Here is a 72,089-nt window from a genome sequence, read left to right as displayed (position 1 = left end):
CCGGCACAACATGATTTTCCTGCTTTAATTGTCTCATCCTGATCGAAGCATCCTACGTCACTCAAAACGCAGATTAAATCATAAACATATATCAAGTAGTTTCATTATCAAAATACGAGATTCAACAGAAAGCGCATAGTGAGAGTAGTAAGCAAGTAAATCGGTTTACAATATGAGAATGAAAAGAAGAACAGAAATGCAAACCGAGTATATTGGGTTTACAGTAGTTTGTGCTAGTCATAGGTGCCCAGCAAGCCAATCACGTGAGTGATGGCACGTGTGACTTGATACAAAATCTTTTTGCTTATTATATTTTGACGTATATCACTTTATAACTATTGTATATATATATATATATATATATATATATATATATATATATATATATATATATATATATATATATATATATATATATATATATATATATATATATATTGTGATGTCCTTGGATTTGTGCAATGGGAATCGGATCGTGATGAGATCACAATAATGAGATCGATTCACCTTTAAACACATATCCTAAATAATCCCGGTCATAGGTTACTCGAGAGGGACATCATGATAACTGGACAGACTGGTGTGCTATATACCCGTCCATATGATAGATGCAGTTGGTCTCATAGCTGCTTGTGTAGGGACACTAAGGATACGGTACAGGTGCTCATTGGAGAATGAGTTCATTGATTGATCCGCTTACGGAATGCTGGATGGTTGATGATACCTTATTGTCAGACAGCAATTCCGTAGTCCTAGTGGTATATCTGGTCCTTAGACTTGAGACACCAAGGATGTCCTGTATGAGTGCTCCACTCTTTGATACCAGACTTATAGGTTTGGCTATCCCAGATCTAGTACAACTTGTCATTGGGAGTGGTAGTCGACCTTACGAGGGTTATTGAGTGTCGATAGAGGATCATCCACTCTCGACGTCATGAGAGGAATATCCCATGTGTTCTTGCTCAGAAAAATCCCTGACCAGGATCATTCGGGTTGAGAGGGAAAGAGTTCTCCAAGAGAATCCATTAGAGCGAGACTCGAGTAGAAATCGTATTGGTCTGACAGCACCATGCTCGATATACGGTCTTAGGGATATTAGATGGATGAGGGACTATAGATACACGATAATTGAGGATAGATAGGTCCAATGGATTGAATTCCCCTGTATCGTTTGGGGACTACGGCGTAGTGGCCTAGTATGTCCGTAGTCGATGAGTCGAGTGAATTATTATAGAGATAATAATTCACTAAGTTAGAAGGAGTTCTGACAGGTATGACTCACGGCTAGCTCAATATTGGGCCTAGAAGGTCACACACATATAGTAGGCATTGCGATAAGTAGAGGTTCGGATATGAGATATCTAACGGAGCCCTTGTCTTATTGGATGCAGATCCAACACCCACTAGGGGAGGATCCATTAGGGTTTGATAGGGGACCTCTATAAATAGGAGGGATTCAGAGCCTCAAAGGCTAGAGCCTTTGCTTGCCTTTCCTATTCTCCTCCCCCTCTCTACCTTAGAGCAGGCCTGGAGTTTTGAGGAGCGTCGTCGCAGCCCTGTTGTGTGGATCACCGCTAGAGAGGAGGACGCTTGACCTCCTTCACCCTCTCCTAAGGATCTGCAAGGAAACATGGATATACGATCTCCCTAGGTAACACAATATACTATATACGCAGTTTTAAGTTTCGCGGATTTTGCGCACCAATCTTCGCACGACGACGAACCTCTCTTTGGGAATCAGGGATTTTGTTTTCTTGTTCTTCCGCTACGCATGTGATGTTGCCCCCAAGATTTCCCAACAGTTCGATCGTTGTGACTTATGTCCATTTCAGATTCCTCCTCCATTGAGACCACCAGCGTCCACTAACGCTCTTCCTTCAATGGGTAAAGATCCATTACCCTCTTATAACTCTTTTCTCCTTTTTGCAAATGGGCGAAGATTCACTACCCTCTTATAACTCTTTTCTCCTTTTTACAGATTTAAGAGATAACCTTTACAACTCACTCACTCATCTCTTAAACTGAAATCAACACTTAGAGCTAGAGGAGAGAAATTCTCACAAGATTATAATAGCATTTTCCCCAATATTTATTCTCAGTTTTTGTGTTCATTGAGCAAGGATGAGTGTAATTTTTATAGGCCCCAAATGTTTTCAAATTTAGAGCCGAAACAATCTCATCCCTGGTTTTTGGGGTACTAGTGGTACCACCACCGGTATTAGGCGATACCATCGCCTAACAGATTGATAACTAGTGGTACCATTGCTTGTCAGTTTGATACTCGACGGTACCACTACTCGGTCTAACACTGACATTGGGTGTTACCACTGCCCAGACAACCTGGGAGGCCGAGTTCTAGGCGGTGCCACTACTTGGGCCTGTTGAGGGTTGTTGCATGGGCCTCACTTGGCCTAAAACAGTCCTAAATCAGGCCCAATGAGCTCTTAATTGAGTTGACATTGTTTCATCACAATTCCGATCCAATTAGACCTAAACTATTTCAATCTAGATAAATTATTACAAAGCATGAATTATATGTTGTCCAACATATCATTGGTTCTTCCGATGCTTCGTCCGATCCTTCGGTGTATCGTCCTCTCCTTCGACGTATTGCCCAATTGGCAGGTTAACTCCCACAACTTTTGATCTCCTTGTCGCAATATTCGACCCTTAGGCTTGATGCTCAAACTCATAGCATGAAGTCCTTTTGTTGGCCCATCAACCAATCATCTAGCCCGACATCTAATCTCTCGACATGTTCAACTCCGGCTTAACGTCTGATTCCTCCTACTTCAATCAATTTGCCTCTTCTTGATCGAAGCTAGTCCTGCGTCACTCAAAACACATATTAGATCATAAACTCATCAATTGATTTCATTATCAAAATTCAAGATTTAACACAAACCATTGAGGTAAACCAATTTTTGATAAAGGGTTATTTATATGAAACCCTATCATAATGAGCAATCCATTATCATCAAAGTGTCCAAATTGAACGTAAGCAAGCAGTATCCCTTAACGGAGCCTTATTGGGAGAAACTATCCACTATCTAATAATTTAGCATGACATGCCTGATTGAAAAAATAAAATATATTTAATAAGATAAATATATTATTTCAACCGAATAATTATGTAAGTTTATAATTATATAATTTTATAAAACAGTATCAAATGGGACTAATCTAAGATCAATCACCGAGTGAACAATAGAGATACTCGGATTAAACACCCAAGGATAATAGGTTTTGATCATCGACATGGAGAGAGTTTAGAAGGATAGAGAGAGGACCATAAAGTGAGTGGATGAAGATGAAGAGAAAACACCTTGTTGGCCGAGGAAGATGAGAGGTCTTCGTGTGGAACTGAGACGTCACCGCACCAAGGCTTAGAACGGAGAGGTCACTCATTGGAATTGAGAGGTCATAGGAGAAAGCACAAGAGTAGTTTGATATTTTAGGTAAACGGAAAGTGAACAGAACCTTCAACTCGTTCTACTTCTAGTTTAGATATAAAGGACCAAACCGATTGTTTAATAATGTTCTAATATTTTACAAATGAACAGGTACTCTGCACAAAAAAAAGTTAACGTGGGCTCTTTGTGGGAAAAATAAAATCAAGGGATTTTTTTTTTCTGAAAATCCACTTGATAAAATATGTATTTGTATTTATTCTAACATTTAAATGTAAGAAATTTATTTCTCCGGTATATCTCCTCTTTTGTGTGTGGTACAAATGATTATTTGTTTTGATAGGGTGAAAACGTTCTAAGTTATAGTATTGACAAAGGTAAAAATCATTAAATTATTCATGTTGTTGCAAATTGTTGCTGATCAAACTATCAACTACTTTTAAGAAAACAAAACTAGTTTATAGCAGCACGAGAACTTTATCCCAAGGAAAAACAGTGCAAGAGAAACTTGGATCACTATGTTTAAGACATATGTCATTATTTATGTGTTTGAATTATGGAAACAATCACTCTCTTTTACAAGTATGATCATGTATTTATATCGCTACAATCACAATAGTCGAGATAATCTTTAATTAAAATATGGTCATCAACTTATATCCTTGCAATCATGATACCGAATATACAACTTATAAGAAATGAGGAAGAAAAAAAAAAGAAGGCAAACTTGAAAGTTAGGATCAATGAATTGCCTTTTATGTATTTTATAATATATTAATATTATAAATATATTAATAAATTTTATTTTATATATATATATATATATTTATTTATTTAATGTATCTTACCATCCATGTATGTGTTCGTAGCGGATCAAATTGATTAATGGATTCAGTTTCAAAATCATAATTTAGATCGAGTAAATAAAAAATATATGGACAAATACATGTGCTAGACAAGAGAAAGGAGTAAGAGAGTTTGACTTTTTATCGTATGCACTACATCCATATGACAGGGTTAGATCGCACAAACCTCCATCCTACGGTCTAGTACTATAACAAACTCTTTGTGTATACAAATCTCGTTAGGGCTACAGCTTCGCCTCTCTCTCTCTTTGGCTGCCACTATTTTCTCTTTGGATTTTTAAGAGCTCCTTAGGCTTCCATCAGGATGATAAACCCTCGACTATATACTTATTTCACTTATGTTGGTCATATAATTAATATGATTAATTGCGATTGAACGACTTGATGATATTTTTTTGGAATTAGAACACCTGTTTGATTTTGTTTCCTTGTATATGCATCCGAATAGTTCCTTAGCTTTTATGTCTGTGTTGATTCCCGTTCCTTGGTGCTTGTGCAAGAAAAGGTGGTTCTGAACATCCATTTGCTGAATCCGCTGGACGAGAGGAGGCACAAAGCTCCAGCGTGGATCTCCGTGGTTGTGCAACTATTGTTCGACTATTGTTCTTTCGATGGTGTTTCATGCATTTTGCTCATAGGATGTGAAGCTCCGTGGTTGCTTCAGCATGTAAGTCTTTTCATCTCATGGGTTTAATCTATCTATTCAAGGCAGTTTATGAGACTTCATCTATCATCTAACACGAGTTAAGCATTGTCGTCTACACGAATACTAAAGTCGTAGTGACCTATAGCGGGTTTCACACGAGTCTTGAAGCTATAATTAATTATCGAGTGGGTTTCACACAACTCTCAAAGATGTAATAGCGTGGTGGTTTTGCATGAATCTTAAAGATATAATGTGACCTTGTCATCTGTCTTAAAAAAGGGCCATGATGACGCCAAGCACAAATTCTTTCGTCTTCTCCCTGCTCTTTTCCCTCTTCGTCTTCATCTTCATCTTCATCTTCGTCTTCCCTTGCCGGTGTCTGCAAGCCTCCTCCGACCGGGTGTTGCCTCCTCCAAATCTCTATGCGACAGCGATGGCAGGCATGCGATTTTGCATGCTCCACTTGGTGAAGTCGCCTTCTCTTCTCTGGGATGCCCCACCTTCCAATGTTGCGCAGCCTTCTCGCCGCCATCGAAGGTGTCAAAGGCCGCCTATCTATGCCTTTTGACTAGTTGAAAAGCGTTCTTGGGGGGCGCCCATCGATTCTTCACACTTCGAACACGCTAGTTTCTAGTTGATTCGTTCATTGCTGGGTCTCGATTCTTAGGTGCTAATTTCTTGGATGAATGTTAGTCTAGATTATGATTCTTTGTATGCGGTGCATGGTCTTGGTTTTTTGGTCATGCGCTTCTCATAGATCCTACATTCTCAATTCATCTCGCGTCAATGCTGATCATGTCTTCCGTTAAAGTTTTTTTTGTCTTCTATTCAAGTTCTTTCTTACGCATCAGAAATTTCAAAATGAGTAGCGTTTTTTTTTTTTTTGCCCAATCATTAATTAGGACCATAATAACATAACTCATATATCATTACGTCTCTCCCTTCTTGGGTGGCATCATTTGTCAACGAACTCTTCTATTACTATTATCATCGAAGATTTCTCATATTGAAGTTTAAAGAATTGTTGCACTATTATTTGGGTACCAAGTTTATTTTTTTATGTTGGACATACTTATATTGATGTTAGTTGAACTCTATCTGTGTATTAAATTGCATACTTTGTTTTGGGTTTGATGTTTCTTTGTCTATGCTGTAGAGTTTTTTTTAAAAAAAAATTTTTATGTGAAGGCTTGGCACGAGCTTTTTAATTTATTTTTACTACTCTGTTAGTTAGCTTCCTTTTCTTCCTTTTTTCTTTTTTTTTTTTTCTTCTTTTTTCCTCCTCTATTCTTTCGTTGTCGTTTTCTCTTCTTTTTTTTTTTTTCTTTCTATATAAAACATCGATATGCTGTGTGTCGATACATCGATATTTTTACCAATATGCTGTGTGTCGATACATCGATAAATACCAATCTGATTCGATCATCAAAACGGATCTGATACCTAAAATGGTAATCCTTGACATGAAAAAAATAGCAAATCAAGCCTTGTTAAATCATAAGATTTGATAAAAGCAAAGTTATTCAGGTTAGTGCAAATTGGTCAATTCAAGCACTGAGAAAAGAGTCACAAAGATGTAATAGCTAGCTAGGAGATCCTTTCAGAATCAATCCATTTACTGTCAGCTCAAAGGCAAAGAATAACAATGTAGAAAATATGGAATATTAAATTGTGACAAGAAAAGATCGACAATAGATTGGCTGTCAAAGATAAGATACAGTGAGTATTGATCAGAAACTGAGTTTAATAAGCTAGGATAGACAAAAAGGCACGAGTAGTTGATACACCTGCAAAAACCTCAGAATATTACCTAGATCCAATCCAAATAGTAAGGCTCTCGTGACATTGCAACAAAAGGGCAGGCGCATGGTTGATACACCCATCAAATATCCCTTCTCACGTGTACCTAAGAAAATGATAGGGATCTGTACGTGTCAATAAAAAATAAGTCGATGAAGCTGCCCAACAAATAACAGTTCCGAGTTTGTTGAGTTTTACGACTAGCCACCGACCAGAAGACCTAATGAAGTACCTCATTTTGGAAGTGCGTAATTGCAAATCGGGACTTATTATGGAGGCGGTAGGAGTTTAACATACAGCTGGAAAGGATAGGATACAGTGTAGGGATTGATTAGCTCTAGCAGAAAATTTTGTTTTTCTGTTGTAACTTCATTCTAAGCCTCCGGCACACATATTTCATCTGCAAAGATCACACATATTTCTAGCAGAATAAATTTGCCCTTTTTCGTTTACTTTACTTTACTTCCAACGACTCGTCTATCCCATGCTTAATTCTGCTGCTGACATGACAGTTCCATCTGTTTTTTTTTTGTGTCAAAATATAATGAATCAATTATTCAAATATTTGCTCTCGAGTTTAACTTCCAGATACAATAGACGTTTAGATAATTTTTGCTAAAAAATTAATAACAATGGAAGATTAATGTGTTGATAAGAACAATATTGTAAATACAAATGCAACAAAAGTCAGAGAAAATCAAGTATTCGGTTTGCAAAGACACGTTTGCAGCCTGCAGGTTCAAAAACTCACTTACTGTTACTGTTCAAAAACTCACTTGCAGCCTGCAGGTTCAAGTGGGAAGCGGGATGCAAAAGAAATCGACAAACTTCGTAAGAAATGTTAAGCACAAAGAACTTATAGAAAGCTTAAAATGCTTACAGAAGTCTGGATAGCTTACAGAAGGTTTGGACACTTGGAACAGTTTCTTTCTCAAGTAGGACTCTGGTGTTCGACCGATGCCCTTCAAGAGACTAAACGAGAGAATATATAGATAGAAAGGATAGAACCGGGTGCTCATTGGGCCCCATCGCATTCTTGTCCCTTCAACTCATATTTCTCAAGTTTCTATAAGAAAAGCAGATGCTCCAGCTGTTGCCAACTGTTTGTCAATTATTGACGACACTACGAGTGGCTCCCCGAGGCTCAACTCGTCTTTACTTGGCGGCTAAGGGAAAGCAGACACTTCAGCTGTTGCCAGCTGTTTGTCAATTATTGACGACACTACGAGTGGCTCCCCGAGGCTTAACTCGTCTTTACTTGGCGACTAAGGAAAGCAGATGCTCCAACTGTTGCCAATGGTTCACCATCCTTCTAGAGGCTGAAGCTAGTTGTCCTTTGTGAGACATCCTTTGCTAGTGATAAAGCCGTCTCCAGTTGTTGTTGTTGCCTGAGGACAACTGGCAACCAGTCATTGTACCAGTTGTCCTTTCCTCCACTTCTTCTTTGGTACTCCTCCACTTTGATTAGGTGGATGTCCCTGAATTGCTGTAGCGCTTCACATGCTTGTCGGGCGGCTTCCTTTTAGATTGCTCCGAGTTTTCTTTCGGACAATCCCATTTCGTCCAATGGGAGTCCTCCTTGTGTTCTGGCTCTAAGCTTACCCAGTTCTTGTTAGTATTGTGTGAGGTCACCTGGTTTATTAATTGACTCAGATGTACCACTGCCTTGGGGTTTGGTTTGGCTTGAACTTCCTGAGTTGCTTCTATTAGTAACAGTAACGATTCGCTCGGCCATCCTGCAACCAGAACATTTATTAGTCGAGATAAAGAGTCGGCCAGAATATTACTGTTTCCTTCAATATGCTCGAATTTGACTTCCACGCCGCTCCCAGTGATATAGTCTACGAAAGCCATCCATCTAACCCTAGATGGTTTGTTTTGAGTGGACTTGTTGAAGAAGCTTATTATTGCCTGACAGTCAGTTCTGATGATGATCTCCTTTTTATCAAGAAAATATATTTTCAATGCCTCCAGAGTTTTCATGACTGCGTGCATCTCAGCATCTATAGTGGATTTGATTGGGTTATACTTTCCACTAGCGTAGGCGCATATTTTTTCAGTGCTCCTGGGATCATACTTTTGTTTTTTCCATTTGCAGATACCTCCCCACCCTTCCATGCACCCATCCGTTTCAAGTATTATAAAGCAGTCTTCTGGGGGTACCTCTAGATCTGGGAGGTTTTGCACTAGTTTTTTGATCTTCTTGATTAGCTTCCAATCTTGCTCATTCAGCCTTTTCTCCCCAGTCGGGCTTGTCTTTGAATATAATGGGCCTAAGAGTTTGCCCAAGTTAGGTATGTAACTCCTTGCATAATTTAGAAGTCCCAGCCAAGATCTAAGGCCCCTTTTGGTCGTGAGGTCTTCCTCCTGATAGTCCGTGATCCTTTTAATAACATGGGGTTGCAGCTTGATCTTGGAGTTTCCCAAAACTGCCCCAAGGAATTCAATTTCCTTTACTGCGATTTTCATCTTTGTTGGGCTTAAGACCAGGCCATTTTCTTGGCATATTTCTAACATCTTGGCCAAGTGTTGCCCATGATCCTTTTCATTTTCTGAGAAGACAAGAATGTCATCAATGTATACTGCAATAAATTGTTCAGTACCTTTGAAGCAATTATCCATCTTTCTTTGGAACACAGCGGGGGCATTCTTGAGACCGAATGGCATCGCAAGCCATTCGTATAATCCTTCAGGGACCTAGAATGCGGTCCATTCAATGGAGTCGGGGTGCATAGCAACCTGATGGAAACCAGACTTTAAGTCGAATTTTGAGTAGATTTTACTATTGCTGACCTTTTTGAGGATGGTATTGATGCCGGGAAGGCTATATTGATCCTTTTCGGTGATGTCATTAAGCCTCTTGTAGTTGAAAACCATCCTTTCCTTCCCTTTCTTCTCAGCTCCTGTTATAGGATCAACAGTAGTTCCTGAATTAACAATTATAGCAGTGGTTCGGTGCTTACTCTTGCTTGGTCTGATAACCCCTATGTCCAGTAGTGCTTTTATAGCTTGCAGAGCCAATTGTATTCTGTTTTGATATAGTCTCTAACTGAATTGCTATGATATTTATGCCAAGTTTGCTTTGTAAAACATCACTTACTGTTTAAAACTTGTGAGGAGCCCGAGGAAGGCAACCAGGTCAGGGAACCACAGTAAGACCTTTGACGCAAGCCCTCAAAGTTAAGAACGTAAGTAGATCTAAAACAATGCATATTTAGCATATGTCTAAGCTTTGGGAAGAAGCTATTCAAAAATGGTATACAGACTCCCATACCTCCCATCTGGACTACCTAAATCTAGCGGAGACTTCAAAACCCACTAAGAAAGAACTAGCTCACAACATCTCTGTCATTTACGACCGAACTTGTCTATCAAGTAGAGTAAATTTGAGAAACTTCAAACTTTTGCTTGAAGAAAACCGCAACCTTGAGCATAGGGTTAAGAACCTCGAATCCTCAATAACAACGCTATCTTCCTTACTCATCGAGAACAAACCTCTTACTCAAGCTGATGTTCAAAAATTGGTGCTAGAAATAACTAAGCAACCCAAACTCATTGAGGAAGAAGCCTTACGACTTTCACAAAGCCTGGACCAAAAACTCCAAAGGATTGAGATTTTATTATCCAAAATAGAAAAACAAATTTTTGGATGAGCCATATATCCTCCAGGAGTACTGAATCTTACAAGGAAGCTCTTAAAGCTACCGAATCTATTGAACCCCCATCACTTGGGTTTCTCAAAACAAGTGATTTTCCGGGAACTCTCAGCCATCAGGTAGCCGTAATCAAACAACATAACGTACAAATTCAACTGCTGGTACAAATTGCTGAAGACATAAAAGGAATACGAACGGAGCTACAGACAATACGGGAACTGCAACAATCAAAGGCAACACAATCCCAGGTGATACCAGACGAACTCATCACCAAATTAGCAAACCTCAACCTAGGTCCCTCTGAAAGGCCTAAAGAAACAAAAGGAAGAATATTAGTCTTTAAAGACCCTATAAAGATCTTCCAAGAAGCAAGAAGATGACTTCCAGGACACAGACCCAAGAGGTATCTACATCGACTCCTCTCGTAGAAGACCAAATCAGGAACTACAGAAGAAACCAGAGGAGAATATTCAACGCTAGGAGACGACTTGGGCAACTTATCTTCAGAAACACAGACTCAAACACGCAGGTTCTAGAACAACAAATAGACCCTCAGGCACAGCTGCAATTGTCCATGAGGGAAAGAGCTGCAATAGCACCTGCCGAAGTATTATACCACTCAAGAAGAGATGATGCGCATCACAGGGTCTACACGCATCGATCTGAAGAGGCTATGTTGGTCACCAACAATCAAGAAGACAGGGCTTTCATTCAGGAGCCAAGTTTTGACCAACTAATTAGGAGCGGGATGAGGTATATTCATCTCGGAATCCTACAAACAAGGGTTCAGACACTCCATAGACAGGAAGAGGGAACACTGGCACTATTAGTGTTCCGGGACAACAGATGGGCTGATGATAGGTCCATCATTGCCACAATGGAAGTAGACCTGACTAGAGGAAGTCAACTGGTCTACATTGTACCAGGCACCATGATGACGATAGGAGATTTTTACCGTAAATATACAACTTTCTATACTGACCCGTGGATATGACACATGGCAGAATAGAGAAGCAAATCTGCTAATCACCAGGGGAATGGTGGGGCGACTTTCAAATACCCCGAATGTCGCCTTCGCATATGAAATTTCAGGGGTGGTGGATTACTTAACAAGCCATGGCGTAAGGGCTTTGCCAGGAAGAAGGTATTCCACAGCAGAAATCAGAGGAAGAGACTGGATGATCAGACCCACACAGGTCTCAATTCCCATGCAACCTGCCGAACTCAGAAGTCGAAATCTAATTGACGGAAGAATTTCAATTAGCTTCGACAATTATAAAGCAGCATCAACATCCAACAGGATCCGTTACAACAACGCGGATGACGAAACATTCAGCGATGAAGAGGAGATCCGAAGCCACACAATAGCTGTCAACATTCAATTAGACAACAGCGAGGACAAGGCTGAGGAGCTAAGGGAGAACCTTAATTCCTACTTCCGAGACACTCACATCACAAAAGAGGAAGTAGAGATGCCGTATCCTCAGAGGCATCAAAAGGAATTAATTGCAGCAGGACTAGAGGAGGAACTGATAATGGAATACCCACAGTTAGCAAGGCTATCTCAACAGGTATATTCATCATCTGCTATATCAAATTACAGGCCACCGGCGGACTCAACCATGGGACCTGTAAACTATCCCCCGACTGTAAACATAGAGTCCACAAGTCAGGGACCAGAATACGAAGGACACTCAAGACAGCCAAGGTTCAAGGCAAAGAACTTCTCGGAAGCCTGGAACCTCCCTTCGGCTTTCCAACAGCAAGGAGCTATGTTCATAATCCCATCCCAATTGGGAATGTTTGATGAAGTTTTCATGAGATGGGAATTAGTAACAAAAAACTTGGTATCCTTACAAGGATTTACTGATCCCCTAGCAAAAATGGAGTTTATAGAAAATCTGCTTGGAGAAGCAGAAAAACTAGCATGGATCCAGTGGCGAATGGCCTACCCAGAAGAGTATCAATTATTAATAGCCAATGCAGATGGGACAGGAGGAACACAAAATATCCTCTCACAACTGCGGACGATTTTCATACTGGAAGACCCATTTCAGGGATCCACAACAGCACAGGAAGAAGCCTACAGAGACCTTGAAAGGTTATCCTGCACTAATCTCAAAAACATCATTCAATTCTTAAATGATTATATGAGATTGGCATCAAAGACAGGAAGGCTATTCATAGGCCCAGAGCTATCTGAAAAATTATGGTCCAAAATGCCAGGAGAATTGGGAAAGAGAATCAAAGAGGCATTTGAAGAAAAATATAGAGGAAATACTATAGGAGTAATCCCAAGAATACTTTTCTCCTACAAATACCTGGAAGCCGAATGCAAGGATGCTGCATTCAGAAGAGCGTTAAAAGACCTATCTTTCTGCAGTGAAATTCCTATTCCAGGATACTACAACAAACCGAAAAGAAAATATGGGGTACGAAGGTCAACAACTTACAAAGGTAAACCCCACTCATCTCATGCCAGGATTGAGAAAAGAAAGCACTTAATAAGAAACAAAAGGTGTAAGTGCTATCTCTGTGGGGAAGAAGGACACTTCGCAAGAGAATGCCCCAATGACAAGAAAAACATCAAGAGAGTTGCTATGTTCGAGCAACTAGACATTCCGGATGAATATGAGATACTATCCGTTCAAGAAGGAGAAAACCAAAGCGATGCAATCTATTCAATTTCTGAAGGAGAGGACATGGAAGATTTACAGTACGGTATTCACTCCTTTACTCATAAAATATTCGCCCTAATAGAAGACAGTAGAACTTGGTGGATAGGTCCGGAGACAGGTTACCGGAAAAGAATACAAGTTTCACAAACACAAGCTGAGTGCAGACATATATGGGAAATCAACACCGAACTTCCACCAGAGTGGGAAAAATGCAAATGCTGCAAAAAAATTTCTCAAAGAAGGCATAGAAGGCATTGTCCATTATGCAAGATTACTTCATGTGGAATGTGCAGCATATATTATTTCGACAAAAGAACCCCCGTCATGACGGAAGAACCTCCAAGGTATGAACCTAGAAATTTGCTTCAACAACAACAAGATTTTATTAACCATTGTGAAGCAGAGATAAGGAGGCTAAAAGGAGCAGTGGAATCCGAGCAACAAAAGGCTAGGGAGCTGGAAGAAATGCATGTCCAGTCTATAGCCATAGCCCAAGAAAATCTCCGTCTAAAGAACGAGGTGGTAGAGCTAAAAGCAAAATATGACAAGTTGAAAGAAGAAATACTAGAAGTAGATCAGCTAAGACTAGAAAAGGCTGATCTCCTGAGAGAAATACAAAGGCTAGGAAAGAGGAAAACTGAAGAAAGTGAGGAGGAAGGAAGTGAGGAAGCCCTTGTCCTCCTAGAAGAAGAAACTCAGAAAATTCTGTCAATGGAAACAAAGGAAATAGGGGGAATGAGGAGGGCCAAGAATATGCTCTTCAACCTAAAGGTACATATGGAAATTTTGAATATTCCCACTTTTGAGGTTAACGCTATCCTAGACACAGGCACCACTACTTGCTGCATAGATGAAAGGGCTGTTCCAAGCGCTGCAATGGAAGAAAACCCTTACATAGTACATTTCAGTGGGATTACCTCCAAGACGACAGCAAACAAAAAATTAAAGGGAGGAAAAATGACTATTGGGAATAATACTTTCAGAATCCCCTACACTTATGCATTCACAATGAAACTTGGGGATGACATCCAAATGATCATCGGATGTAATTTTATAAGGGCAATGCAAGGAGGAGTCAGGATTGAAGGTAATACGATGACATTCTACAAAAACTTAACGACCATCAATACCTTGCCCTACATCTCAACAGTCGCAGCTATAGAGGAATTGGATTTAGAAGAAGAAGATTATATCCAAATCCAAGAGGCAGTACTCTATTCAGCAGAAGCACAGCAAAGTGACAGAAATATAAAGGCCAAGTTCGGGAGCCTGTTAGATCAACTGAAAGCCCAAGGCTACATTGGAGAAGATCCCCTTAAACATTGGGAAAAGAACAAGATAACCTGCAAATTGGAAATCAAAAACCAAGACTTCGTGGTAGAAGACAAACCCCTAAGACATTTAACACCACAAGCAAAGGAAGCCTTTTCCAAACATGTAAAAGCACTACTGGACATAGGGGTTATCAGACCAAGCAAGAGTAAGCACCGAACCACTGCTATAATTGTTAATTCAGGAACTACTATTGATCCTATAACAGGAGCTGAGAAGAAAGGGAAGGAAAGGATGGTTTTCAACTACAAGAGGCTTAATGACATCACCGAAAATGATCAATATAGCCTTCCCGGCATCAATACCATCCTCAAAAAGGTCAGCAATAGTAAAATCTACTCAAAATTCGACTTAAAGTCTGGTTTCCATCAGGTTGCTATGCACCCCGACTCCATTGAATGGACAGCATTCTGGGTCCCTGAAGGATTATACGAATGGCTTGCGATGCCATTCGGTCTCAAGAATGCCCCCGCTGTGTTCCAAAGAAAGATGGATAATTGCTTCAAAGGTACTGAACAATTTATTGCAGTATACATTGATGACATTCTTGTCTTCTCAGAAAACGAAAAGGATCATGGGCAACACTTGGCCAAGATGTTAGAAATATGCCAAGAAAATGGCCTGGTCTTAAGCCCAACAAAGATGAAAATCGCAGTAAAGGAAATTGAATTCCTTGGGGCAGTTTTGGGAAACTCCAAGATCAAGCTGCAACCCCATGTTATTAAAAGGATCACGGACTATCAGGAGGAAGACCTCACGACCAAAAGGGGCCTTAGATCTTGGCTGGGACTTCTAAATTATGCAAGGAGTTACATACCTAACTTGGGCAAACTCTTAGGCCCATTATATTCAAAGACAAGCCCGACTGGGGAGAAAAGGCTGAATGAGCAAGATTGGAAGCTAATCAAGAAGATCAAAAAACTAGTGCAAAACCTCCCAGATCTAGAGGTACCCCCAGAAGACTGCTTTATAATACTTGAAACAGATGGGTGCATGGAAGGGTGGGGAGGTATCTGCAAATGGAAAAAACAAAAGTATGATCCCAGGAGCACTGAAAAAATATGCGTCTACGCTAGTGGAAAGTATAGCCCAATCAAATCCATTATAGATGCTGAGATGCACGCAGTCATGAAAACTCTGGAGGCATTGAAAATATATTTTCTTGATAAAAAGGAGATCATCATCAGAACTGACTATCAGGCAATAATAAGCTTCTTCAACAAGTCTACTCAAAACAAACCATCTAGGGTCAGATGGATGGCTTTCGTAGACTATATCACTGGGAGCGGCGTGGAAGTCAAATTCGAGCATATTGAAGGAAACAGTAATATTTTGGCCGACTCTTTATCTCGACTAATAAATGTTCTGGTTGCAGGATGGCCGAGCGAATCATTACTGTTACTAATAGAAGCAACTCAGGAAGTTCAAGCCAAACCAAACCCCAAGGCAGTGGTACATCTGAGTCAATTAATAAACCAGGTGACCTCCTCACACAATACCAACAAGAACTGGGTAAGCTTAGAGCCAGAACACAAGGAGGACTCCCATTGGACGAAATGGGATTGTCCGAAAGAAAACTCGGAGCAATCCAAAAGGAAGCCGCCCGACAAGCATGTGAAGCGCTACAACAATTCAGGGACATCCACCTAATCAAAGTGGAGGAGTACCAAAGAAGAAGTGGAGGAAAGGACAACTGGTACAAGGACTGGTTGCCAGTTGTCCTCAGGCAACAACAACAACTGGAGACGGCTTTATCACTAGCAAAGGACGTCTCACAAAGGACAACTAGCTTCAGCCTCTAGAAGGATAGTGAACCATTGGCAAAAGCTGGAGCATCTGCTTTCCTTAGCCGCCAAGTAAAGACGAGTTGAGCCTCGGGGAGCCACTCGTAGTGTCGTCAATAATTGACAAACAGCTGGCAACAGCTGAAGTGTCTGCTTTCCCTTAGCCGCCAAGTAAAGACGAGTTGAGCCCCGGGGAGCCACTCGTAGTGTCGTCAATAATTGACAAACAGCTGGCAACAGCTGGAGCATCTGCTTTTCTTATAGAAACTTGAGAAATATGAGTTGAAGGGACAAGAATGCGATAGGGCCCAATGAGCACCCGGTTCTATCCTGTCTATCTATATATTCTCTCGTTTAGTCTCTTGAAGGGCATCGGTCGAACACCAGAGTCCTACTTGAGAAAGAAACTGTTCCAAGTGTCCAAACCTTCTGTAAGCTATCCAGACTTCTGTAAGCATTTTAAGCTTTCTATAAGTTCTTTGTGCTTAACATTTCTTACGAAGTTTGTCGATTTCTTTTGCATCCCGCTTCCCACTTGTAGTCCAGATGGGAGGTATGGGAGTCTGTATACCATTTTTGAATAGCTTCTTCCCATAGCTTATTGCTTCAGCAAGAACCCAACTCGAAAATGAACCTTGGTTCATTTGCAAGCTGATACCAAGGTTCATTTGCTTCAGCAGACACACGTGCTTCAAGCTGATACCAACTCGAAAAGAACTAGCCCAGAACCTGCTGAAGCAATAAGTTAGATTATCTGATACCACTGGTAGATTATCTACCAGTTCATTAGCTTTGATACCATACCAAAAGCAGTTCATTAGCTAATCAGGAGCCACGACCTGCTGCATAGATGAAAATTCCATACCAAAAGCAGCAATGGAGGAAAATCCCTACATTGTACATTTCAACGGGATAACATCCAAGACAACGGCCAACAAAAAACTAAAAGGTGGCAAGATGACTATAGGGGATAACACATTCAGGATCCCCTATACATATGCTTTCACAATGAAGCTGGGAGACGATATCCAAATGATAATAGGGTGCAACTTCATACGGGCCATGCAAGGAGGAGTAAGGATAGAAGGTAACACCGTTACTTTCTACAAAAATCTTACTACAGTCAACACGCTACCCTATGTCCCAGTATCAGCAGCAATAGAAGAACTGGATCTTGAAGAGGATGAGTATATCCAGATCCAGGAATCTGTCCTCTTCTCCGCAGCTCAGCAAGGCAGTAACCTGATCAAAGAAAGGTTCGGAGGCCTACTGAATCAGCGGAAGGCCCAGGGATACATAGGGGAAGACCCCCTAAAACATTGGGAAAAGAACAAAATTATATGCAAACTAGAGATTAAAAACCCAGACTTCGTAGTAGAAGACAAGCCCCTTAAGCATCTTACACCACGAGCAAAGGAGGCTTTCTCTAAACACATAGACGCCCTTCTAAATATTGGAGTAATAAGGCCAAGCAAGAGCAGACATCGCACAACTGCCATAATAGTCAACTCCGGAACAACAGTAGACCTAGACACCGGAGTGGAAAAAAAAGGACAAGGAAAGGATGGTATTCAATTACAAAAGGCTGAATGACATCACGGAAAAGGACCAGTATAGCCTACCAGGAATAAACACCATCCTACGAAAGGTCAGTAATAGCAAAATTTACTCAAAATTTGACCTCAAATCAGGATTTCACCAGGTAGCCATGCATCCTGACTCAATTGAGTGGACCGCCTTTTGGGTTCCTGACGGAGTATATGAATGGCTAGTAATGCCATTCGGATTAAAAAACGCACCCGCAGTATTTCAGAGAAAAATGGACGAATGTTTCAAAGGTACGGGAGAATTTATCGCAATATACATTGACGATATTCTAGTATTCTCGAAAAACGAGAAAGACCACGCTAGGCACCTGGCCCAAATGTTGGAAATCTTTTAGAAACATGGCCCGGTACTAAGCCCATCAAAGATGAAGGTGGCGGTCAAAGAGATAGAATTCCTTGGGGCAATCTTGGGAAACTCAAAAATTAAGCTACAACCCCACATCATCAAAAGAATCACAGAGTACCAAGAGGAAAATCTCACCACAAAGAAAGGTCTAAGATCGTGGCTAGGCATACTAAATTACGCCCGTAATTATATCCCTAATCTGGGAAAACTCCTGGGACCACTCTATGCCAAAACAAGCCCGACTAGTGAGAAGAGGTTTAACGAGCAAGCCTGGGAGCTGATCCGAAAGATCAAAAGTTTGGTTAAAAATCTTCCAGACCTGGAAGTACCACCAGAGGAATGTTTTATCATTCTAGAAACAGATGGCTGCATGGAAGGATGGGGGGGATCTGCAAGTGGAAGAAAATGAAGAACGACCCTCGGAATACTGAGAAAATCTGTGCCTACGCAAGTGAAAAATTCAACCCCATCAAGTCTACTATTGATGCAGAAATGCATGCAATAATGAAGACTTTGGAAAGCCAGAAGATCTACTTTCTAGATAAGGAGGAAGTCATAATCAGGATAGACTGTCAAGCCATCATAAGCTTCTTCAACAAGTCTGCCCAGAACAAACCTTCTAGGGTCCGGTGGATGGCCTTCGTCGACTATATAACCGGATGCGGCGTTGAAGTGAAATTCGAGCACATTGAAGGAACCAGTAACATTCTCGCCGATTCCCTATCTAGACTAATAAATATTCTAGTCGCAGGATGGCCGGACGAGCAAGCAATCCTAATGCTGGAGGCTACCAAGGAGGTCCAAGCGAGACCAAGCCCAAGAGTTGCAGCCTACCTCAACCAATTCCTGATGACCTGGCAGAACAATACCTACAGGGGATCGCCAAGCTCAGGGCGGGATCCAAGCGAGACCAAGCCCAAGAGCTTACCTCAACTAATTCCTCCACTCCTCCTTTGGTATTCTTCCGTCTTTGCTGAGTGGATGCTGAGGAGGCACCGTAGTGTGACGCAGGCTTGTCGGGCGACCTCTCTTTGAATAATTTTGAGCTCTTTTTCAACTGTTTCGAGATCTCGAAGGGGGATTCCTGTTCGGGATCCCGCCCTGAGCTTGGCGATCCCCTGTAGGTATTGTTCTGCCAGGTCGTCAGGAATTGGTTGAGGTAGGCTGCAGCTCTTGGGCTTGGTCTCGCTTGGACCTCCTTGGTAGCCTCCAGCATTAGGATTGCTTGCTCGTCCGGCCATCCTGCGACTAGAATATTTATTAGTCTAGATAGGTAATCAGCGAGAATGTTACTGGTTCCTTCGATGTGCTCGAATTTCACTTCAACGCCGCATCCGGTTATATAGTCGACGAAGGCCATCCACCGGACCCTAGAAGGTTTGTTCTGGGCAGACTTGTTGAAGAAGCTTATGATGGCTTGACAGTCTGTCCTAATTATGACTTCCTCCTTATCCAGAAAGTAGATCTTCAGGCTTTCCAAAGTCTTCATTACCGCATGCATTTCTGCATCAATAGTGGACTTGATGGGGTTGAATTTTCCACTTGCGTAGGCACAGATTTTCTCAGTATTCCGGGGGTCGTTCTTCATTTTCTTCCACTTGCAGATCCCCCCCCATCCTTCCATGCAGCCATCTGTTTCTAGAATGATAAAACATTCCTCTGGTGGTACTTCCAGGTCTGGAAGATTTTTAACCAAACTTTTGATCTTTCGGATCAGCTCCCAGTCTTGCTCGTTAAACCTCTTCTCACCAGTCGGGCTTGTTTTGGCATAGAGTGGTCCCAGGAGTTTTCCCAAATTAGGGATATAATTACGGGCGTAATTTAGTATACCTAGCCACGATCTTAGACCTTTCTTTGTGGTGAGATTTTCCTCTTGGTACTCTGTGATTCTTTTGATGATGTGGGGCTGTAGCTTAATTTTTAAGTTTCCCAAGATTGCCCCAAGGAATTCTATCTCTTTGACCGCCACCTTCATCTTTGATGGGCTTAGTACCAGGCCATGTTTCTGACAGATTTCCAACATTTAGGCCAGGTGCCTAGCGTGGTCTTTCTCGTTTTTCGAGAATATTAGAATATCGTCAATGTATATTACGATAAATTCTCCCGTACCTTTGAAACATTCGTCCATTTTTCTCTGAAATACTGCGGGTGCGTTTTTTAATCCGAATGGCATTGCTAGCCATTCATATAGTCCGTCGGGAACCCAAAAGGCGGTCCACTCAATTGAGTCAGGATGCATGGCTACTTGGTGAAATCCTGATTTGAGGTCAAATTTTGAGTAAATTTTGCTATTACTGACCTTTCGTAGGATGGTGTTTATTCCTGGTAGGCTATACTGGTCCTTTTCCGTGATGTCATTCAGCCTTTTGTAATTGAATACCATCCTTTCCTTGCCCTTTTTTTTCCACTCCGGTGTCTGGGTCTACTGTTGTTCCGGAGTTGACTATTATGGCAGTTGTGCGATGTCTGCTCTTGCTTGGCCTTATTACTCCAATCTTTAGAAGGGCGTCTATGTGTTTAGAGAAAGCCTCCTTTGCTCGTGGTATAAGATGCTTAAGGGGCTTGTCTTCTACTACGAAGTCTGGGTTTTTAATCTCTAGTTTGCATATAATTTTGTTCTTTTCCCAGTGTTTTAGGGGGTCTTCCCCTATGTATCCCTGGGCCTTCAGCTGATTCAGTAGGCCTCCGAACCTTTCTTTGATCAGGTTACTGCCTTGCTGAGCTGCGGAGAAGAGGACAGATTCCTGGATCTGGATATACTCATCCTCTTCAAGATCCAGTTCTTCTATTGCTGCTGATACTGGGACATAGGGTAGCGTGTTGACTGTAGTAAGATTTTTGTAGAAAGTAACGGTGTTACCTTCTATCCTTACTCCTCCTTGCATGGCCCGTATGAAGTTGCACCCTATTATCATTTGGATATCGTCTCCCAGCTTCATTGTGAAAGCATATGTATAGGGGATCCTGAATGTGTTATCCCCTATAGTCATCTTGCCACCTTTTAGTTTTTTGTTGGCCGTTGTCTTGGATGTTATCCCGCTGAAATGTATAATGTAGGGATTTTCCTCCATTGCTGCTTTTGGTATGGAATTTTCATCTATGCAGTAGGTCGTGGCTCCTGTGTCTAATATGGCATTTATCTTAAAGGAGGGGATACTTGGGATTTCAATTCGTACCTCTAGGTTGAAGAACATGTTTTTGGCTTTTCTGGATCCTCCTGTTTCCTTTGTTTCTATAGATAAAGCCTTATGTGTTTCTTCGGCCAGTAGGACGAACATTTCTTCATTTTCCTCCGCTTCTTTTGTCCTAAGCTCTTGTATTTCTTTTAGTAAATCAGCTTTCTCTAACCTTAGTCGATCAATTTCCATTGCCTCTCCTTCCAACTGATCATACCTTTTCTTCCATTCGCATATCTCATGCTGTAACTGGAGGTTTTCTTGGGCAGTTGCTATGGCTTGTATTTGTATTTCTTCTAATTCCTTTGCCTTCTGTTGTTCAGATTCTACAGCCATCTTCAGTCTTCTGATTTCTGCTTCACAATGGTTAATGTAATCTTGCTATTGTTGAAGCAAATTCTTGGGCTCATACCTCGGTGGTTCCTCGGTCATTACTAGGGTTCTTTTTCTGAAATAATAGATGCTGCACATTCCGCATGAAGTAATTTCACATAGAGGGCAGTGCCTCCTATGCCTCCTTTGGGTTGTCCTTTTGCAGCAATTACATATTTTCATGCTGGCTGGTAGTTCCGTGTTAATTTCCCATATATGTTTGCATTCGGCTTGTGTTTGGGAGACTTGCACCCGGGCCCTATATCCCGTGTCAGGCCCGATCCACCAGGTTCTGCTATCTTCAATGAGGGCAAATATTCTATGAGTAAAGGAATGGATACCATGCTGTAGACTTTCCACATCTTCTCCCTCAGAGATGGAGTAAATTGCATCGCTTTGATTCTCTCCTTCTTGTACTGATAGGATTTCATAATCATCTGGGAGGTCAAGCTGTTCGAACATGGCTACCCTTTTAATATTTTTGCGATCATTGGGGCATTCCCTTGCAAAGTGCCCTTCTTCCTCGCATAGGTAGCATTTGCACTTCTTGTTTCTAATCAAGTGCTTCCTTTTCTCAATTCTAGCATGGGAGGAGTGTGGTTTTCCTTTGTAGGTTGTTGATTTCCTTACGCCATACCTTCTTTCTGGTTTATTGTAGTATCCTGGAATGGGAATTTCGCTGCAAAAGGATAGATCTTTAAGGCCCTTCTGAAAGTCGCGTCCTTGCATTCTGCCTCTAGGTATTTGTTTCAAATGCCTCCTTGATCCTTTTGCCTAGTTCTCCAGGCATTTTAGACCATAATTTCTCTGAGAGTTCTGGGCTTGTGAATAGCCTTCCTGTTTTTGATGCAAGCCTCATATAGTCATTTAGGAATTGAATAATATGTTTGAGGTTTGTGCATGATAACCTTTCAAGGTCCCGGTAGGCCTCTTCTTGTGATGTGGTGGATCCTTGGAAGGAGTCTTCTAAAATAAAAATTGTCCTCAGTTGTGAGAGGATGTTTTGTGTTCCTCCTGAACCATCCGCGTTGGCCATTAATAACTGGTATTCTTCAGCATACGCCATCCGCCATTGGATCCATGCTAGTTTTTCTACTTCACCAAGCAGATTTTCGATAAACTCCATTTTGGCTTGGGGATCGGTGAATCTTTGTAGGGAGACCAAATTCTTTGTTATTGACTCCCATCTCATAAATACTTCCTCAAACATCCCAAGTTGGGATGGGATTATGAACATCACCCCTTGTTGTTGAAATGCTGACGGGAGATTCCATGCTTCAGACAGGTCTTTTGATTTAAACCTTGGCTGCCTGGAGTAGCCTTCGTACGCAGGCTTCTGGCTTGTTGATTCTATGTTTACTGCTGGGGGGTAGTTGGCTGGTCCCATTGTTGAGTCGGTGGGTGGTTTGTAATTTGATACTGCCACGATGCATATACCCGTTGAGATAATCTAGCCAGGTGGGGGTATTCCATCTCTAGATCTTCTTCCAATCCGGCTGTAACCACTTCCTTTTGGTATTTTTGAGGGTATGGTAATTCCCCTCCATCTTCAGAAACGTCAACTTCCTGATAAGAATTTAGATATTGACGTAATTCATTAGCTTCATCTTCGCTGTGGTCAGATAGTTGAATGCTGACGGCTATGGTGTGGTTCCGAATCTCTTCTTCATCACTGAGTGCCTCGTCGTCTGCGTTATTATAGTTGATTCGGCTGGATGTTGATGCAGCTTTGTAGGTGTCGAAACTTATGGATATCCTTCCATCAATAAGGTTGCGACTCCTTATTTCTGCAGGCTGCATTAGTACCATAATCTGGGTTGGTCGAATAACCCAGTCTCTGCCACGTAGCTCAACTGTGGAGTACCTTCTTCCGGGGAGTGCCCGGACACCATGGCTTGTTAGGTAGTCCACCACCCTTGATATTTCATGCGCGAAGACGACATTCGGGGTATTTGAAAGTCGCCCCACCATGCCTCGTGTGATTAGCAGATTTGCTTCACCATCCCGCCATGTGTCGTAGCCTCTAGCGAGGATTGATAGTTGGATATTGTGAAAAAAATCCCTAATTGTCATCATTATATCTGGGATCACGTAGACCAGTTGGCAACCTTATTGACTAAAAAAACCTAATTACGAGGACACGTAGACCAGTTCATTAACTCTGATACCATACCAAAAGCAGTTCATTAGCTAATTGTCATCATTATATCTGGGATCACGCTGTCCTTAGCTAATGAACCTTATCTGATACCATACCAAAAGCAGTTCATTAGCTAATTGGAACATTGCTGCAAGCTGAAAATATAATTGATAATATCATTAAAATTGGTTCGATATCAGTTTAAAGTTGATCTGTAAAATCTTCTTTATCCTATATACCCAAAAGACTCAAATGGGAACTGCCATTGAAGACTGTCAATAGTAGAAAGCAACCTAAAGACATAACAAATTGTTCTTTAGATGAGGGTTAACGCCTTCAATCATTCATGATAGACAACTAATAAATATTAACTAAATAACATCCTTGAAAAACTATTTAATAGTAAAGCATCATGATCTAATTCGTATGTAAGACACTTCCGATGGAAAAAAGACCAAAGACAACAATATCAGCTAGAGACAAAAAAGCTGTGTGCACATTTGATGAATTTATATGTTACAATGTAGGATTAGCTACTCCCAATATCAGCTTCCAATAGAATTATTGAATATGTAAATATATTGTCATTTTCTTTGATATTTCAGCATTGAACACCCACAGTAACAAAAGCTAGTGTTAAAATTCATGTTCTAAACATTTATATTACATCGTATGTTTATTGGACGATGTCAATAGATTTTGGTTCAGTGCTAGTTGCACTTCATGGGTATACATACTATAAAGAAAATTACCTTGTGACCTCCAAAAGGCTTGACTATTACATCAGGTGATTCCTACAACCATTAGGAACCAAGATCATTACTTAAAATATTGTTTGAACCAACACATACCTACACAATATTTACCTCTCCATCTAAGTAACAATGATGAAGCATATAGTTTTTACTGCCGTGGATAAATCATTTTTTTCAATAACATCGGGTGGTATTGGCTGATAACAATCTGATAGATTATCAAAATTGGTATGAGAACAGCATCTAAATCCATGAAGAAGACCACTCGATCATTGGAGAAAAAAAGTATAAGATATGAGCAGTGACTCCTAGCAAAATGAATGAAACTAACACACAGGATCTTCTAACCTATAATTGTCTTATTGTCTCTAAGCTTCAAATATGAATGCATACATAACATCTTGTCAAAGTGGTTCACATAGAATTGATTCCAAAACTTTTTGAGTCAAGGTAAAAGCTTCAAATAAACCTGTCAAGAGGGAGAAACAGAGGGTTAAAAATTGCTAGCCAATGTACAGGACTGCACTAATCTGATGCTTGATTAACAGAATTGATGCAATTTCCATTCAGAATATGATGTAATTGATATGAAATATACAGACATGGAAGCATGTGCATATTTCAAACTTCTGATAGTAAATATCGTCCACGAGAACAACAGAATAAGGAAAATAAAACTGTTTCTGATTACTAACAGCAGTGGAAGAAGCATACACCATTTTTTAGACTAATCAATGCCAATATGTATGGACAAAAGCTGACGACTTAGTGGGACTTAGCAATGTCTTTGCTGAGTTGCAGAAGGAGAACCATCAATTTGTCTACATCCAAACATCCAAGCCCATCATCCAATGGGAGTTTCCCATGCAAAACTCTTCAGTTATATTGTCTAGGTGTTGCTGACAGAAAACTCTACAGTTATCCTAGAAGCTTACTACTTAAAGCATCCTTGTGTTACAATATGAGCTGCACTCATTTTCGGACTTAGATTATGTTATAAAAAACTTAGAGCTAACAATAAATTTTCCTTTTATTTAACTATAACTTAAAGAAGCAATTAAACCCTATAAAGTTCAAAAGTAGAGCAACCTTTTGGTCAGGTATATCAAGCAATTTTACTATAAGCAAAGAGTTGAAAAGATTATCAATGCATGAACCATAGGTCACAAGACCCCATACCTTTACACATATATAATGTAGATATTTTCACACCTGCAATGGAATTCCTTAACACAAGCATAAAATTGGTCATAAATTTCTAGGACATTGAAATTAAACAAATGAAAATATAGTTTTTTCCATAACCAAGGAACTCTTTGTGAAAGGAATAATAAAACCTAATTAATCATCAACACTGGAACAACATAAGTAAAAGGTTATTGATCATAAATGAGTTCATTTGCAGACAAACTACCAATAGCCATCCTAGGAAGAAAAGGTGATACAAGACCTAGTAGAATAAAGAACCATATAAAATTTATACTATAACATAAAGCATGTTTATGTCATCATCTACCAATTCAAAATTATTGTGAGGTCTACTGCATTTGCATCTTTCTCATACCAACTTCTAAGTGTGTTCAAATTGATAATAACAGACGAATGCTCCACCAAGGTCATTTGGCCTCCAATTATTAGCAATTTTAATGTTACTTACTGGAAGATTTAAGAAAGTTCATAAACTGAATTTTAGTGGGAATTATCTAAAATTGTTTGAAGAATTAATAGATCAAAATAAAACAAAATTGAGATGAAAAGAACAATTGATGGCCTTTTGGTGTTTTAGTACACTTTCTCTAAGGTGATAACTGCCCCCACTCAGCATTACAAGTTTTTGAGATGGAAAGAACAAGATTGATGGGCTTATGGTGAATTGGTACACTTTCTTTAAGGTGTTAACTGCCACCAGTCAGTATTACAAGTTTCTGATATAGAACTCTTTGGTGCCATCCGCAAGTCATCGATTGAATACTTGAATCATTGTTCCCCAAGCATGTATTGTTCATCAAAAAGTCGTATTAACATTTTCTTTACCAAAGAACTCCTTAATCCATTGACAGGTTGCTAAGCCTAAAAAGATTCACAAACACTAACAATTCCCCCAAAAGCATCCAAGATAAACCCCTCACACCAGAAAGAAATCAGAGAAGAATGATCCACAAGATCCTTCAAGAATCGTTTATGTAGCATCTTACTCCTAGTTTCATTCATACCCTACATGCATGACTAAAGTAGGATATCATATTTTCAAGTTTCATTATTGATCGATAAGAGTGCAACGGAAGGCATGCAATTTTAAAATTAAAACATACTAATTTACTAATCAAAATCATAAGGCTTTTGCTTTACATAATATTTTTGACACATGTACATGATTATAACATCTAACCAAAGAAAAACATAAATATAACATATTTAAAATTTATACACAAAATTCCCACAGGTCATCGTTTAGATCTACGCTAGCATGGGCTTGCACGTGTTTACTTTCCTGCCCAATCACTTGGATTGGGAACTAGTATCCTTATATGCAAATTAGAGTCTCCAGTAAGTAATTACTCAGTAAGTATAAGTCTTCAAAGCTTGATTCAGGTGAACATGCATCATGTTATGTATACAACATTTCAAAATCATTAGTATAAGATATTTAACGGTAAACCCCTCATCCTATGACTTATTTAGCAAGCATAACCCTATAACATAGCATATGCAAAATAAAGAGTTAAAATTCTACATAGAAATAATTCGAAATGCTTATATGCACATGTAGTAAGCATGGTGAACTCACAAAGTTCTACACCTCATATTATAACATATACGTATACTTTCACACCGTATGTCATCATAATATATACGTGCACTCCCACACTCCATGTCATAATATATACATGCACTCCCACACTATACGTCATAATACATACGTGCACTCCCACAACGCACGTCATAATATATACATACACTCCCACACCACACGCCATAATATATACATACACTCCCACAATGCACGTCATAATACATATGTGCACTCCTACACTGCACGTCATAGAATATACGTGCATTGCATGTCGTAACATACTCATGCACTCCCATACCACACGTTATAGAAAACAAGTACATGCCCACACCGCATGTCATCATATATGCATACATACAAGATATTTTTATCGCAATTCATATATTTTTATGCTTATAAAATATATACATTCACATCTAGCTTATGACTAGCTCATGGCGATTATATCAGTGGAAACATACTTTCTAAAATATCTTATGCATATGATAATTTATATGACTACTATTTTGCAATGAATTAAACTTATACATTAAACTAAAAAATGAAGATACCAATAAAAGAACATGTTCCTTAATAATCGAGGATGCTAGGGAGCGATACTCCTATCAAATTGAGAGCATAGAGTCACAAAATGCCTTAATTAAGAACCTTACATCTTGAATTGTTGATTTATAATAATTTATTACAATAATTTATAGAAAAAGTTCGATAAAATCCCTCATAAAATAAACTATACTAAACCTAAAAATTTATCTAAATTTGACCATTAAATTTTCCAATAATTCACTCTATAATCAAATGAACTAGCTAGTATCAATCAAACCATCACAAAATTCTATGAAGAAATTTTACTTCACTATTATAGTTGACCAAATGATCTTGGATTATCATGAAATTTTATAAAAAATTAGGAGATATATAAAACTAAATACACACCAAATTTCAACTTAAAACGAAATCACTTAGAGGCTAAACTACATTCCTAATTCAATTAGTAACACCTATTCTATTTGTTGAAACTGGGTTGGGATTATTTGAACCTCATATCTTGGTGTACAGTAGTGGTATTCATTCAATTTCAAATTTCACAGAACCCGACAGGAATCTTTTAAAACATATCAAAAGGTTAGAGCCTAATCATATTCCTAAGAGGTCTAATTCAACTCAAATAGAACCCCTTCTCAGAAAATAGGGGATTCTAACTATCTCAGATTGGAACAATCATAACTCGATGCATTAGTCTTAGATTAAGGTCATGCTAGACCATAAGAGAATCATCCAAAACATACCCAAAAATTAAAGATACATTCAAAGTCTAGGTTACTCAAAAGCAGCTGAAAAGATCAGTTTATAATCTGTAAAACTGAAACCCTAGATATAGCAAGGGAAGAATTAGATTTCTCTTACCTCAATCTTCGATAGAGCTAGGGTTTCCTAGCTTCCATAAAAGAATGGTTGAAGAATGAGAGAAATGATAGTGGGTTATCCGATTGGTAAAGAGGATGAGGCTAAAATAAGGTAGAGGTGCTTAAGAGGTTGCCTTGAAGTCTAGGATTCAATCCCATTAGATCTCATTTCAAGCTTTTCTTTTCTTTTCTTGTTTTACTAAAATAATGTAATGTTGCAACAACTTTCATTAAGTTTAATTTGGTTTGACAAAGATAACATTTTTGGTTCAAACTCATCCTTCAATCTCACTTATGTATCTCAACATTTAGTATAATACTCCTCTTTGATTTGCATCTTCATTTAATTTTTCATTACTCCATCCATGCCAAAGTAGCTTATGATCCTCCACAAACTTAATGTATAAAACTTGAACTTCCTTACGTTAATCATAGTCAAACTCATTCAAGCATTGAGATTCACTTAAGGCCTATGACTCTTGATGAGATCCTATATCAGGGACAATTATCAAGTAACTTTATGATCTATTATATGCAATGGAATACTCTTGTTTTATGGCATGATCCGGATGAATATGGTGAGTTGGCGGGGGAATACGATACACATTCCTTGCCAAAAATTGATGCTCGATGCAATAGTGTGCAATCCAAGTGGATTAGCCATTATGGTATCCCATGTACTTTAAGCAAATGATATAACACTATATTCAAAAGATTTGAGCATTTTCACTTGTTCAAAATACATGTTTAGACGAAAACAAAAGTTCATTATGTTAATAAAAGGCAATTCATCTCAAAGACTCAAACATACTTGATTGATAAATCAATCAAACCATGTAGTAGTTTAATATTTTTACTTCTAAAAATCATTATTTCAACCAAACCATCAAGTAGTTCAAAGTTTTAGTTCAAGAATTCAATTTTTGATACCCTCGGTAAATGGTATATGAGCTAGAATGAAATATAGACATTAAATAAACATTCCTAAAGGTACTTTGGATGTCCAATTCTCAAAAAAGGCTAAGAAGATTTTTAGTCTAGATCATGATAAATAAGGTACAAAGTAGAGCAAAGTAGAGCTAGGACCATAGATATATAGATTGTCAACCCAAATAGGACAATGAAAGAGAACATCGCAAAGTAGATTCGACAATGTAGAACTATGTGTCCAAAATAATGCAAATTAGGTGGTGATTCTATGATATATATATCATAGAATCACCACCTAATTTGCATTCTTAGGGGCACCTGGTTCTACATTATATATATGTACATACATATACATATATATATATATATATATATATATGTATATGTATGTATATATATATATATGTATATGTATGTATATATATGTATATACATATATATATATGTATATACATATATATATATGTATATACATATATATATATGTATATACATATATATATATGTATATATATATATACACATAGAATCGCCACCTAATTTGCATTATTTGGGACACCTAGTTCTACATACATACATACATACATATATGTACATGTACATGTACATATATGTGTGTGTGTGATTGTGTGGATCTTACAAAATTGATAAAAGATTGAGTGTGAATGTAGTATTCTCAATTAGTTCACATGAGATCTTAGTTTGTAAATATTATAACCATAGTGCACTATCCAAGTGCTCTTTTTCCAAGTACAAGTTGACATGGTTTCAAAACACTGACATTTTAGACATATTACAATGAGCTTTACTATTCAGTTCGACAATAATTGATAAATCATAAAAATATAAATTAAAATAAAATTTGAAATCAATTAAAGAATAATAAATTTTGATTGGGATCATAAAGATCTAAGTAACAATAATATTCGATAATGTTTTATCATAAACATCATCACTATATAGTTTTGCTGTTCGCCTTAGTGTATTGTTACAAATCATGGGACACTAAATTCAACATGCAAAAAAGATTTATGATGGAAAAGTAAATTATGTGAAAGTTTAGATATGCCAAATCCTTTATCATTGAATAATTGCACATCATCTGACTTATTTGTAACTATTATTCAAATGATAAAATATTAGGAATAAAGCACAAAATAAGAAAAATCCAAAGACTGACTTTTGCAGGAGGGTTAAGCATATCAGAGAGATTTGTGAGATTATTAAACTCAAAATCCCTGGAAAATTAAAACAGGAAGCTTCAGCTAAAATCAGAAATTATCAACATAGAACAGTCATTTACCTTCAATAAGGTCTAACAAGATCAGACTTTTATTGCCATAAAATTCATGATTTGCCAAATGATGTATGGAACAGAACCACTCAGACTATTATTCTCAAGCCACCTGCAAAACACAATAAAATACTAATATAGTGTTTGTTACAGCACAGCAAGTCTCCAAGTTGCAACACTGACTCTGCAGGATTTTAAAGTGGAGAATTAGGAACATAGCAGGAAAAAAAAAACTCTTGAGATCAATAAATAAGGAACATACCATAACGTGGTTCTATATTAATTGCCTATGTCGACGGAAGAAACTAAATTTTTTGTTATATGAGAAAAACCAATACAATAAATATCTGTCCCAAATTAACCCAAACCCCAGTCTTAAATTTCTTATATACTCAAATAAAATTCTTCTTTAAAGCCTCTCTAGATCAACTAAGAATACACAAGAGTACTGAAGTATCTTCAAAATATCTTCTTCTATACCTCTCGGACTCCTCCAACTAGTTTGAATCTAAGTACTATTACTAAACTTTGGAAGACTAACAGGAATCATATTACTCAACAAAGCAACCATTCAAAAAAAGGGGAAAAGGGATGATTTCTGGAAAAATAAGCTCAAGTGACACTTATATAAATGTTGACTATCTCACCGCATTCTCATACAAGGTGCTAAAAGAAATTAAATCAATGGTAAGATTTTTACAGCATCAGTAACAACTTATTGGGACTGCACTAATACTGAACGAACCTGAAGATGATGCATAAAAAAATTAATGACATATTTAGCATACAAGATTCTTTTGCTTTATGAACTTTTTTTTATGGATAAAAATGTAAAAAAGATTAGAATAATTAGGATAAAAATAATTCCCAGTTTACGGACACAAAATCTTAACACATCAAACTGAAAACAATATAATGAACAAATAGACCCATTGAGGCTACTACCTTACAATGAAGGCGGCCAAAATGGATCACATGCATACTAATGCATCATATAAGATGCCGAAAGAACTGAAAAATTGTGCCTAATAAAACATAGAAGCTCAATGCATTTTATTTAACCAAAAACAAAATACCGAAGGGAAGCTGCGTAACTAGGGTTGCGAATCTCCACTCACAGGGAGGTTGAGATAGGTAAATAGAAGGTTGAATCTATAGGAACGAAACAGTCTGAAGATTCCGAAGCAAGAAGCGGAGAAATGCGAACGATTAGGGTTTACGAGAGGAAAAACTCATCGGAATAAAAAACAAGATAACAAATCGATTCTCTAACAGCCTCCAAATCAAAATCCATCGAGATTGTACCTTTACAAGCCGACTCGGACACTTGAACACGGCGATCAAGCAGGAATGGCCGTATGTTCCGTAAGACGAGAGCGCGCTTGTAGGCGAGCACGGAACAACGGCGCTCCAACAATGCCTATCTGAGATCGTCTACTTTGTGAAACTATCCCGGTAATTAGACCATGACGCCATAAGTGACCCGGCCCAACTCCTTGATGGTATCGAGGACGCGCATGTTTGCCTCGGGGGAGGAGGCCTAATTGCGCGTAAGAAATATTAAAAATATATCACGTGGACGGGTGCGACGCGTCACACGTGGATTACCGATCACACTAAAATATTTAATCTTAATTCTTCATTAAAAATTTATATAAATCGAAAAAATTATATAAAATTAATAATTAAAAATATAATAAATTTATATTTTTATTATTTTTATTTATAATTTTTTTAAATATATTACTTAAAAAATAACGAGAATTTAGATTAAATATTTTATTTTTTATATAGATCATAATATTATTTTTTAAAATATAAAGATCAAAATATTAATTATGGTTAATTATAAGGGTAGATGACCACTCCATGGACTCTAATAAGTGCGAAGCTTCATTTAAGAGAGAAAAAAAGAAAAAAATTCAAAAGTAAAATATATTAAATTTTCCCGCTCCGAAATATCTTCTTTCCCATCCCTTTCACTCGTAAAAAAAAAAAAAAAAAACGTTTCGTTTACTCGCAAAGGAAGCACGGGGCCACCGTTTCGTAGGTTGCCGAGAATGGAGGTAAACAAATTGGGTTGTATAGTCGGGCTCCAAATTATAAAACCAGTCGATAGAATCTGCGCTTCGCATATGCCTTCCCTCCTCTCTTCCCCAACAAGACCAGAACTCTTTTCACAGACGTACCTGTTTTTTAATTGGAGATTGTAACAAGAATGGGCGGGACACACCGAGGCAATAGGTGGTTGGTGAAAGCGTGTGTCGAGAACTGAAATGCAACGTATTTTTGGCAGTACCATAGGCTTGCTCTCGAGCCCGCTCTCTTATCCTGTACCCTTCGTTCTTTAAACAGCGTTCTCCCTTTCCTTCTCCCTCTCCCTCTTCGTCTTCCTCTTCATCGCTCGCTCTCAGTCCCATGGCGTCGACTTCCTCTACTTTTCTCCACGCCTCCCTCTGCTCCCCCCAAACCCTCTCCTCTCCCTCCTTCCCCTTCCTCTTCTCCCTTTCTCTTCCCCAATCCCAATCCCAATCTCGCACCCTCCTCTTCAGACGACCCCTCCCCTCCACATCCCCCTCGCTATTGCCGTCCTCTTCCTCTTCATTACGATGGCTTCGCGTCTCTACTGTCCCCGTTGAGCAAGCTCCGGCACCTGAATTTGACTTCGGTGAGGAGATTGCCCACCTTGATGCTCTCCGCTCTGGCCTCCTCGCGGCGAAGAGCCTTGCGGAGCGGCTAAACGTTCTCGATGCCGATTCTAGGGTTAGGAATTTCTTTGGGCCGTCCGCGCACCTGGTCCTTGATCGGTTGGAGGCTTCCGAGGTGTTCTTGCTTAAATGCCTAGTCGCCGGCGGCCAGGAGCATGTTCTTGGCGCGGAGATGGATTGGGGCGGCCAGCTTCATCAGGCAGAGAGGAGCGCGTTACGGACAGCATTCTATGCATTGGCGGATATGATTGAAAAGTGGAGTTTGGACGGCAATGAGATTGGTGGTAATGAACGTAGCAAGCGGGACATTGGGGATATCGAAATTGACCAGCTGAAGATGCTTTTACATACTCTGGAAGAAGTCGAGGAATTCTATGATTGCATTGGAGGAATCATTGGGTGAGTTGAGTTTGTTGTTCATTACCTTATCTTTTGGTAGACTTCTATTTGTTAAGTTGGACTAGGAATGAAAGATTTACTGCAATCACTTTATACAGGATTCTTTTCCTATAAAAGTTTTCTGTGTAGCACCAGAAGGGTGAAAGAAATTGTAACTAGCAGAAGAGCAATAAAGGTGTAAGATAAAAGAATTGAAAGTATAACTCCTTTTCTTTTGGTAAACAATTGAATATTCCCTTCTCCAACAAGTAAAATACTCCTCTCCAATTGGATATATGTTTGAGTTTTCAACATGAATATATCCTCTAAATTCAAATTTTCTCTTAATAATTTATAACTTTCTTCCTCTTGGGGGAATTATTATTTAGTTCTTTCACTCGTGTGGAGAGATAAAACATGGTGTTTGTGTTTTTTTTTCTCAAAAAATAAAAACAAGGTCTTATTTATGGATGAACATCTGATGTTTGATTCAGGTTACCTTTCCTTCCCATGATCCATTCTACTAATCTTGATATATATTCACAAGAAGATTCTACTAAACCTTTTCCAGCTAAATTAATCCTACTGACTGCCATCTAACTAACCCTACCATTTCGATTTGTAGAATCATCTGAAATGACAAAATCATCTTATAACAACCCAAATCAAACTCGGAATTTCAGATTGGACTTAGCCAATATGCAACACCTTGCCTTCGATGACCTTCATTTACTTCTCCTTTCTTTCTTTAATTTGTAAACAAAGAAGTTTGTTTCAAAGACACCTCAAAATCATGCGGACTAAGTGAGCTTTATTGCCGAGGTATTGTCTTTTGGTTGAGATATTTCTGCAGAACTTTTTTTGGCTTTATTTTGATTCCTCTATCTTTATTTCTCTAATTTCGAGCTTTTGTTTGCTTAATCAAAACCATATGTGAATTAATAATTTTTAAATTAGAAGTCTGTCATATTAAATGACATTGTATATGATGCTCACACATGGAGTTGAACCCGAAACCTGTGATTTGTGCAATAATGCACTAGCCAATTGGATGTCTCAACTAAGATGAACTAAATTAAATTCAAAGATCCTCCAATAGAATATCAATGAAGATTAACCCTTTTGTGACAGTATGCAAATGTGGTAATCTGCTCTGGATGGCCTTATCGTGGGGTTGATGTTGTAAGCTTATATTTAGACATTAGGTAGTGAGATAAGATGGAGACACAAGTACTTAAAATTGGGAATCTTGTTTACAAAGGACTTGGTCTTGGACATGACCAAGTCCAGGTGTTATATGGATACTCAAGTGTTGGCTTATGATTATGGTTATGGTGAATTATTTAAAATACACAAGAATTTACAGTTTAGATAGTTTAATTTACGAAGCATTTTTCAAACTAAAGCAAAATGGGATTCCTCTTAACCATTTTAGTATAAATAATGAAGATGTTAGATGCAATATTTAAGATTTTTTTTTTTTACGTTTGATGCATATATTTAAGATTTAAGACTATAGTAAAATATATTCTTTTTTCTTACTTAGGTATCAAGTAATGACATTACAGCTTCTTTCATCCTCGAAAGTTGATGGACAGTCTATGAATTCATATCTTCACTCTTACAAGGCTCGAGGAAGTGAGAGGGTAAAGCTTCATGTTCCTAGAGGACTTGATCTTCTGGAAAATACAGAGGATGCATCTCAAGCAGCTCTATGGGGAATTGAGGTTGGTAAACCTCAAATATGTTATAAATGTTTGTCCTTCTATACATTTGCTACGATAACCTTCTGAAGTTGTTAAGCAAGTTTCATTATCTCTAGGGTTTGCCGAAACTAGGTGAAATCTATCCGCTTGGTGGTGCAGGGGACCGTCTTGGTTTGGTTGACCCCAACACACGTGAATGTCTTCCTGCTGCACTACTTCCATTTTGTGGACGAACTCTATTGGAAGGTTTAATTAGAGATCTCCAGGTACAAGATGTAGATTCTTTTAATCTAAACAAGGATGTTATGCTTTTTACAAATACAATTCTTTTTGTTCTGTCTTTTTATTGTCATTTTTATTTCATTTTTTCCAAAGAAATATCATTGATTGGATTTTGTTAGTTCTTTAATTATTTTGTTGATAATTTATGGTTCATACAATTTTACAACAACACCTGCTTTAAAGCAATGTGAATCCTTATCTTTTGTACATCTGATTATTATGTGTATATGTATTAGATTTATATGATTACAGAGTTGGTGTAGTTAATATTTTTATATGAACTCATAACCGCCTATTAAGAAACAGATTATGATATAATTTTTCTCTCTTTTCTCCAGTAGCAACATTTTTTTTCCAAGGAGAGAAACCTGACCTACTATATTTACATGTTCACTTTTAGTGTATATTATGTTCTTGTGAGCTTTAACATATGAAGCAATAAAAAGCACCAAATGTTCTAGCTGTATCAGCTATAATTAAGTGGTACTTACCAACTTACCATGGTGCTGTACAATGTTTGATACAGGATGATATTTAATTCATACTAGAAGTTGTTTTCCGCTGAAAGTATTAGGGAACTTATGACATCTGTGATCTAGTGGGTAAAAGTCTTTCTTGAGGATATAGTAGTTTCATTTAATTGCCCTTATCTTTATCAGGAAATATTCTTGTTAGTATTTTGGGAAATTTTTCTGAACTAATCTATAAGTTATATTTTGTGGTGAATCCAATTTCTTTCTCTATCTTAGGAAGCATTTCAAACTCTTATCTATTACTTCTCTTCAGATGGTTCATTTTTCCTATTTAATATTTGAAAATAGATATCTTATAACCAATAAAGTGTGGACCAAGACAGTCTGCTTTACATATATATAATGGTGAAAAATTATCTTCTGTGATATATTTCTCGTGTGCATGTCTGTCTTCCTTCTCTGTTTCTTTGGTGAAAATTTACCAAAAGATCTAGAAAATAAATGCAAATAAGTGGTGGATATTTCATGTTGAACAATATATCCTCTTCTGCTTTTACACAGTGATTGTGGAGATCCTACCAAGCCAATAACTCTAGATTATTATTATTAGGCTTACATCCAGTTAATGGATTATTTTCTTTTCCAATTTGTCTTAACCAAGCAGCTATAGGTTATTTTACAGATATAATTATGTACATATTTGAGACATGAGCTGATCAGGTTATTTTTTGTTCTTATGAGGGGTTGTTTGATTCATTGCTGCCTATATGACATCTTCATTGGCTTGCGGGAGCCAGGATGTGCTTTTAATATTATAACTGATTTACTCAACTAGAAAAGCTAGTTAACCTGTGCTGAATTCCAGGCTAGAGAGTTCCTTTATTTCAAGATCTATGGGAAACAATGTATAACTCCTGTTGCAATCATGACAAGTTCAGTGAAGAACAATCATAATCACTTAATTGCACTCTGTGAAAAATTCAGATGGTTTGGGAGAAGCAAAGAAAAATTTCGGCTTTTTGAACAGGTATATGTATTGTAATATTCTTAGTGTTCTTTAATGCAAATCTTGTTAGGATTTCAAAGTAAATGCACATAATTGTCTCCTAATGTTGCCACCAAGTCTTGTTTCACTGATTCTTCTATATATGTTATCCCACAGCCTCTGGTGCCAGTTTTGGCTGCTGAAGATGGTCGCTGGTTGATAACCAGACCACTCACACCAGTCTGCAAACCTGGTGGTCATGGCGCAATCTGGAAGCTTGCAAATGACAAATGCATATTCCAATGGTTCTATGATCATGGAAGAAAAGGTGCTACTGTTCGACAAGTCAGGTTATCTTTTTCTCTATGTATTATGTAGCGTAGAAAGTCCAATAACTAATCTTTCAAAGTTTTTATTAGTGATTCTATGTTCTCCTGCTGCAGTAATGTTGTGGCTGCGACTGACTTGACACTTTTGGCATTGGCAGGAATAGGTCTGCACTATGACAAGGTGTAAATTTATGGTTTGCTATGCTTTTAATTGTGTTGACTGTGGTGTCAACACTACTTTAGGTTTAATTGCACTTGAGAAAGAAAGACATTGATTAGGGTGTTAATAATTGCTATAGTATATGGTGAGTCCCTGCTCTAATTTTAATTAGAATGTGAAGCATTTGGAACATTCAGAGGAGCTTCTTTGTGCAATGTTAAAAGGGCTGCAGCCAAGCACCAGTAATGACCATTCTTGGTGCTGCTCAGTATATTTGTTATTATTATTTTTTTCTAGTGATGTCATCTAGTACTAGGTTGATATCACAAGGTGGACTAGAACTCTTTGGGTTCAATTACTTATTGTAATACATCCTCCAAGGACTTTGACTATCGATATTTTGCTACAAAAATTAAGGTAGGCTGATATTTCTAAAAAATTGTTGGAAACTCTAGTGATGTTTCTAAATTAGCTTAACTTTACCAGAATGAAGTGACTTTTTTCTTGAAATTGGCTTGGCTACTACCTGAGTGCCTATGCTGGCACCTAGATCAGTGATTTCAATAGGCGCTTGGGCGCTCGCCTAGGCGCTCAGGCAAGGCGAGGCCTAATCGCTTCGTTTCATTTCTAGGCGACGCGCTTCAAAGAGGCGCCGCCTGGGCGCTCGCTCGAGCCCAGGCATAGGGCGCTTCGGGCGAGCGCCCAAGTTAAACCAGGTGACCGAACCAGCATTTTAGGTCTGGTTCAGTCTCTGGTGCTTTAGTTGGTTCAACCGATATCAGCCTTCCTCTCGTGACTTCCTAACCCTAACCTTGCTCGCCGCTCCCGCTCTTGCTGCCGCTGCTACCGCTGTCGCTGCCACTATCGCCGCCCCCGCTATCGCTACCGCTGCTCGTTTCTACCGCTGTCACTGCCATTGTCACCACTCCCGCTCTCGCTGCTCGCTTCTACCGCTGCCGCTGCCACTATCGTCGCTCGTCGCTCCCGCTCTCGCTATTGTTGCTCGCTGCTACCTCTACCATTGTCGTCGCTCGCCGCTCTCAGTCCCGCTGTTGTTGCTTGCTACTATCACTGCCACTGTCGTCGCTCGCCGCTCCCGCTCCCGCTACCACTGCTCTCAGTCAGTAGCCTTGATCTTCCTCTTACACTCTTCTCACTTCATATACTGTTAATATACTAACTATATACTAGTAACAATATTTTTATTTATTAGATTAATGATATATTATTTTGATTTTAATACTATTAATTTTTATTTATTTGAAATTATTGTTATTTTTTTTAATTTTGAGACTTTTTGTTAATGTGATATTGTAATTTTACAAGATTTTCTTAATTTAATATCATATTTTTATTTAAATAATTATATTTATTAATTATATTATATATTTTTATATTTTAGTACCTCGTTTCGCTCGGGCGAGCACCTAGGTGAGCGCTTAGCGCCTCGGGTGTTTTTGGACCTTGGCGCCTAGCGCTTTTTAAATCACTGATCAAGATTATTTGACTATGTGGATGACTTAAATACATGATAATTAGTATACTTAGTTTCTTATGAGTAAAATAATGATCACTTTTTCTATTCTTTTATTAGTTTGAGTTACTAATTTATTTAGACACAAGAATTATCATTGAATATACATTTTTTCCTGACATTTGAAGTGCTGCAGAAATTAGGTTTTGCTTCCTGTCAGCGAAACTTAGGAGCAACAGAAGGAGTAAATGTGCTTGTTGAGAAACACAACCATGACAGGACATGGTCTTATGGTATTACATGTATTGAGTACACTGAGTTTGAGAAGTTTGGCATTATGGATAGGCCTACTTCTTTTGATAGGTATGCTCTCTATTTGCGACATGTATTGTAAAAAAAGGATGACTTACTTCTGTTATATTTATTTTGTGAAAATTTTACTCAGTCAAATTGCTCTTCATGTTGAGTTACTGGATTTGGAGTGGAGAATAATATTGTTATTTTTTTTATTCCTTCTAAAGAGGGAAGATGTAGTTTCTAAATGTATTATTAATTTTCATACATATAAAAGTAAATTTACTGGCTTTTGGGAATTTGCTTCTTTCTTCCATCAAGTAGGGCCATCCATCTGGTGACCTTCTTGAACATTTGCATACTATGTAGTAGTTAGGCCTTCTACCTAGGTAGTCCTAGGCATCTGGCTTTCTTAAAACCTAAATATCAAATTCTAGATACGTGACACCCAGTTTAGTCCTACATCAGATAAGGGAGGAAAATTAGATTGTTGATTGGTCTACTATCATTAACTTGGGCCTAAGCGTTTTGGATCAATAATTAGGTTCATAAAAAATAGATGAGTCTGTCATTATCAATTTGGACTTTAATCATTTTGTATCAATGATTCAAACTAATAAAGTTAATAAGTTAGTTGTCCTATTAGTTTGAATTTGACAAGATATCATCTAAAGCATTTATAGTTTTGTACTATATCTTATCCATGTATCTATGTGATGACTTTATTTTTGTTCATTAAGCACCTGTTTTTGAAACTCGATAATGATACTTAAAGTAATTTTAAACCATTAGAAGGTAGTTGAACTTTTCTGGCAAACATTCTAGTAATTTGGAAGAAGCTGATCTAGCATGTAAGGGATTCATAAGAATTTAATTTATAAAACTATTAATGGAAAAGGCTTTGTCAGGATTTATTCTTGGCACTCTAGTAAATGGTCATCGTATCTTATGTATAAGCCTGGAGCTGTTGGGAGGAAATTGCTCTTTACTTACTGAGACACACCTCTGTGGTTTGATCGAAATAATGAATGACTACTTTGATCCTTTTCAAAATACATTCAAGCTGTCATTTTTGTTGTTTATTTTGTTCTTACTGACATCATTACTGACCTCTGATGCATAAGATTTTATTTGCAGAATTAGCATGTTGGTACTGGTAGCGAGTCGTGTATTTCTTCTCATTATTCTTCCTGGATTATCTCCATTCCATATATTATTGGGGTATCATTTTGATGTTTATTGTTCCTTCATTGTGATTTAGCTTGCAGCCTCAGTTTCCAGCAAACACAAATATTCTTTATGTTGATCTGAAATCTGCTGAAAAAGTTGGATCTTGTCGGGGTACAAATTGCTTGCCAGGCATGGTATTGAATTTGAAAAAGCCAGTTTCATATGTGGATCATCTTGGTATTCAGCATAGGTACAAATTCTCACAAAAAGTATCTTATAGATTTGTCAGTTAATGGTTCTATGTTAGATTTACTTACTATTGATCACCCACTGATGGAATAGCTTTTGTCTTATGAATAAGTTCATTGCTATACAATGCAGTGTCACAAATTTTGAGAATTTAATTGGCAGTGTGAATTTGATTACTTCAAAGCTTGCTCATGAACTGAAATGATATTGTTTTTCATCTCCCTGTCTTTTCTTGCTTCTCCTTATATTTGAAACAAAGCATTCTTTATGTTGTATTGCATCTTCAATGAACTACCTGACTACTGTTTGCTAATTTATTTTATGAGTTTGCAAGGCAATTTCTTAATTGTATATTTGTTTTAAATTGTCTTTCCCAGAATTGTACAATTAGAAACTTACAAGAGCCAAATGTTGATTTAAGTGTATAATAAATATATTATTTCCACAAAGGAAACATTGCACAGAACAAGAGCCATCAATTACTTCATAAAATGAGGCATGTTTTTGTAGTCTACTCCTGAAAAGCTTCTGAGAATCTTGGGGGAATGATATAAAGTATAAGAATTATTTAGTGCTGAATGTAAAGAACCATATCTGCTTTCTGTCCTAACCTCAACTGTAGGGATTACCTCATGTTATCTGGTTGCTGCTCTTATCAATTGTTAGTTCCCTAACCTAGATAGGCCTTCATGAGCTGCTTTTACCAGAGAGGAGGAAATGTTCAAAATCATATTGAAGTATATGTACATTTGTCAAATTCTCATGCAATAATGTCAGGGCATGACCAATACCAAACGATCTGAATATCACACAATGTATTTTTAATAAATGTATTGAATATGTCTTCATTGTTATTGAGCTATCCAGGATAGTTTGCTACTTTGCTGGACTAGAAATGTATAATCTCTTTTGCCTATGACCATATTCCTTTATAGGAATAATGCATGTGTCTGAGTATTTGTTGTATTGTTATTTTTGTATTGATCTTGTTTTGGCATGAGTATAATACTTAGGATTCTCTAAAGTCAATCAGTCATACTAACATATGAGATGATCCTTGGGTGGACAATATTCCTTTTAAAAAATGACAAGCATTCGTCAACATGGATGAATGATAAATTTTACTTATGTTTTTGAGTTAATTTTGGATAATAATTAGCTGTATAATATACATTTGCTTTTCAACTTGGATACTGTAGCTTGGATGTTTGCATACAATTAATTGACTTGATGATGACTACTGGGTTTGGGCTTCTGAGTTGTTATCATTGCATCATTAACATGAAACATTGTTAACCTATTAAATAAGGAGAAATGTTTCCCACTATCAGATCTTGCAACACAACTTATGTTTTATTAAGGGCATTTAATATACCATTTTTGAATTTTTTATGCTCATTTTCTATTAAATGAATATAGTACATCGCAACGATAGTCTACATAAGAAAAGCATTTACATGTTTTTATTAGGGACTGATGGTCCATGCCAAATGTTTTCATGATGGGCAATTCATTTTTTGGCATTTCATAATGGCTCCATCCTTATTTACCCCTCTATCCTTTTCCATGTTGCAGTGCATTTGGAGGTAGGCTAGAGTGTACGATGCAAAATATTGCAGATAACTTTCTGAATACTTGTAACACTAGGTGCCTGGGAGACATTGAATGTACGAGGTCATTATGCTTTTGTTACCATCCTAGGACATAATCTTGTCTGCCTTTGCTTGGTTTTACTAAGGAGCTTTAAATCATGTTTTCTATTTACAGCTGTTCTCGATACATTCATTGTATATAATGAAAGAAAAAGGGTCACTTCATCAGCCAAAAGGAAAAGGAAACAAACAAGCAATTCATTGCATCAGGTTTGTGAAGCTTAAATACTAAAATAAATTCACAATAACTTATTGATTGATGAATTTCTCTTTTGACATTTTTTATTAGTTATTAATAACAATTAAGGTGGCATGCATTATCAAACTTGCATCATACTCTAGGGTGTAACACTTGCATGCAATAATGACAAACATGACCAACAAGAGCTTCTGTTTATTTGATTGGTTTTCTGAAGTGGAGCAAAGTTATGATATCTTTCCCACTAACGACTCCTTTTTGAACCTAAGACATATCCAAAATTTATTTGTTCTTTCAAATTTGAGTCTGAAATTCAACTACCTCTTTAATACTTGTTCATGTGCAGACCCCAGATGGTGCACTTTTGGATGTCTTGCGGAATGCTTATGAACTTCTCTCATCTTGTGATATAGAAATCCCCAAGGTATTTCATTCTAGTTAAGATTTAATCTTGATTAGCACTGGATTCTTGCTGTAATTAAAATCATATGATTTTTTTTCTTCATCCAACTGTTGTATTTCTATAAATCTGTTGTGTTATTAATATGGTCCTGCAAGCACTTGCATTAGCAAATGATTGGACCTGGTTGTTCTCCATACTCCAGGCCCTTGATATTTGTTGAAGTGTCAATTGCCTTAAGACATTCATTGGCATTGTCTTTCTTCTGGAACTTCTGTTGTATGGACCAGCACCCTCTTATAAATGAACAGAAGTACTAGCTGCAATGGTGGCAATCAAATATTGGTTGCATGTGTCTTCTTAGATGAACACTTCAAGGTGGACAAGGTTTGTTTTGAACCAATACAGTGGCTGTTTGTTTTTAGTTAGCACCACTTGACGCCTATCAATTGTGTCCTATCTTTTACTTTCACAACTGACACCTTTGGTCTGATTGAGAGTTATACTTGTCTTGGATTTGTGTCCACGTGTTAGTTTTACTATCAAAAAAAGTTACATCTTCTATGCCAACATATAGATGGACTTTCAATCAAGGTATGCAATACCGTACCGTATCGATGATTCGAGTTTGGCTCGGTACGGTACGGTACCAGCGTACCGAGTGGTACACCAGGGCATACCGAATGGTACATCAGGGCTTACCGAGCGATTTCCTCTTACTGTAGCACTGCTACAGTGTAACACTATAGCACTATAGCACGGTCTATCCGGTAGCGGGCGGTCCGCGTACCGGTATGTCGTCGGACCGGTATGTATCGCCCGTACCGGGCGATACCATTCGAAATTGCATACCATGCTTTCAATGCTACAACTTGATTCCATATACATAGTTATTGGAAGGTGGAGCTTTAGCATCACCGTGAAATCAATCCTTTTTGGTTTGAGTAAGGTTTGTGTCATGAAAATGGTATCTCTACTTGCATATCGCTATGAACATTGATCTTCTTTGACCTAGTGGGAGTCTCATGCACTAGGATATTCTTTTGGCACTTTGTTACTATCTTACGAGCGTTACCATGGATATTGAAATAGCCTGACACTTTATGTCCATAGTAATACTTATCATGAGAAAAATCGTTTAGTTGCTGGTTTTAGTTGAGTCCTCTCTTACTAGTACCTATTACTATTTAGTGTTTGAATTAAAATGTCACCAATTATCACATTGCAATACAAATCTTGCATATGTGTAGTACTTTATATTTTGAGAGTGGATGAGTTTTTAGTCGTTTGTTTTTTCGCACAATATATTGGGCAAGTACCAAATATTTGGATTCTTGAGTATAGTCCATGTATGACTTCTCAGCATTTTTTCAGCTTATCACATTCGAGCATTGACATCGTGTAAAGACATCACCTTTTTCAATCCTATCCTAGGATGAAATGGGCTAAATAGCCACGTCTCATGCTAATTAAGTTATCAAAGTTACGTCATAGTAGGGCCAATTTTTTTCATAAAAAGTAATGCCTATCTGTGTTATTGCCTATTATCATATCTATCTATTTAAAATATTTTCATAATTAAAAGGAGAAAACGAGTTCATTTGATATTTTGCAAATCTTGGTGTATCCTTTATTAGGTATGTTTTGGATATGTTACATTGGAGGATATTTCTTGGATAAATAATTAAATATAAGATAAATAGTTTTATAATTTTTAAAATAATTATTAAAAGGATCTTATGGGTGTTTCAATGAGAATTTTATTTTTAAAATATTATTCATATAATTTTTAGACGAGATGGATAGACAACTAGTATGTTTCTTTATTCCACTTTTATTTATCATCAATTCATGATTACAGATTTAAAATAATGGATTGTGTTATATATCTACTTGTCAAGCTTTGTCTCATACAATAATATGTTTGTTTTTTTTTTTTACTTGCATCCTGGTGTTTTTCTAAAAGACTAGGCATATTGAAGTATCTGTTCTTTGTAATTCGTATGCTATTCCAGTCTCCATGGTTTGTGGTGTGGCAGCCAAGTACAATACATACATAATCTTTTAAAGAAACTTTCGTATTTTAAACTTTAAAAAATAATATATTGTAGGATGCAAATAAAAACATAAACATATTATTGTATTTGCCAAAACTTGACGAGCAGATATATATAAATTATTAATTATACAACAATATTATAACATAATACCTTAAGAAGACAAAAGACTGAAAGATATTTGATAAATAAAGAAAGGTCATGATTTTAAATCTGTAATCATAAGTTGATGCTAAATAAATTTAGAATAAGAAAATATATTTAGTTGTACATTCATCTCGTCTAAAAAATAAATGAATAATATTAAAAAAATGAACTTCTTCTACAAGCACCAATATATGTCTCCTAGAAATACCCTACAATATATTCTAGCCAACACATGCCTACCAACAAGGATACACCAAGATTTTTGAAATATCAAATGGATTTATTTTCTCCTACTAGAAAAAACCAAGGTTATATATCCTTTAATCAACATCTAACATTTCATCAAAATATCTCACGATAAAATAATTAAACTCCTATTTGTGGGGTTTGGTAGAAACCTCGTTACAGAAGGTTTTTGAAAAGGAAAAATACAACATATCTTCTATGATTGGATTTTGTTCTCTCTAGTTGATTGATCTTCTTATTGAGATCTTTCTTTTTTTAGTTAAATTTTCTAAAAGTTTCATGATTTGAATTCTCTTTGAAGTATGAAATCTACACTGTCCCTTCTTGTATTTGCTGACTTCCTTTTCAATGCAGATCTGATTTGGATTTGAATCCAAGATCTCTTGTTTTAGGAAATAGTCACTCAAAACATTTCTTTAATCTAAATTCTAGAATAATATACAATAGTTCCAGTAAAATCTCAGTCAAGCGACACGTGTAAATGGCAATGTCCCTACTAGAAGCCTTCTAGATAGGTTTCTAAGGCCTAACTCATAATAACTAAATTTGAGACAGTGATTCAATATGAGCTAAAATCTGAAATCAAAATCAATACAAAATTGAACCAAGTGTCAATTCATATTCATGGAATCTGGATGCTTACTGAAAACCAACAAAAAATCATTGAAAATATAGAAATTGTCAAATCAAGACCTTGACTTGCTTAATTAAATCAAGCAATCTGGAGTTGATCTTGGAGTCATTTTTGCATCAATGGCATTTGGCACCATAATACATAACTTGATAATCAGGGTTCAAGTCACTAAGGTTGTGGGACTAGAATTTACTTCAATTTTTTGCCATCATCTTATTTTATATTTTTTAAGTTTTAGCTTGTAAAGTTTCTCGTGTTATTTCATACTTTCTCCATTACACGGGTGTCGGTTTGTAAAGCTGACTAGTCTTAGTTTGGCTCATTGCCACTCCTCAGTGCTTTAAACATCAAACCAACTTGAGAAAATAAAATTTTGTTTTTACTGAAAAAATTTTATACTCCAATATAATTTGTTCTGTTGTGCTTAATTCCTTGGTATTAAATTTCTTTTGCTGATTTTCTCAGATTGAAGACAACAGCATATACTTCAATTCTGTGCCCCCATTTCTTATTTTTCTCCACCCTGCTTTAGGTCCACTTTGGGAGATTACTAGACAAAAGGTATGCACAATGATTGATCTAAAATCTCAGTAGCTCTAATTTTATCCTTTAGTTTTTACATTATGTGCTCATGTTAGATATGATTGGGTTCTATGGCAATATATAATGACTAAATCATTGTATTCTAATTTCTTGGGTTGTAAAAAATATCAAAATAGTATGAGATTTTCTGTATGCTTATTTGGACCTGTAGGAAAATTTACAGAAATGAATCAATGAGTTATCATGTGTTGACTGTGTGATGGAAGTGAAAGTATTACCTCTGAGCATGCTACTATAGTGGGTTATGCTTCATATATCTTATGATAAATTAAGATTGATTTAACAGTTGGATGTGAATTTAATATTCTTGCACCTCCAGAGGACTAAAACATGAAAGCAATACGGGATAATAGCTTCCTTGGTTTTAGATTTTCTGTTGGTGCTAAATATAATAGTGATCTAATTGTATTCACTGCCTTGTATTATATATATCAACATCATCAGGAAGAAATAAATTTATTTGGTCTGTAAGTTTTCCCAAAGCTACCAATTTTGTATTGAAACAATAAAATGTTTCCGAACAGAATTAAATGTTGTGTTTGATTCTTGAAGTGATATGTCTCAGTGTGCAATTAATTTGTGACGTCACTTTCACCTATAAAGTTTATGAAGTATTACGAACTATCTTGTTCCACAAGTCTGATTTTTCCTTTTTCAGAGTATGTTTTAACTCACACCATGCTTTGTGGGAATTTTTATTAAGCATATTCTTGTTCTCTGACCGTGAAAGACTCTTTTCATACCAAAAAACAATCGCATTCATTCAAGGTTCTATCAGTTTTTTGTCAGTTAGGAAATTGGATCAGGTATATATTCTCTTTGGAACATTTTCTGAGAAGTCAATGTTGTGGATTAGGGTCTAACATGCATTTGCCACTTTCTTTGGTTGTCATTAGTTTTTCTAGGATTCACATATATAGACTATTTTGTTGAAGTAAAGCCATGTGCTCAAATTAAGTATGCATATGTGAATTTCTGTCGGAATATTAATTTAATGTGGTGGTTGCCAACTATATATACTCTTCATTGAAAAAATCCATGATCATTCTTTCTTATTATTATGTGTAGCTTTGTCTTCCAATTGCCATTCTTCCTGACTAGGAAGGGCAAACATAGTCAACTAGCATTACTGTTCTTTCTTATTATTCTATCTTTTGCCTTTAGTCCTTTGAAGGTATAAGAAAAAGTGACAAATTTTAGAGTGAGCTGCTTTTACAAGTGATACTCAGAAATCACATGAAGGCTAAAAACAATGTCTGCACTAATGGTGCTGTGCTGTCCAAACTTTACGTTCTGATACAGTGTAAACTTCCTGTCCTGTCAAAAATTAGATATTTGCTCTCTATCTTATGCTAAAAACAATGTTGCATGAGGGCATGACTAATATCAGTCTTTGACACTTCAAGATAATGCATTTAGTGATGTAATAATTTAATTTTAGCTGATCTTGGTTCTGGTTCTAATCTTTTATTTGTGATGATTTGAATAACTTTCCTAGGTTAGGCTCTTCTTTTGACTAATCAATTTGCATAAGTTTCAGTCCATGTCGATCACCACCTGGAGTTTAGTGTAAGGTCATGTCAGCAAGTGCCCTAAAAGGTGTATTTTGAAGTTGCAATTAGGATGGGAAAGTAGCTTACATACCCTCTCATTTCATCCTGACAACTGAGGTAAGACTATATAAAATACAGCAACCTTACTAAATAAATTAACACAAGCTTTGCTTCTCAAATCCCTATTAACCATCTGATGAGTTTTAGAACCTTTCGTTATAGATTATATATAGGAATAGTTGTTAGCCTGTTTGACCTTATTAACTAGAATAATGAATCCATTTATAGAGATAGATTTAGGTGAACATATTTCACAATTCTCATGGCCCAAATCATGTGGCTTTTTGTCCTAAAAAAATACTCAATGTATGTCCTTGGAGGGCATACATATTGAGTTACACAATTTCTCACAAATCTACATCGATGTGGAACTATCAAGGGCATCTGCTGAATAATTCATTAGGATTTTGCTTCTGGGAAGCAGTAGTTTTCAGTAATGAAGAAAGATGCTATACTTTAAAGGTTTCAAGTTTATGTTTAGTCTTATTTTATGAGTCAAAGTAATTATGGATTATCTTTTTGTAACTTATGCAGTTCTATGGTGGTTCTATTTCTGAAGGTTCTGAGTTGCAAATAGAGGTAGCAGAATTTGTTTGGAGAAATGTGCAGGTACTTGTGACCTTATACCCTTGTTAAAAAATCATTGTACTTGATAACCAAAATTGTATTTGGATCTCAGCTCAGTGGAAGCCTTATTATTGTTGCTGAAAATATAATGGGCTCAGCAAGGATGAACCAAAACAATGAACCAGTACTGCACTATGGACAAAGGTATGACTGATTGTTTTGTAGTATTAAGATTTCAGAGCAGAACATTTAGCTAACATTTCACTTCTACTGGTGGAAGATGTGCAAGATGTAAGCTGCAAAATGTTAAGGTTTTAAATAGAGGAATCGACTGGATGTCCTCAGAAAATGTCTACTGGAAGCATGATGTTCAAAGATTAGAGACTATGAAAATCATTCTTCATGGAAATGCAGAATTTGAGGCAGTGGATGTTGTCTTGCAGGTACAGTTGGCTGACAATCAGCAGAATAATTTGTGTATTCACATTGAATATTGACTTTTTTTCATGCAGGGAAATCATGTTTTCGAGGTTCCAGATGGTTACAAAATGTGTATCATTCCAGAAAATTCAGGTCTATAAAGTTCACCTGATTTATTTGCTGGCATGGTTTTCCATTATTCTGTTTGAGACTTGCGATACGTAAAATCACGTATATGCATTATTGCTTTGTTGTAGTCCTAGTTTCAAGCTTTATAGAATGTGTTTTAAGACCATCTCTGAGTTATTGTGCTTGTTCCCAACATGCAAGCCCAAAGTGAATCTGAGCTTGCAATACCAAAATATGGACTGCTGACATTAACCTGCATCTATATGTGATTCAGGTTTCATGATTAGGTTAGATCCCATTAGAGAAGATGAGATGGAAACTGGTAGCTGGTTCTGGAAGTATGAGATGAAGGGCACGCATATTAACTTGGAAATGGTAGAGTTATAGTCTCTCAGACCCTGTAACTCAGTCATTGATATGCAGTTGTTTGACACAGTTCATCTTCTCATTGATTCATTAGTTCAACCTAGGTTGAACATCTTGTATGTAATTTCTTCGATAATGTGCATCCATCCCAGTTTTCTCTTGATATTTTTTTTTCTTTTCTTCATATTTATATTTATTCTAATTTAATGTATTGAATTTGTCACAAGTTACTAATTGTATAAGATTCAACGGATAGTTTTTTTGCATCTTGACATCTGTTTGATTGTATTTAGTTGAATCTATGTGGATTAAAGATCTGTGAAGAAACAAGTTACAGTCTCATATTAGTTGTCATTTAAAAGTTCCATTCTGCAGTGTTAACACTACTTATTTTACTTCAATAGTCGGGATGGAAGCATCAGATGAACAGACTTAACAAGCTTAAAAATGCAGTGAGTTGAAGCTTGTTCTGGTTTATGATATGTTGGCACCATGTTGACAACATGTTAGATTTATATGGCTTACATGCTAAGGTCAGATGGTTGACATCTCGATATTACATGGTTGATACTTCTGCTATGTATCTAATATCTCAGTGTCATGCAGGAGACATCTTTGTTATTATATAATTTTTACCTTAGTGTTGGTCTTATCATGTTCCATTAATCGTTCACACCCCATCATAAAATTTGTGCTACATATCAAAGTGTTACATCATCTCGGACTCGGTGTGGATTAGCGATACTTATATCTAAAATCAATACAACATGTTTCTAAAATTAATACATCATTATCATCTCAAGGTAATGACTTAGGGAACTAATTATAAAAAGAGGAGGGGGTGGGGGTGTTCCATAAGTATGCCCAAGTCACATAAACTAGGAATATATTTGACCTGTTAGATTAGTTTAGTGACTTGACTTAAGTATCGGATGGGCTTTGTCAAGAATGCGGTAGGAATCCGATCAAATTGGTGAAGTTTGACTTGAGAAAAGATTATGAATCAGCTTCCATTGTGGACAATCAAAATATAACTTAATAGTTGGGCACTAAAAAGAGAATTGACCAAAATAAAAATATCTTAAGGAAACTTTGTTGAACCGTCTCGATTGAATCCCGAGGACTAGAGTCTGTCAGCCTCTTAGATTATTGGATCTCTATCCAATAATCTCTTATTGGTCTTATTGGATCTCATCTATAGAATCCAATAATTCAGGGGTTTATTGGATATCCAATAAGATATGGGCTTTGACAGATATCTCATATCTGAACCTCTACTCATTGCAACACCTACCATATGTACGTGACTCTCTAGGCCCAATATCGAGCTAGCCGTGAGTCATACTTGTCAGAACTCCTTATGGCTTAGTGAATTATTATCTCTATAATAATTCATTCGACTCATCGATTATGGACATACTAGGCCACTACGTCGTAGTCCTCAAACGATATAGGAGAATCCAATCCATTGTACATATATGTCCTTAGTTACTATGTACTTATAATCCCTCATCCAACTAATATCTCAGAGACCATATACTAGGCATAGTGCTGTCAAGCCCATATAGTTTTTACTCAAGTCTCGCTCTAATCAAATTCTCACAAAAAACTATTTCTCTCTCAATCTGAATGACCCTAGATAGGGATTTGTCCGAGCAAGAACACATGGGATATTCCTCTCATAACACCGAGAGCGGATGATCTTCTATCGACACTCAATAGCCCTCGTAAGGTTGGTTGTCACTCCCAATGATCAATTGTGCTAGATCTGAAACTTCCAAGTTTATAAGTTTGGTATTAAAGAGTGGAGTACTTATAGAGGACATCTTTGTTATCTCAAATCTAAGGACCAAATATACTACTAGGATAATGAAATCATTGTCTAACAATAAGATATTATCAACCATCCAACATTCCATGAGTAGATCAATTAGTGAACTCATTCTCTAATGAGCACTTGCACTATATCCATGATGTCCCTATTAGGATCAAGAGCACTAAGAGGGGGGGGTGAATTAGAGCAGCGGAAAACTTTCGATGATTTAAAACGACGTTTGTACGATGAAATCATTTCCGACGTAAAATCATTTTCGGAAACTTAACTTGAAAGCAAGTTCATAAATGAGTGTAGCAAAAGTAATGAGGAAGTAAAGCACATATGGAGGTTTGCAGTAAGGTACGCAGCAAGAATAAATGCAAACAAGAGAAGACGAGAGTTTATAGTGGTTCGGTCAATCGTGACCTACATCCACTCCTCCGATTCCTCTTCCGTCGAGGCCACTAGCATCCACTAACGATCTTCCTTTACTAGGCGAAGATCAACCTCCTTCGTACACCCCTCTTCTCCTTTTACCGGGTTTAGGAGACAACCCTTACAAGCACTCATTGCTAGTTATAGGTGCCCAGCAAGCCAATCACGTGAGTGATGGCACGTGTGACTTGATATAAATTCTTTTTGCTTATTATATTTTGACATATATCACTTTATAACTATTGAATATATGCACATATATATTGTGATGTCCTTTGATTTGTGCAATGGGAATCGGATCGTGATGAGATCATGAAAATAAGATCGATTCACCTTTAAATATATATCCTAAATAATCCCAGTCATAGGTTACTCAAGAGGGACATCGTGATAACCGGACAGACTAGTGTGCTGTATACCCGTCTATATGATGGATGCAACAGGTCTCATAGCTGCTCGTGTAGGGACACTAGGGATATAGTACAAATGCTCATTGGAGAATGAGTTCACTGATTGATCCGCTTACGGAATGCTGGATGGTTGATGATGCCTTATTATCAAACAACAATTCCGTAGTCCTAGTGGTATATTTGGTCCTTAGACTTGAGACACCAAGGATGTCCTAAATGAGTGCTCCACTCTTTGATACCAGACTTATAGGTTTGGTTGTCCTAGATCTAGTACAGTTGGTCATTGGGATTAGTAATCGACCTTACGAAGGCTATTGACTATCGATAGAGGATCATCCACTCTCGGCGTCATGAGAGAAATATCTCATGTGTTCTTGCTTAGACAAATCCCTTGCCAAGGTCATTCGGGTTGAGAGAGAAAGAGTTCTCCGGAGGAATCTGATTCGAGCGAGACTCGAGTAGAAACCGTATGGGTTTGACAGCACTATGCTCGATATACGGTCTCTGGGATATTAGATGGATGAGGGACTATAGGTACACGGTAACTGAGGACAGATAGGTCCAATGGATTGGATTCCCCTATATCGTTTGGGGACTACGGCGTAGTGGCCTAGTACGTCCGTAGTCGATGAGTCGAGTGAATTATTACAGAGATACTAATTCACTCAGTTAGAAGGAGTTCTAACAGGTATGACTCACGGCCAGCTCGATATTGGATGAGTAGAGGTTCGGATATAAGATATCCGACGGAGCTCTTGTCTTATTGGATATCTAATAAGCCCCTGAATTATTGGATCCCAAGGACGAGATCCAATAAGAGCCCATGAGAGATTATTAGATAGAGATCCAGTAATCTAAAAGGCTTAGGTTATTGGATGCAGATCCAATACCCACTAGGGGAGGATCCATTAGGGTTTGACAAGGGACCTCTATAAATAGGAGGGATTCAGAGCCCCTCTCCTATACTCCTTCCCCTCTCCACCTTAGAGCAGGCTTGAAGTTTTGAGGAGCATCGTCACAGCCCTACTGTGTGGATCACCGCTAGAGAGGAGGACGCTTGACCTCCTTCACCCTCTCCTAAGGATATGTAAGGAAACAGGGATATATGATCTCCCTAGGTAACACAATCTATTCTATACGTAGTTTTTTAGTTTTGCGGATTTTGCGCACCAATCTTCGCACGATGATGAACATCTCTTTGGGAATCAGGGATTTTGTTTTCTTGTTCTTCCGCTATGCATGTGATGTCGCCCCCAAGATTTCCCAACAGTGGTATCAGAGCCAGGTTGTTCGTGCGATAGATTGGTTTTGAATCGCGTGTGTTGTGTTTTGAAAAAACGTTTGATGTCAAAATCGTTGACGCAAAAGCGATAAAGGGCAGCAACAGTTGCTACCCTCGATCTACGTGCGTGTAGCGCAGCCGCAGGCAGGCAGCACAAGGGCTGCGTTTGTAGCAGCCGGCCGGTCGACTGCCTGCTTGCAGCTGCCTTGCGTCCGGCGGGGCTAGCAGCCCGTGGGCAGAGTCGCCTGCGGTCGCTTCTCCCGCGGGGTGAGGCGCTGTTGCTAGGCAGCGGCGCTTGCCGCCGCTGCTCCCGCGGGCGAAACCACCCCGCAGGAGCGATTGCCCGGCGGGACAGCACCGCTTGCGGGTGTTGCCCCGCGGGCAGAACCGCCCGCGGAGTCGACGGCGCCCACAGGGGCGCCCACCTGCATGGGCAGCACAGCTTGCGAGCGTTGCCTCGCCGGCAGAATCGCCTACGGGGGTGCCCACCTACAGCGGCAGCGCCGCCTGCAGGCGAGGGCAGCGCCCTCGCCCCGCCGCACAGGCCGCCGCCAACAAGGTGGCGGCGGCAGCGGTACCAGGGGAGTAGGGCATTAGGGCATTCTTGGGCAAAAAGATAGTTTTACCCTTGTGAATTTCAAAAATTCAAATTCTATTATTTTATCCAAATTATGAAAATACCCCTATAAATTCAGAAATTCCCTATATATCCCTGATTTCATAAAATACTAATTAATTAAAAGGTTTAGTTGATTATTATTTTTATCATTATCTAGTAGTTCTACATGATGATGATTATTTATACATGTGATGTATGATGTGTGGACGGATGATCATGGACCGTGTGATGTGTGTACTTGTGATTATTATTATTGTGATCTACGAGCCTCTATTATATTTCTTGTTTATTGTCGAGCCCGCGTGCCTATGATTAAGTTGTAATCACATGAGGAGGCGTAGCAGGAGCGTGGATGCGATAGCGGGACCTACGAGACGGACGATCGTGATGCATGAAGATGCATCGAGATGTCGACGGAACCGACGAAGATGAGATGGACAATCATAGGGCATGGAAATGTACCGTTGCACATATAGATCTTGATGTGAGTTATTAGGCCTATTGGCTAGGGCCAAATCACATCAGGTTGTGGTCTATGATCATCCGGTGTGATTGCTTATACACATACTAGATATATATATATATATTTGCATGCGATGTAGATATATATTAAATATGTATATGTGTGACATGTCATATTAGGAGATCAAATCATAGAAACATCTCTCTCGATAATATTAAGTCGGTAAACGTGAGGCAATTAGATTGACCCATGTGGCCTTCCATCGTTATAAGTAGGAACCGATTCTCGGTGTAGGTTGAGTTGGTCGAGTCCCTCGAGACTCACCTATATCGCAATTCGCTATCTTGCTTATGATATAGAGATGTCACCGGTGACTTGAGGATATGGTATGCTTGGTCGAGTCCCTCGAGGGTATATCATCAAATCAAACTCATCTTCTAACGAAGGTGTTGACTTAACCGAGCATCATGGTTGGTTGAGTCCCTCGAGACCATGGTGATTCGGAGGCCGAACAGGATGGGAATCACAAGGAGTTGTGATCGGCAAAAGTTGCCTACCTTTTAGGTTTAGTGTGATTGGTCGAGTCCCTCGAGGTTACACTAAAACGTTGATTGGATCCTGATCCCCACTAGAAGTCTGTCGGAGACTTCCGTTTCACGTGCTGAGGGTGTCGTGTGACTCGTTACTAAAATAGTGGGAGCATATTAAGATAGAAGTCTATATCTTGATAGTTTATTTATTGCAAAATCTGCATGTTATTCATTTCTACTGCATCTTTATTTTCAGAAAATGTCGCTTTCAAATCCCTTACATGGCATACTTGATGTCAACCGCCTCAATGGTCCAAATTATACAGATTGGCTCCGTAACTTGAGAATTGTTCTTACGATAGAGAAAATCGTGTACGTCCTTGATATAGTGATGCCTATGCCCGAAGAAGGGGCAAGTGAGGATGAGATCGCTTGAAGTACATTGATGACTCCACTCTTGCTCAGTTCTATATGTTGGGCTCTATGACTCCTGAGTTATAGAGACAATATGAAAAGATGGATGTCAAATCCATTCTCATATATGTCCGCAAATTGTTTAAGGAACAGGGAAAGATTCAGCGATATAAGATATCCAAGAGCCTCTTCCGCGCTAGGATGACTAAGAGGACACCGGTTCAGAACCATGTCCTAAAGATGATTGAGTGGATAGAGAAACTCACAGGTCTAGGAATGGTCCTAAAGGATAACTTGTGTGTGAACATTGTGCTTTAGTCCCTACCAGATTCCTTTTCACAGTTCATAATGAATTTTAATATGAACAAGTTTGAGGTGACTCTCCCAGAGTTCCTCAATATGTTGAGGGAGGTAGAGAGTACTATTAAGAAAGAGAAGCCAGTTCTCTACACTAGTGAGACCAAAAAGAAAAGGAAAGCAGAAAGGTCCCTTAAGAAGGAAAAGGGTAAGGGCAGACTAGGTAAAGCAAATGTTGCTAAGAAAGACCCAACAAAAGATAAAGGCCAATGTTTTCACTATGGCAAAGATGGGCACTGGAAGAGGAACTGCAAAGAGTATCTTATAGAGAGGGCGAAATAGAAGCTTGGAGAAGCTTCAGGTACATTCATGATCAATCTCCAATTGTCATATTTTTATGATAGTACATTGGTATTGGATACCAATATTGCTTAAAGGTTTGTTTATGCTAAAGGTTTGTAAATTCTAGCAAAGCCGAGGGGAGATTGGCGAGAGGAATATTGCATAAAGGTTTGTTTATGCTAGACATTATTCCACATATCATGAATGTAAGTGTGTCTAAGAGGAAACGAGATGAGGTGAACAGTGCATACCTATGGCATTGTAGGCTAGGTCACATCTATGAGAGAATGATTCAAAAGTTGCTAAATGATGGATATCTAGATCCATTCGACTATGAGTCATATGCAACTTGCGAGCCTTGCCTTCGTGAAAAACTGACCAACTCTCCATTTAGTGGAACTAGAGAGAGAGCCACTGAGTTGTTGGAACTCATACATAGTGATGTATGTGGACCTATGTCAACTCATGTCATTGGTGGTTACTCCTACTTCATTACCTTTACTGATGATTTCTTAAGGTATGGATATGTATACTTAATGAAGTACAAGTCCGAAGCCTTTCAGAAATTCAGAGAGTATAAGAATGAGGTGGAGAACCAGACTAGAAAGAGTATCAAAACTCTTTGATCAGATCGAGGAGGTGAGTACTTAAGTATAGAGTTTACTCAGTTCCTCAAGGACCATGGGATATTATCCCAATGGACACCTCCTTATATACCTCAGCTCAATGGTGTCTCTAAAAGGAGAAATCATACGCTATTAGATATAGTACGATCCATGATGAGTTTTGCTGACCTACCCATCTCATTCTGGGGATATACCCTAGAAATCGCAGCTTACCTTCTGAACAGAGTTCCAACTAAGTCGGTAGTGTCTACACCATATGAGATATGGAAAGGGAAGAAGCCTGATCTTAAAGTTGTTAAGATTTGGGGCTGCCCTGCCCACGTTAAAAGACACAACCCCGATAAGTTAGAATCAAGGACAGAGCGATGCAAATTTGTGGGATACCCCAAAGGAAACTTGTGGGTATTATTTCTATCATCTCGAGGACCAAAAGGTCATTGTAGCTAAGAGAGTAGTGTTCCTTGACAAGGAACATATTCTTAGAGGAGATAGTAGGAGAATGATAGAGTTGAGCGAGGTTGGAGAACCAAGCTCAAGCACCACTCTATAGCTTGAGTCTGTTCAAGTACCTAATACACAAGTTTCAACTTTACGTAGGTCTGATAGAGTATCCCATCCTCTTGAGAGATATGTGGGACATATTAGAGGAGAGGATATTGAGGATATTGATCCTTAGACCTATGAGGAGGCTATTATGAGTATAGACTCCGGGAAGTTGCAAGAAGCCATGAATTCTGAGATGGATTCTATGTACTCCAACAAGGTTTGGAACCTAGTTGATGTGCCCGAAGGTATTGTACCCATCGGTTGCAAGTGGATCTTTAAGAAAAGGATCGGAGTAGATGGACCTATAAAGCAAGGCTAGTGGCTAAGGGGTACCGTCAAAGGCAAGGTGTTGATTACGACGAAACCTTCTCACCCGTAGCAATGCTAAATTCCATCAGAATTCTATTGGCTATTGCAACACACTATGATTATGAGATCTGACAGATGGATGTAAAAACTGCATTCCTCAATGGGAACCTCGAGGAGGAGGTATATATGATGTAACATGAGGGATTCGTGTCCAAGAATTACCCAGATAAGATGTGTAGGTTGCTTAGATCCATTTATGGACTAAAGCAAGCTTCCTGAAGTTGGAACATAAGATTTGATGAGGCAATTAAATCTTATGACTTCGTTAAGAATGAAGATGAGCCTTGTGTGTACAGGAAGGTAAGTGGGAGCGCTTTCACCGTTTTGGTGTTATATGTGGATGACATCCTGATCATTGGGAATGACATAGGAATGCTATCCAAAGTAAAGGCTTGGTTATCTAGACACTTCTCCATAAAGGACTTAGGGGAAGCATCCTATATCTTAGGGATTAGAATCTATAGAGATAGATCCAAGAGGATGCTTAGCTTGTCCTAGTCTAGGTACATAGAAACCATTGTCAAAAGGTTTAGCATAGAAAATTCCAAGAGAGGTCTCATACCGATAAGACATGGGATATCACCTTCTACAAGTATGTCCCTAAAGACTCCAGAAGAAAGGGCGAACATGGATATAATACCTTATGCCTCAACAATAGGGTCTATCATGTATGTCATGCTATCTACTAGGCCTGATATAGTGCATGCTCTGAGTGTCACGAGCAGGTATCAGGCAGATCTAGGCTTGGAGCACTAGAAAGCAGTAAAGTGTATCCTTAAGTACTTGAGAAGGATTAAGGATCTTTTACTAGTATATGGAGGTAATAGCATTAAGGTTAAAGGCTACACGGACTCAAGTTTTCAGTCTGATGTCGATGATAACAAGTCGAATTTAGGGTATGTGTACACCTTGAATGGAGGAGCAGTGTGCTGGAAGAGTTCCAAGCAAGATATTACTGCTGACTCGACCATAGAGGTGGAGTACATTGCTGCATCAGATGCAACAAAGGAGGGAGTTTGGTTGAAGAAGTTCATAATAGATTTGGGAGTCGTGCCGGGTAACGAGAAGCTGATCTCCTTATGTTGCGACAACAATGAGGCGATTGCTCAAGCGAAGGAACCTAGGTTTCATCATAAATCTAAGCATATTCTAAGGAGGTTTCACCTTATCAGAGAGATTGTAACTCGAGGAGATGTAGTAGTGGAAAGAGATCCACCAACAAAACCGTTGTCTCAGATTGTCTTTGAGCGTCACAGGGGTCTAATGGGGATTAGTCACATAGGTGATTAGCTTTAGGTCAAGTGGGAGATTGCTAGTCATAGGTGCCCAGCAAGCCAATCACGTGAGTGATGGCACGTGTGATTTGATACAGAATCCTTTTGCTTATTATATTTTGGCATATATCACTTTATAACTATTGCATATATGCACATATATATTGTGATGTCCTTGGATTTGTGCAATGGGAATCAAATTGTGATCAGATCACAAAAATGAGATCGATTCACCTTTAAACACATATCCTAAATAATCCCGGTCATAGGTTACTCAAGAGGGACATCGTGATAACCGGACAGACTAGTGTGCTCTATACCCGTCCATATAATGGATGCAGTTGGTCTCATAGCTGCTCGTGTAGGGACACTAGGGATACAATACAGGTGCTCATTGGAGAATGAGTTCACTAATTGATCCGTTTACGGAATGCTGGATGGTTGATGATGCCTTATTGTCAGACAGCGATTCCGTAGTCCTAGTGGTATATCGGGTCCTTAAACTTGAGATACCAACGATGTCCTGTATGAGTGCTCCACTCTTTGATACTAGACTTATAGGTTTGGTTGTCCCAAATCTAGTACAACTGGTCATTGGGAGTGGTAGTCGACCTTACAAGTGCTATTGAGTGTCGATAGAGGATCATCCACTCTCAGCGTCATGAGAGGAATATCTTATATGTTCTTGCTTAGACAAATCCTTGGCCAGGGTCATTCGGGTTGAGAGAGAAAGAGTTCTCCGGGAGAATCCGATTAGAGCGAGACTCGAGTAGAAATCGTATGGGTCTGATAGCACCATGCTTGATATAAGATCTCTGGGATATTAGACGGATAAGAGACTATAAGTACACAGTAATTGAGGACAGGCAGGTTCAATGGATTGGATTTTCTTGTATCGTCTGAGGACTACGGCATAGTGGCCTAGTACGTCCGTAGTCGATGAGTCGAGTGAATTATTACAAAGATAATAATTCACTGAGTTAGGAGTTCTGACAAGTATGACTCACAGCCAGCTCGATATTGGGCCTAAAGGGTCACACACATATGGTAGGCATTACGATGAGTAGAGGTTCGGATATGAGATATCCGATGGAGTTCTTGTCTTATTGGATATCCAATAAGCCCCTGAATTATTGGATCTCATGGACGAGATCTAATAAGAGCCCGTAAGAGATTATTGGATTGAGATCCAGTAATCTAAAAGGCTTGGGTTATTGGATGCAGATCTAATACCTACTAGGGGAGGATCCATTAGGGTTTGATAGGGGACCTCTATAAATAGGAGAGATTCAGAGCCTAATAGGCTAGAGCCTTTGCTTCCCTCTCCTATTCTCCTTCCCCTCTCCATCTCAGAGTAGGCTTGGAGTTTTGAGGAGCATCATCGTAGCCCTGCTGTGTGGATCACCACTAGAGAGGAGGATGCTTGACCTCCTTCACCCTCTCCTAAGGATCTACAAGGAAATAAGGATATACGATCTCCCTAGGTAACACAATCTATTCTATACGTAGTTTTTTAGTTTCACGAATTTTGCGCACCAATCTTTGCACGACGATGAACATCTCTTTGGGAATCGAGGATTTTGTTTTCTTGTTCTTCCAGTGCGCATGTGATGTCGCCCCCAAGATTTCCCAACACTCACTCTCTCTCTCTCTCTCTCTCTCTCTTAAATAAAATTCTAACACTTAAGCTAGAGGAGGGAAATTCTGGAGATTGCAGCAGCGTTTTCTCTCTTTTAATCTCTCTATGCTTATGTGTTTTACCCAGGGATGGGAGGGGTATTTATAGGCTCTAAACTGGTTTGAATTTGGAGCTCAAAAATGTCATTTTCCGGATTTCCTAGGTCCTAGTGGTACTACCTCTTGACTAGGGCGGTATAACCGCTTGACAGAGCTCGGAGACCGAGCTCTGGCAGTGCCACCGCCTGACTGGGGCGGTTGCACCACCCAGCTTTCCTGGGAGACCATCTCCTGGGCGGTGGCACCGCCGACCCTGGCGATGCCATCGCTTGGCAAGAATTCTGGTCCGAATGGGTTGATCAATTCGACCCAATTTGGGCCTATCAATGACCCAATTGCCCCCAGATTAAGTTAATGGGATCACCTCCCATTCCTAACTTAATCTACATGCTAACTACGATATTTCTTAAGACATTTATTGTAACTTACTCCGGTGCATTAATCACCTCTTCCGGCGCGCTTTCGGCAAACTTCCGGCGAACATCCGACAAACCTTCGGTGATGCTCCGGCGGACTTCCAGCAAACTCTGAGACTTGCGACGATCCACTTGGCGAGTTCCAACAAGCTTCTTTGGCAAGCTCTTGGACTTATCGGATTTGTTCCCGTAGAACCTCCGACGACCATCTGTACTTCCGTCGAACTCTCGAACTCCCAACGTGACCATAGCCTTGACTCTAGCGCAACTCCTACTACATGTCTTACTGATGTTGAATCTCGTATTTTGATGATGAAACTACTTGATATATGTTTATGATTTAATCTACGTTTTGAGTGACGTAGGATGCTTCGATCAGGATGAGACAATTAAAGCAGGAAAATCATGTTGTGCCGAAGGAACATATCAGAAGATTGGACGTCGGGCCGGTGGATCGGTCGACGTATCGACAGAAGGCTTCGGGCCATGGACTCGGGCATCGGGCCAAGAAGAGCGGGTATTGTGCCAAGGATATCGGAGTTGCAGAGTCAACTGGCCGATTGGGCAATAGGCTGCAGAAGAGGACGATGCGCCGAAGAATCGGACGAAGCGTCGAGGGACCAATGACATGTCGGACAACTTGGTGAATTGCTTAGGATTAATTGTCTCGATCGAAGTTTTTATTTGTTGTGCAGGATTAACTACGATGAGAGTAAGACAAGCAGCAGGTGTTGCGCCGGAGTCAAGATCATGATCACGTTGGGAGTTCGAGAGTTCGACGGAAGTTCGGACGGTCGTCGGAGGTTCAGCGAGAACAGATCCGAGAAGTCCAGAAGCTTGCCAAGCGAAGCTCGTCGGAACTCGCCAAGTGGATCGTCGCAAAGTCCAGGAGTATGCCGGATGTCCGCAGAAGGATCACCGAGGGTTTATCGGATGATCGACGGAAGTTCGCTGGAAACTCACCGGAAGAAGCGATTGACGCATCGGAGCATAGCTACAGAAGTTGTCTTAGAGTTAATCATAGTTAGCACGATGATTAAGCTTGAAAATGGGAGGTGATCCCATTAGCTTAATCTTGGGGCAATTGGGCCCCTGAAAAGATTCAAATTGGGCTGAATGGAGCGAACCATTCGGACCCTGATTGCACCAGGCGGTGCAACCGCCTAGGCCAGGAGGTGCAACCGCCAGGGCTGCGAGACTGGGCGGTGCAACCGCCCCAGCCAGGCGGTGCAACCGCCCAGAGCTCAGTCTTCGAGCTAGACTGGGCGGTGGAACCGCCCTGACAGAGAGGTAGCACCGCCTGAGCTCGGTCTTCAAGCTACACTGGGCGGTGGAACCGCCCTGACAGAGAGGTAGCACCGCCTGAGCTCGGTCTTCGAGCTCTGGCAGAGCGGTGCAACCGCCTCAGTCAAGAGGTGGCATCGCCGGGGGCTCTGTCTTCGAGCCAGACTCAGGCGGTGCAACCGCCTCTGACAGAAAGGTGCAACCGCCTGGGCTCAGTCTCCGAGCTCTGCCAGGCGGTGCAACCTCTCCAGTCAAGAGGTGCAACCGCCTGATCCCGGAATTCTGGGATTTGATCGATTTGATCGTTTTGAGCTCCAAATTTGAACTGGGATGGGGCCTATAAATACCCCACCCATTCAGCACTGAAAAGATACAGATCCACACCGAATTCTTGATCTTTTCAGTGATTCTAAGAGCTCAAATTTGTGTAAAGTCCTAAAGTTCTCCTCCTTCTGTTCTTCAAGTCTTGAGTTGTAAAGAGAGGAGAGAAAGGATCTGTAAAGGTTGTCTCTTGAGCCTGTCAAAAGGAGAGAAACTGTAAAAGGGCAGTTAGCCTTCGCCCATTGAAGGAAGGCAGCTAGTTGACGTCGGTGACCTCGTCGGAGGAGGAAGCCAAAAGTGGAGTAGGTCAAGACTGACCGAACCACTCTAAATCTCTGGTTTGCTTTTACCTTGAGCACTTTATCATTACTGCAAACCTCCTACATTGCTACTGCCCTCTGCGCCTTTACGAACGAGTTTCTAAGCTCTGATCTTTCAGAATCTGCATTCAAACGTAAATCGTGTTTTCGTACGATCTTCACACTGTAGTTTACGCTTACATTCGGATTCCACTTATAACTGCAAATTGCTTTCTACGTAAAACGCTTTTCAAGGTTCAAAACTGCTTTTAGACGCAAAACTACATTTAGACGTAAAATTACGTTTAGACGTAAAACTGCGTTTAGACGCAAAACTGCGTTTAGACGTAAAACTGCGTTTAGACGCAAAACTGCGTTTAGACGTAAAACTGCGTTTAGACGCAAAACTGCGTTTAGACGTAAAACTGCGTTTAGACGTAAAACTGCGTTTGGACGTAAAACTGAGTTTAGACGCAAACTGCGCTTAGACGCAAACTGTGCTTAGACGCAAACTGTGTTTAGACGCAAACTGCGCTTAGACGCAAAACTGCGCTTAGACGCAAACTGCACTGTGATTCTGCTTTTATATCGAAATCATTTTTTATCGGACGAACGCAGCTTTCGTTTTTAAAATCGCTGTAAGATTTCCGCTGCACTAATTCACCCCCCCCCCCTCTTAGTGCTCTCGATCCTAGCAACTTCCATCGTAGTTAATCCTGCACATGTAATACAAAACTTCAATCGAGACAATTAATCCTAAGCAATTAACCAAGTTGTCCGGCATGTCATTGGTCCCTCGATGCTTCGTCCGATTATTTGGCGCATCGTCCTCTCCTGCGGCCTATTGCCCAATCGGCCAATTGACTCCGCAACTCCGATATCCTTGGCACAATACCCACTCTTCTTGACCCGATGCCCGTGTCCATGGCCCGAAGCCTTCTGTCGATACGTCGATCAATCCACTGGCCCGATGTCCAATCTTCTAACATGTTCCTTCGGCACAACATGATTTTTCCTACTTTAATTGTCTCATCCTGATCGAAGTATCCTATATCACTCAAAACACAGATTAAAACATAAACACATATCAAGTGGTTTCATCATCAAAATACGAGATTCAACAATCTCCCCCTTTTTTATGATGACAATCACTTGATGACGGAGTTAAACTTGAATCCCAGAGTTTAAACAAACTCCCCCTATCAATATGCCATATTAATATAACCTTGAATTCAAATTAAATTCAAGTCATTACAATATTCATCATGAATACTTGCAACACGTCATCATGAACTTATGCATAACATCATACTTCTCCCCCTTTGTCATCAACAAAAAAGAAGAAGTCCAACTCTAATGTGTTTGTAATATAAGTTCAACTCATTGCATGAAAAACATAGTATCAAATTTTATCATCATGTAATCTAGCAATTAAAGATGTACAAGTTTAGCATGTTTGCTTTTCTTGAGATAGCAACTATTTGCTTCTCTTTAGACTACAAGCTAGCAATTTTTATGATATGTAAGTTTTACTACATACAAGTTAGCAAAAATTTCGAAAGCAAATGCAAAATAGCTTTCTTGTGTAAGCTCATGATTCTTGCTTCCTATTGCAATGTGCAAGTTGCAAATTTTGCTTCTTGAGATAAGTAAAATAGCACTTTTGCTTCTAAAAATATGCAAGTTAGCAATCTTTGCTTCTCTATGAAATGAGCAAGCTAACATATTTTTGTATCTTTTTGACTTTTCAAGCTAGTAATTCTTGGTGATGTTCAAGATAACAATTTCTTTCTTCTCTTTTAAGAAGTGCTATTTTTTGCTTCCTTTGCAAAGTTTGAGCTAGCAATTTTGCTTCCGTTGCAAAGTGCAAGTTAGCATGTTTTGCATCTTGGGATAGGCAAGATAGCCCATTTTTCCATTTTTTTGAGATTTCAAGCTAGCAATTCTCGGTGATGTTCAAGATAGTAATTTCTTCTCTTTTAAGAAGTGCAATTTTTGCTTTCTTCTTGAATTGTGCAAGCTAGCTATCTCCCCCTTTGTCATTGTCAAAAAGAAGGGAAAACCTTTTATGTCAATTTCTAAATCATGACAAAGGTGAGTAATCATTCTTATTTTAAAATTTCATAATTGAGATAAACCTTGAATTCAAATTAAAGTAATTTTAATCATGATTCACATCATATGCAATACATCGCATACTACATAATAAAAAGCATAAGTATTGCATGCATCATTTTGGCAACAAATCATAGCATTTCATCACATAGCAAGATATCAGCAAGTAAAATTGTGATGCAAGTTCTTGATATCTTAATATGATGCAAACATGGCATATGACAATCATAGCATTTCTATCATCAATTTATAATATATTTCGATGCAAGCTTCTTTTAATATTTTAACATAATTCAAATTCAAATATGGCACTCATAGCATCAATTCATATATTTCTCATTCAAATATGACACTCATAGTATCAATTCATATATTTCTCCCCTTTGTCATCAACAAAAAGGAGAACAATATAAGTAAATTTTAAACGTAAGTGCGGTAATGATTCATGCCATAACTAGGTTTATGTCATTTTTCAACAATGAGTGATAGGATATCAATCATACAAACATCTCAAGGAAAACATGACATGGAGATAGCTTTCATTACTTCTTCCTCTTTATTTGTTATTATCTTTTTGCATGAAGGAGGAAAGTCACTTATGAGCTTACTCGAATGAAGTTAAAATTGATAAGATATTAAAGCACACTTCATTTTTACAAGGATCAAGATATGTGTATGAATCAAATCCTTTCACGTAAAACTATTTCTCTAAAGATATAAGAAGGAATCATCAAATCCATTTCTCGAAAGATATTTTTCACATGATAAGTCTATGAGAGATGCATTTGCTAGTTGATTCCATATGTCAAAAATTAATGATATGAATCAAACTCGATATGACATATGTTTATTAATACTTTCATGCATTCGGACAAGGTTTTGCTATAGATTTTTAAATTCAATCATGAAGATAATACATGCTTATTATCACGAAAATTTTTGTATCCAAAACACATAATTTCCAACATGTTATTAAGGCATGTAATAGTGTAAAATTCTCATCATAGCAATTATATCCTACCATGCATGATCTAAATTTCTCCCCATTTTATCATTGTAAACAAGAAAGAAGAAGGGAAGAACAAAATAGTGTAAAATATTTTAATCATTTCAAGGTATATAAGCCATAAATACAATCACATCATGTCATGAAAGATAAAATCACTTGAATACCAAAAGACATTATTCATTTTGTCGCATCTCCTCTTTAAATAAAAAATGAAAGGAATTCTTAGGAGATCATAAAAAAGATAGAATTTATTCAATCTTGTAAGAGAACAAGATATTAATTCATGCATATAAAATCTTGATTTAAGCAAAAGAAATCTCAATTTATAAATTTTAAAAAATCAAGATAAAGCTCATTTAAATCATCAAATCAAGATCATTTTCAAGAGATTCACAAAATTAATACAAATAGATTCATTAATTTCCCTTTTTAAAAAATTAATAAAGTCAGAAAAATAAATTTTTTAAGAAGAAACCTTTCCACTTTTTAGTTGTTTTAATTCATGTGATTTATTTCATACATGCATATTCTTTTCTTTTATGCCAAATAAAAATATGCATCATCGTTTAGGATCGAAAAATGAATTTCATCATAAAAACTATCAAGACCAAATCATCATGTATAACTTTAAAATCTCATGCACAAAATCGTCAATTCATGGTATCAAAATTTTAATATTTTCATTACAACTTTATGCATTACTTCAAATCAAATATGATTTCATTAAAAATCATGAAATAACAATGAAAATCAACATGATAAACATTATTACTTCTTAACCATGATTTCATATTTTCAATCAAAATTATTTTGTTTGTTTATCATAAAATATGCAATATTATCATTTTCGAAATTACTAGCGTGATCATAATTTTTGTATTTTTATTTTTAAACATGTAATTTTTAAGAAAATTAATTCTAAAGTAAAAAATAAAATACATCATGAAAGCATCAAGTAATTTCAAAATAAATTAGGGGGATTTCGATTATCTCATCATTCAAAATGGTTAAGGCGTAGTTTGCCACCTCGCTTTTCTTGATTTTCTCCTCGTCTTCGAAGGAACTCGATTCATCCCACTTTGTGTTCTTCTTCTTGTGTTCAAAGTAAGTAGTTCCGTTCTTTTTGTTCTTAATTTTTTGTTTCTTTAATTTTTTAAATTTTTTAGTGAGTAGTTCTTGTTCACCATCACTTGAGCTTATGCTCGAGTGGTCTTCAAATGTTCTATATCCCAAATCCTTCGTTTTCTTTGGAAGGTGGTTTTGTTCATCATGTTCATCATATGCATTGTGCACCATTTCATATGTCATCAACGAACCGATAAGTTCTTCAAGTGAAAAAATATTTAAATCTTTTGTTTCTTGTATTGTCGTTACTTTTGATTCCCAAGCTTTAGAAAGTGATCGTAAAACTTTACTAACAAGTTTAAAATTCAAGAAATATTTGCCAAGAGCTTTTAAACCATTGACAACATCCATGAAATGAGTGTACATGTCAACAATGGTTTCGCTCGGCTTCATTCGAAAAAGCTTGAAATCATGCATCAAAAAATTTACTTTAGAATCTTTTACACTATTGTGCCTTCGTGTGTGATTTCAAAAGTGCGTCAAATATCGAAAGCCATTTCGCACAAAGAAACCCGATTGAATTTATTTTTATCTAAGGCACAAAACAAGGCATTCATAGCCTTTGCATTTAGAGAAAACGTCTTCTTCTCCAAATCATTCCAATGGTTCATTGGAAGAGAAGACATTTCAAAACCGAATTTGGCTATATTCCATAAATCAAGATTCAATGAAAGCAAGAAAACTCTCATTCGAGTTTTCCAATAAGTGTAGTTCGTCCCATTGAAGAAGAGAGGACGAATGAGAGAGTGACCCTCTTGGTTGCCGAAAAGAGCCATTTCTCTTGGGTGTTAATCCAAGTGAGAAATAACGAGGCTCTGATACCAATTGTTAGGATCAAGAGCACTAAGAGGGGGGCGTGAATTAGTGCAGCGGAAAACTTTCGACGGTTTAAAACGACGTTCGTACGATGAAATCGTTTCCAATGTAAAACTGTTTTCGGAAACTTAACTTGAAAGCGAGCTCATAAATGAGTGCAGCAAAAGTAATGAGAAAGTAAAGCACATATGGAGGTTTGCAGTAGGGTAAGTAGCAAGAATAAATGCAAACCAGAGAAGACGAGAGTTTATAGTGGTTCGGTCAATTGTGACCTACATCCACTCCTCCGATTCCTCTTCTGTCAAGGCCACCGACATCCACTAACGATCTTCCTTTACTAGGCGAAGATCAACCTCCTTCTTACACCCCTCTTCTCCTTTTATCGGGTTTAGGAGACAACCCTTACAAGCACTCACTCTCCTCTCTTAAATAGAATTCTAACACTAAAGCTAGAGGAGGGAAATTCTTGAGATTGCAGTAGTATTTTCTCTCTTTTAATCTCTCTGTGCTTATGAGTTTTACCTAGGGATGGGAGTGGTATTTATAGGCTCCAAACTGGTTTGAATTTGGAGCTCAAAAATATCATTTCCCGGATTTTCAGGGTCCTGGAGGTACTACCTCCTGACTAGGGCTACAACCGCTTGACAGAGCTCGGAGACAGAGCTTTGGCGGTACCACCACCTGACTAGGTGGTTGCACTGCCTAGTCTCGCTCGGAGACTGAGCCCACGCTGTGCCACCGCCTGACTAGGGCGGCTGCACCGCCCAGCTTTCCTAGGAGACCATCTCCTGGGTGGTGCCACCGCCGACCCTAGCGGTGCCACCGCCTGGTAGGAATTCTGGTCTAAATGGGTTGATCCATTCGGTCCAATTTGGATCTATCAAGGGCTCAATTGCCCCCAGATTAAGTTAATGGGATTACCTCCCGTTCCTAACTTAATCTACATGCTAACTACGATATTTCTTAAGACATTTACTATAACTTGCTCCGGTGCGTCAATCGCTTCTTCCGACGAGCTTTCGACAAACTTCTGACGAACATCCGACGAACCTTCAGCGATGCTCCAGAGAACTTCCAGCAAACTCCTGGACTTGCGATGATCCACTTGGCGAGTTCCAACGAGCTTCTTTGGCAAGCTCCTAGACTTCTTGGATTTGTTCTTGTAGAACCTCCGACAACCGTCCGGACTTCCGTCGAACTCTCGAACTCCCAATGTGATCATAGTCTTAACTCTGGTGTAACTCCTACTGCATGTCTTACTTCCATTGTAGTTAATCCTGCACATGTAAAATAAAACTTCGATCGAGACAATTAAGCTTAAGCAATTAACTAAGTTGTCTGGCATGTCATTATCTCTCGACGCTTTGTCCGATTATTCGGTGCATCGTCCTCTTCTACGGCCTATTGCCCAATCGGCCAATTGACTCCGCAACTCCAATATCCTTGGCACGATACCTGCTCTTCTTTGGCCCGATGCCCGAGTCCACAGCCCGAAGCCTTCTGTCGATACGTCGACCGATCCACTGGCTTGACGTCCAATCTTCTGACATGTTCCTCCGGCACAACATGATTTTTCCTACTTTAATTGTCTCATCCTGATCGAAGCATCCTGCGTCACTCAAAACGCAGATTAAAACATAAACACATATCAAGTGGTTTCATCATCAAAATATGAGATTCAACAGTCCTCACACGAGCAGCTATGAGACCAGTCGCCTCCATCATATGGATGTATATATAGTATACTAGTCTGTCTAGTTATCTCGATGTCCCTCTCGAGTAGCCTATGACTAGGATTATTTTTTGTCTGTGTTTAAAGACGAATCGTTCTCATTATCGTAATCTCATCATGATATGATTCTCATTGCATAAATCCATAGACATCATAATATATATGCAATAAACAATATAAAGTGAGAAAATACCATAATAATAAGTAGCAAAGAGAGTGTGTGTCATGTCACATGTGTCATCACTCACGTGATTGGCTTGCAGGACACCTATGACTAACAATCTCCCACTTGACCTAAAGTCAATCAACTATGTGTTAGATCCCCATCAGACCCCTGTGATACTCAAAGATAGTATGAGACAATGGCTTTGTTAGTAGATTTATGATATTATCTTCATATGAAAGTCTTTCCACTACTACATCTCCTCAAGCTACGATCTCTCTAATAAGCAAGAACCTCCCCAAAACACTTCTGATAAGACCCAGGTTCTCTCATTTGAGAAATCACCTTATAGTTGTCATAATATAAGGGAATCGACTCCTTATTACTTGGCATGTCTCTTAGATCTATGATGAACTTCTTCATCTAAACTCCCTCCTTTGTTGGCTCTACTGCAGCAATGTACTCCACTTCTACGGTCGAGTTAGTAGTAGTATCCTACTTGAAACTCTTCCAGCATACTACTCCTCCATTCAAGGTGCACACATACCTTGAATTAGACTTGCTATTATCGACATTGAACTAGAAACTCAAGTCTATGTAGCCCTCAACCCTAAGGCTACTACCTCCATATACCAATAAAAGATCCTTAGTCATTCTTAAGTACCTAAGGATCTTTTTACTGCTTTCTAGTGCTCCAAGCTTGGATTCGCCTAATACCTACTCATGACACTTAGAGCATGCGCTATATCAGGCCTGGTACATATTATAGTATACATGATAACCCTATAGTTGAGGCATAAAGTATCCTATCTATGTTTGCCCTTTCTTTAAGAGTCTTTTGGTACATACTCTTAGAAAGCAATGTCTCATGTCTCATCGGTATAAGACACCTCTTGGAATTTTCAATACCAAACCTTTTGACAATGGTGTTTATGTACCTGGACTAGAGCAAGCTAAGCATCCTCTTAGATCTATCTCTATAGATCTAAATTCCCAAGATGTAGGATGCTTCCCTTAAGTCCTTAAGAGAGAAATGTCTAGATAACTAAGCCTTTACTATGGAGAGCATTCTTACATCATTCCCAATGATCAGGATGTCATTCACATATAACACCAAGAAAGTGATAGCACTCCCACTTACCTTCTTGTACACAAAAGACTTATCTTCGTTCTTAACAAAGTCATAAGATCTGATCGTCTCATCAAATCTTATGTTCTAACTTCGAGAAGCTTGCTTTAGTCCATAGATGGACCTAAGCAATATGTATTCCTTATTTGGACTTTCTTTGGATATGAATCCCTCAAGCTGTATCATATACACCTCATTCTCGAGGTTTCCATTGAGGAATACGGTTTTGACGTCTATCTATCAGATCTCATAATCATAGTGTGTTGCAATAGCCAATAGAATTTAGA

General features: G+C 38.4%; 1 protein-coding gene and 1 long non-coding RNA gene across 4 annotated transcripts; one reads left to right on the top strand and one right to left on the bottom strand.

Annotated features, from left to right (window-relative positions):
• Positions 1–24,383: 24,383 nt before the first annotated feature.
• On the bottom strand, positions 24,384–32,512 carry LOC135619315 (uncharacterized). Of its 2 annotated transcripts, XR_010489371.1 has the most exons (5): positions 32,298–32,512; positions 31,002–31,104; positions 24,917–25,037; positions 24,680–24,776; positions 24,384–24,607 (listed from the first exon to the last, which is right to left on the bottom strand). It is a non-coding gene; the product is annotated as an uncharacterized LOC135619315 (long non-coding RNA). The 2 variants fall into 2 exon arrangements; XR_010489370.1 differs by having other exon boundaries at positions 24,385–24,607; positions 24,680–25,037.
• A 799-nt stretch (positions 32,513–33,311) lies between these two features.
• On the top strand, positions 33,312–50,499 carry LOC135619314 (UTP--glucose-1-phosphate uridylyltransferase 3, chloroplastic-like). 2 transcript variants are annotated; one of them, XM_065121213.1, is made up of 17 exons: positions 33,312–34,099; positions 35,625–35,805; positions 35,901–36,050; positions 37,405–37,566; positions 37,702–37,874; positions 37,968–38,034; positions 39,684–39,850; positions 41,043–41,201; positions 42,776–42,867; positions 42,968–43,062; positions 43,398–43,475; positions 47,001–47,096; positions 49,286–49,360; positions 49,431–49,522; positions 49,599–49,761; positions 49,831–49,891; positions 50,142–50,499. In XM_065121213.1, the coding sequence occupies exons 1-17, from the start codon at positions 33,411–33,413 to the stop codon at positions 50,252–50,254; spliced, it is 2,613 nt and encodes an 870-aa protein (XP_064977285.1). In that variant the 5' UTR covers positions 33,312–33,410; the 3' UTR covers positions 50,255–50,499. The 2 variants fall into 2 exon arrangements, 1 of the variants encoding a protein (XP_064977285.1); XR_010489369.1 differs by lacking the exons at positions 49,599–49,761; positions 49,831–49,891; positions 50,142–50,499 and adding an exon at positions 48,679–48,808 and having other exon boundaries at positions 33,314–34,099; positions 49,431–49,494.
• Positions 50,500–72,089: the final 21,590 nt, after the last annotated feature.

This window comes from Musa acuminata, chromosome BXJ2-8 (genome assembly GCF_036884655.1).
Source record: "Musa acuminata AAA Group cultivar baxijiao chromosome BXJ2-8, Cavendish_Baxijiao_AAA, whole genome shotgun sequence".
Classification (NCBI taxonomy): domain Eukaryota; kingdom Viridiplantae; phylum Streptophyta; class Magnoliopsida; order Zingiberales; family Musaceae; genus Musa; species Musa acuminata.
This window is presented reverse-complemented; position numbering and strand designations above follow the sequence as displayed.

What these genes read in the sequence shown, in the direction of transcription:
- LOC135619314 (XM_065121213.1), top strand. Translation starts at nt 33,411, where the DNA reads ATGGCGTCGACTTCCTCTACTTTTCTCCACGCCTCCCTCTGCTCCCCC. An exon ending in TGCATTGGAGGAATCATTGG is followed by an intron (nt 34,100 to 35,624) that starts GTGAGTTGAGTT and finishes TTTCTTACTTAG; the next exon opens with GTATCAAGTAATGACATTAC. An exon ending in GTACTGCACTATGGACAAAG is followed by an intron (nt 49,523 to 49,598) that starts GTATGACTGATT and finishes TACTGGTGGAAG; the next exon opens with ATGTGCAAGATGTAAGCTGC.